At 42.4% G+C, this 71,441-nt stretch overlaps 2 protein-coding genes and 1 long non-coding RNA gene across 16 annotated transcripts; 2 read left to right on the top strand and 1 right to left on the bottom strand.

Annotated features, from left to right (window-relative positions):
• Positions 1-22,436: 22,436 nt before the first annotated feature.
• Positions 22,437-31,116, top strand: FRG1 (FSHD region gene 1). 2 transcript variants are annotated; one of them, XM_083630800.1, is made up of 9 exons: positions 22,438-22,571; positions 23,524-23,591; positions 25,218-25,340; positions 25,953-26,007; positions 27,074-27,188; positions 27,669-27,773; positions 28,494-28,585; positions 29,716-29,826; positions 30,974-31,116. In XM_083630800.1, the coding sequence occupies exons 1-9, from the start codon at positions 22,510-22,512 to the stop codon at positions 31,008-31,010; spliced, it is 768 nt and encodes a 255-aa protein (XP_083486926.1). In that variant the 5' UTR covers positions 22,438-22,509; the 3' UTR covers positions 31,011-31,116. The 2 variants fall into 2 exon arrangements, with proteins under 2 accessions (XP_083486925.1, XP_083486926.1); XM_083630799.1 differs by lacking the exon at positions 30,974-31,116 and having other exon boundaries at positions 22,437-22,571; positions 29,716-29,899.
• LOC310770360 lies at positions 30,628-35,614 on the bottom strand. Its single transcript, XR_014552109.1, has 2 exons — positions 35,461-35,614; positions 30,628-30,836 (listed from the first exon to the last, which is right to left on the bottom strand). It is a non-coding gene; the product is annotated as an uncharacterized lncRNA (long non-coding RNA).
• On the top strand, positions 34,492-60,268 carry SPATA18 (spermatogenesis associated 18). Of its 13 annotated transcripts, XM_083630562.1 has the most exons (14): positions 34,492-34,610; positions 35,158-35,250; positions 37,905-38,010; positions 38,148-38,248; positions 39,417-39,535; positions 41,718-41,813; positions 44,310-44,444; positions 45,277-45,514; positions 46,802-46,960; positions 47,917-48,092; positions 49,877-50,000; positions 52,082-52,180; positions 55,151-55,196; positions 56,140-60,268. In XM_083630562.1, the coding sequence occupies exons 2-14, from the start codon at positions 35,164-35,166 to the stop codon at positions 56,145-56,147; spliced, it is 1,494 nt and encodes a 497-aa protein (XP_083486688.1). In that variant the 5' UTR covers positions 34,492-34,610; positions 35,158-35,163; the 3' UTR covers positions 56,148-60,268. The 13 variants fall into 13 exon arrangements, 8 of the variants coding, with proteins under 8 accessions (XP_083486688.1, XP_083486691.1, XP_083486693.1 ...); XM_083630565.1 differs by lacking the exon at positions 41,718-41,813; XM_083630567.1 differs by lacking the exon at positions 52,082-52,180.
• Positions 60,269-71,441: the final 11,173 nt, after the last annotated feature.

Raw genomic sequence — 71,441 nt, 5'->3', positions numbered from 1 at the left:
ACATGAGGAGAGGGGGTGCTTGAGGTATTATACAACTAATATCACACTTGCTTAGTATAAACAAAGTTTACAGTGGTACCTCGGGTTACAGACACTTCAGGTTACAGACGCTTCAGGTTACAGACTCCACTAACCCAGAAATAGTACCTCGGGTTAAGAACTTTGCTTCAGGATGAGAACAGAAATCATGCAGCGGCAGCGGGAGGCCCCATTAGCTAAAGTGGTTAAGAACAGTTTCAGGTTAAGAACGGACCTCCAGAACAAATTAAGTTCTTAACCCAAGGTACCACTGTATCTCATATAAAAGACTACCTTCTTAAAAGTTGGCCCCCTCAGTCAAAACAATTGACCTTCCATCTCAGAGACCTGAATATAATGGTCAAGGTAAATGTTAAGTCAAGGAGAGTTAAGTCAAGTCAAAGGCGACTATGGGGTTGTGGCACTCATCCCACTTTCAGGCCGAGGGAACCTGTGTTTATCCACTGACAGCTTTCATGGTCATGTGGCCAGCATGACTAAACAGCTAATGGTGAACAGAGGACCGTGACGAGTGTCAGAGCGCACAGAAACGTTGTTTACCTTCCCGCCGCAGCGGTACCTATTCATCTACTTGCACTGGTATGCTTTCGAACTGCTAGGTTGTCAGGAGCTGGGACAGAGCAACGGGAGCTCACTCCGTCGCGGGGATTCTAACCACCGACTTTCCAATCAGCAAGCCCAAGAGGCTCAGTGGTTTAGACCACAACGCCACCTGCGTCCCATACGCTGTGATGAAAAAACAGTCTAAGGAAATCTGCAGCTGACAGCTGGCATATATCTAGTCAGATCATTGGTCTATCATGCCCAGACTTGTGGAACCTGTAGCATGAAACTGCAGGAAGGCCCCACCCTAATTTCATGTAGGTAGCAATGACATAACCTCCAACATTTCTCCAATGAAAGTAGGGACGTCCTATTCCATAATGATAATTTTACTATTTATACCCCACACATCTTACTGGGTTGCCCCAGCCACTCTGGGCAACTTCCAACATATATGAAAACATAACAAAACATTCAACATTTAAAAAAACAAAACAAAACAAAACCTTACCTATTGCCTTCAGATGGCTCGGGGATCGGATAACTCCTTACCCTCCAACATTTCTCCAGTGAAAATAGGGGCATCCTAAGGAAATGTGAGACATTCTGGGATCAAATCAGAAACCAGGACAGCTTCTGTAAAAAATAGGGACACTTGGAGGGTCTGAAATGAGCAGGTGAAAAGGGAGAGAGGGTAGGGAGTGGCAGAAAGGGGAAGGGAGGTGTATGAAAAGAGTGGGAAGCAGGGAGTCCAGTCTACTCTGGCCCCTTCTACCTTTGAACCACTGAAATGGTAGCCCCTTTCCTAAGAGCACTCTGTTCATGCTCAAAGGCTCTCCAGCAGTGAAACACACATCCACGTGTCATTTGTTACTCAGGGCAAGCAAATACCTATTGAGTGTGTGGTAATAATAATAATAAATTTTATTTATACCCCGCCTTCCCCAGCCAAGACCAGGCTCAGGGCAGCTAACATCAGATATAAAACAATTGATTGAAATACAACTTAAAAAGCAAGATTAAAAGACAACATTAAAATGCAGCATTAAAATGGTAGGCTTGTACAGACCACATTTGCTTAAGCAAATGTCCAGAAGCTCTCATAGTCTATCTTCATCCACAAGCAAGCATCACACATTTTATTTGATGGGCTCACTTGTAGAAAAAGGAAAGGATTGCAAGAGAGTTTTTATAGCCTTATCCTTTTCTGCAGAGTCAGGCTCACCAGAACCTTTTGAAACCAATGGGCTTAGGCATGCCTAACTCTGTAGTAAAGTAAAGGTAAAGGGATCCCATACCATTAGGTCCAGTCATGGCCGACTCTGGGGTTGCGGCGCTCATCTCGCTTTATTGGCCGAGGGAGCCGGCATACAGCTTCCGGGTCATGTGGCCAGCATGACTAAGCTACATCTGGGAAACCAGAGCAGCACACGGAAACGCCGTTTACCTTCCCGCCGGAGCGGTACCTATTTATCTACTTGCACTTTGACATGCTTTCAAACTGCTAGGTTGGCAGGAGCAGGGACTGAGCAACGGGAGCTCACCCCGTCACGGGGATTCGAACCGCGACCTTCTGATCGGCAAGCCCTAGGCTCTGTGGTTTAACCCACAGCACCACCCTTGTCCCTAACTCTGTAGTACATAGAGCTATTAGACATGTCCTATTCAAGGAACACACCTATACAGTGCCTACAGCAACTTATGGTACAACATAATATTTATGCGTGTTCAGTTTATGGTACAAGAAAACATGATGGAAAGTGTCCCATGGGATCACAGTTGCCTCCAGTAATGTTTCCTCCTTACTTCCCTGAACTCTTATCTACAGGCAAGCACAGCCTCAGATCACCGGTGCGGCCTCAAAATTCGTGATTTCATTACTGCATGGGCCCTAGCATATCCTATCTGCATTTCGCTGTGATCTGCAGACCATAGAATTAAGTTGAAATTTGTTTAAGTGCAGCAAATCTGTTAGACCTGGTTTCTTCTGCTTTCCAGTAACTGAAAACAAGGCTCAGAATTAATGAAGAAAGAAAAAGGAATAAATTAGACTACATTAATTTGGTTGAGTACTTTTGCTCTTCTTCATAGGTCTATTATTCCTCCCTGGTTAACTGCTCTGGGCAAGTTACCAGTGTAGAATGTAATATCATGAGCCTATTGATACAGCCCAAGATTTCTCTGTGAGGAGTTTATACAATGAATACACTGAAAAATGTGGCACAGAACCAGAGCTCCCTCTGAAATGGTGGTTGTAGAAGAAATGAAATCCATAGCTTCATAGCTTCCTCATAAGGAGCAATGTGTAGAACAAGCCTTCAAATTTCCTAATAACATAAAGGGATATATAAAACTATATACAAACCATGTGTCCCAACACAACATAATGCACACTTAACATTGAAATCAATGAGTTTACATATTTAATCTTGCCTTGGGTTGTTGTGACCAAGAACTGAAAGGCAAAAAAATGTGTCTCTTTTAAAAGTTATACATTTTTAGCCTTGTATGTGTTAGAAATATTTTTTATTATTATTATTATTTTCGAGGGGGAAGCACTCTGTTGCAGATGAAGACATCTGGCCGACTGGCAGAGAGCCAGTGTGGAGTAGTGGTTAGAACAGAGCTTTCCAAACTTTTCATGTGTGTGACACACTTTTAGGCATGCATCATTTTGCGACACAGTAGTACAGTTTTCCTAGCAAACTGGACTAACCCCTTATAAGAGACACAACTTTTAAAAGACATCTGAAGGCAGCCCTGTATCAGGAGGGTTTTAATGTTTAATGTTTTATTATGTTTTTTATATGTGTTGGAAGCCGCCCAGAGTGGCTAGGGAAACCCAGCCAGATGGGTGGGGTATAAATAATAAAATTATCATCATCATCATCATCATTATTATTTGTTGTTGTTGTTGTTGTAACCAGCTTACACAAAGCACAACACATGTGTAGCACTTACTCTGAATGATAACTCTGATCTAAAGCCCCAAAACAGTGTATTTCTTGTCTGCACCGTACTGTATGTATCAGACTGGGTGCCTGTCTGTTTCATGAGGAGTCATGTATGATTTGACCTACCTGGGGCTTAGCCTGTGTCACAAATCTGCTTGGTTACTCCCTGTGTTTTGAGCTGTAGTCAAGACTGCATTAGACAGAGCATTTGCAATGTAGTCTGCTACCCACTAGGCTCAAACCCCAGGTGGCTGGTATAACACAATATTGCCCAGGCTTCTGCAGATCAGCCTATCTGCAAGGTGGGCTTAGGGGCAGATCCGTAACACAGGGTTTCTTCTGCTCATTCGTTTTAGCTCTAAGTTCTTCTCAATGTTTTCAGAATCAGGATAAGGTTAGTGCAGAAAATGCACTTGGGAGTCCCAGTAAGAAGTCTTCATGGATAAGAGCTCAGCCATCATTAATATCACTATCACTTTTCCAGGTAAGCAACAGATAAGTTTTATCTCAGCAGATAATGAGCATTTTATCCTGTCTGAGTTCTCTTATTCATGTGTGTGCTGCTGCTTTCTGCAGATGAGTGCTCTATAAATCAATAGAACAACAAAATCTGAACTGTGCCTAGATAACTAAAATTGAGGCAAACAACAGCATTATAACAATAAAATACATTTGCTTATGATTTCACACAACACCTTTGGAAATGGCTTAACGAAAACACGAATCTAGGATAAGAAAACTACGATAAGTATAGTCAATGTGTACAAATAACATTTCTACATCAGGATTGTGTTTACGGTAGCTTTCATGATGCCTTACCATTTTAATTATGGCATTGCACACAATAGCAAGGCAGGGCTTTATATCCCATGAATATGTATGGCCACCAAACAAGGGAGAACTCTAGAATCAGATGTACACTTTGGCTTTTTGACAGTCTCAGCATGGATTCATGCCAAGCCATTTCCCCCACAATGGGATGTTCTTTCAAAACCATCATGTGCTGGAAAACAATGAGAAATTGGGCTGTAGGAAGGGTCCAATACATACTGGAATCATTTCCCAGTCTTGCCTCTTGCACGGTAAGGCAACAAGGGTGGTCTCAAATTGGGGCCTCCTGCATCTTAATGCACCATGAGTGCTCTGGACCATTTAACTGCCCGTCAGACCAGGCTCCATAGGACAAGGATGTCCCCTGATCTGCAGTTCTGATTTGAATGCTGATAGCTGACCCTACAGCCTCCCAAAGGCCAGTTGACCTCCCAAGCCAACAGAGAGGCACGAGGTCTTCCTTCTAGGCTGGTCTGGTGGTCTTGAGTAACTTGTCTCATCAAGTAACAATGTAGATATTCACCCGCAGTCTCCTCATAGCTGCCCTGCCCTTCCTGTACTGTTCGTGACCTTGACCCTGGCCCTCTGCTTTTGAGTGTCTAAGCTGGTTATTTCTAACCATTTATGACTAAGCCTCCAACCTCTGGCCCATATGGCCACAGTCTTACTTGTGTCAGATTAAGACTCCATGGAAATGACTCAACAAGCTACACCCAGGCTTGACAACAGCCCAGCTCCACTTTGTGATTAAAAAAAAAGTCTCTGTTGTTGTGAGGGGGAATGGGCATGTGTATTAACCACTAGGGTTTTTTAAAGTATGTTTCTAAAATTCACATTTGCAAAGAAAGACATGTTGACAACTAGGCAAGGTTGGAACATCCTTTGGTGGTAGGGAGAAAAAGAAGAAGAGAGAAACTGTTCAGCTTCCTTCATCATTCCCAAGATAGCACAGTAAGCAGCCATGACCAAATCCATACGCGATGAATGTTTTCCAGCCTAGGGTTCCTATTATCTGCTGCTAGAGCTGGAATGGGCATTTAAAACTGCAGCTGTATGTGCAGCTGAGACCATAGTCTGTTGACCTAACGCAGTCAAGTTTTTTTGATACAACAAATCCTGCCAATATAACTTTCACAGAGGTGGACATTTTGTCTATATATGCTTAGGCTGTAGCTTTAAATACACACACAGAGAGAGAGAGAGAGAGAGAGAGAGAGAGAGAGAGAGAGAGAGAGAAAGATGGTCAGGAAATAGATATATTTTTAGCCAGGCAAGAATACTGTCGAATGAATGTGGCAAAGAGTTTTTAAACAAATGTGCTAGCATCTTGTATGAAGCAATATGGAGTTCACTACACAATAATGTCAAATCTGGCGATGCAGAATAGTTGCACAGATCTTTAAAATGATGAACATGGAGGCATTTTTCACTGTAAAATTTATGGCTAAGAGTTCCATATGTACTGCTATGGTGCCACAGCTAATAAAAAATAAGTTATAATAGCAGCTTTCATAGAAGTACAGGGGGCCAAGTCTATGGGTGTCAATCATTCCAATATTATAGCTGTTTAGAAAGCAGTTTCTTTTTCTATTAAGCCTTTCACTGCTTTTTTTACAAGCAAAATAAGCAGGAATGATATTCATTCCATTACAGCCCCTCTCTTAAATAACCTTGCCCATTCCCAGCAAATATAAAATCCATTTACGGTATCTATATGTGCAGTATTATTCATGCTCATGCCTTGATCACAACCCGATTAGATATGGGAACATGCTCTGTGTGTGGCTGCCTTTGAAAAGTACCCAGAAACTTCAACTGGCACAAGCTGAAACTGCCAGAATATTGCCTTACATACTATTCACATTCTGGAGCATATTACTTGGGTGTTGTTCAGTCTTGCATTGGCTGCCAGTTCATTTCTGAGCCCAAGAATTGCATACAACTAAAGAGAAGAAGGTCTACAGGACTGACAAAAGTTCTACTTACAAAACGTTGGGATAGGAGAAAATACCTCCCAATGAAAATCCCTGGGGTGACATAATAAACTCAACAGCTGTGTATTTGCTTCTGATTTGTGCGAACCAGCATTGCATCATAGAAACATAGAGTTGGAAGGGACCCAAGAATCATCTAGTCCAATCACCTGCAATACAGGAATCTCAGGTAAAGTATCCATGACATCCATGATCAACATATGTGCTTGTTGGTGGGATTCTTGCAAAGAAAAAAAAATGATGGACTGGGCAGACACTGATCGGACCCAGGACGGTGCTTTATATGTTCTTAAACAAGTGGTCTAAACCACTGAGCCTCTTGGGCTTGTGGATCAGAAGGTTGGTGGTTCAAATCCCCATGAAGGGGTGAACCTAGCAGTTTGAAAGCATGCCAGTGCAAGTAGATAAATAGGTGCTGCTGTGGCAGGAAGGTAAACAGCATTTCCGTGTGATCTAGTTTCCATTATGGTGTCCCATTGCGCCGGAAACAGTTTAGTCATGCTGGCCACATGACCCGGAAAGCTGTCTGCATACAAACTCTGGCTCCCTTGGCCTGAAAGCGAGATGAGCACCACAACCCCATAGTCACCTTTGACTGGACTTAACTGTCCAGGAGTCCTTTACATACTCAGGATCATTTAATACAGATTACTTGTTCCTTAGCTGCTATAAGAGCTTGCTTTGGATGTACTCTTGATGTGAAAAGGGAAAACATGTTGATGGAGCATGAAGATTCTAGCAAAAGAAGCAAATCAACAAAAAGACTAAATTCACCCTCACTTTACACCATTTCCCTGGATGTGGCAATTGAGTTTCCTTAGCATGAAATCTGATCGGTGGGGATGCAAGAGAATCCACAGAGCTCTGCATATTATAATGATAGTAAATTATTGGTCTAATGGAAGCAGGATTTTTTTACTAGTGAGATCTTCCAGGTTAACCAAACTGTTAGGTAAATGTTCATCTTTTAGCAATATTAGCCCAGGAATGATAGACTAAAATAAAGTCAAGTCCCTTTACCATCCTTTGGAGCCACCTGAGCAAGGGAGTCATTTTGTATTTGTAAGCATTAGGAACAAATTGGGTCACCATCACTGCAGGGGCATTCAGTCTTCTATAGTGAAGTACATAATGGACCTAGTGACCTGTTGAGGAGTCTCAAAACCCTTTAAATCTTGTCTCACCTTCCTGAGCATGTGGGTGGCCTCTGAGCCTCTGGAGATAAGAGGAAGCTGAAGCAGTCATTTATGATTTTTAAGACCTGCCAGAAGAAAAAGACTGAAGTATAACACTAGGAGCATGAACTCTTTGCTATCAGAACCTGATTATCTGTAGCTATCCTCAGATTACACTGCAGGGTAGAGGAGAATGTCTTAGCAACTCATATATTTTAAAAATATATCCTAACTGGCAATGTAACATGGCATCAAAGCATGATTTGAACCTGAGCGCTGGCTATATGTTTTGGATGCTTAATGAACTCCTAAATGATTTTATTTATAAAGAGCTGCCTTAAACCAGGTCCACTTCCACACCCTACATTTAAAGCCCCTCAACAGTCATAGTTTCCCTCAAAGAATCTTGGGAGCAGTAATTTATAAGGGTGCTGATAGTTGTTAGGGGACTCCTGTTCCCCTCACAGATCTACATTTCCAGAGTGATGTAACAAGTAACAATTAACAATTGATCCTTCTTCCCAGGAAACTCTGAGAACTGTAGGTCTGTGAGGGGAAGGAAGTCCCTGCCATTTAAAAATGAATTTCAAGACTAGCGCACCGGGGCTGCCAAACTGATGCCCATAGGCACCAGTGAAGGCCTTCACAGGTACAATAGCACCCATGTGGCCATGGTTGGCAATTCCTGACTCAGAACATCTACATCACACTTTTCTTCCATTGCAGAACTCACAATAACGCACAAGGGGTTTCCCAGCTGATCTCCCATCCAGACATTGACCAAAGCCAGACCAGCTTAGCTTCAGCAAGACAGTTTCATTGTGTCCCCTCATACCATACCCATTGAAGAAAGGTGCCACCGAGCCTCTAGACCAGTGATTCCCAAACCTTTTCCTCCTGCAGAGCACTTGAGAATTTATGAGGGCCTTGGAGGACAACTTAGCAAATTTCTTCCTGCACGTTGTAGCAATTGGAATGTGCTGTGCTAGATACTGCATCATTTTTAATGGTGTTTTTATTGCTTCCTTTATTGCTTCTATCTTGCACTCAATTGTATCACAATTTGAATTCCATAGAATTCAAACTGTAATACAATAAAATATTAGAAAGGTGAATGTGATGGATGTGTCACTTCCTGTCTTCAACCGCAAATCCTCAGACATGCTACAGACTACCTGCGTGAAGCTCACAGACCACTTGCAAAGCTCTGTGGGTTACAGTTTGGCAACCTCAGATCTAGGCACTTTGACACCAGCAGCTATGATTCTTTTGCCCCAAACTGCTTTAATAACCCAGAAGCAGCCTTTGCTTCCAGGAGGAGCTCTGGGAAAACTATCAAAGCCATCTCAGCTCCTGAACATTAATAAGCCACCTCCCTATCTATAATTTTTGAAAATCAATACCTTCTCAAACTGTTCTGCCACAACCATTCACACCTGAATCATTCAGCTCAAGATGCTCAAGACAATATCAAGATGTACCTGTAACAAAGGGCTCATCTACACTTTTGCTTGACCCATATTTTGATTGTATTGTGTACCAATTAATTCCCCCAGGTCCGAGAGCTTTTCCTGTTCTTCCATGGCTGGCTGTGCCTTGTGAAAATCCTATCTTACCTGCTAGATTGAAGCTTGTTTAAGCAAAACCCTCTTTTCAAATTTTCTGTGCATCTGATGAGATCTGATTCAGCAGGTAACATTGGATTTCTACAAGGCATGGTCACAAAAGGGTGGCATCTGGCAATATAAAGCTGTGCTAACTCAGACCTAGCACTTTGGCCTGAACAATGCATCTCTCTTGCAGAAATTGTGTTTTCAGAGTACAGATTGCCAATGGCAACTAATCTTCTAACTGAAGATGCCTGGAATTGATCTGGGGATTTTGTGCATGCAAAACATGTGCTCTTATCATTTATGCCTCCTTCCGATGGTAACATCATCATAGTAAGTGCTTCTCACACTATCCTCTACATTATAACTGGAGGTTTACACAGTATGTCCTCTCCCTCTTCAGAAGATATTGGATTCAGAGGAAATAAGAGAGGAGTGCAAAACCAAATTGCACCTTACAGGTTTAGCAGAGAGCTAAGGGATGGTGAGAAAGGGCTGCTGCCATCACCAAGGAACAGCCAAGAATTATGTTCCATGTCCAACCTGCTTTAGATAAACAGGCTTCATTTTGATTGTTTTCTTGGGTGAGATAAGGCTCTTCAATCAATCGTAGGTGGTTCCTGATGCCAGAAAGACCAATTGACATTTACAGAAAGAACGAAATGTCTTTTGCTATAACAATGCTTTCCATTTGTATCCATAGTTAAATTCATAGTTTTATCTCCACTGTTGGAGGCAATCTGCCTCAGAATGCCAATTGTTGAGAATCACAAGTAGATAGAACAAGTGTTTTTTTTTTCCAGAAAAAGAGGTGCCAGAACTCACCATGAAATCACCATAAACTCTTAGAATGGCAGTGGTGCCCACCTGAGAGCACCGGTGAGTTCCGGCTTAAAAAAGCCCTGGGTAGAACATTGTTGCCCTTATGTCCTGCTTTTGGGCTTCCCATAGGTCATTTGCCTGATGCAGCTGCCCCTTCTTATGTTCTTATTAACCATGCTTACAACAGTCCTGTAAACCTGTATATCCATGATAAGCAAAATAATTATTTACTCGGCAGGAGGAGAATTTGAACAACGAACTTCACATTTCATATTTTCACCCACTAGGCTAAATCGCTTCTTCGCACAGTGGTTTTCCACAACCAATTAAAATCCATGTGACCAACATGAGGCCATGCTCCCAGTCTTAAGCTCAGAGTTAGAAGAGGAAGAACAGCCGTAATGCAGGGTTGTGACACAACCACCTGGGGATTAGTCCAGGCTCCTGTTGATGCTTCACAGATCAATTAACCTACAGGTGGTGGTATGGAAGCTGCAGGGCCTGAGCTGTGATTCTCATGGATGCCCTTCTCCAAGCCTGAGTCACCAGAGAAGGAAAGTGCTGCCTGCACCTCCACACCTGCTGAATGATGTAGAGAATGTGCCAGGTACGAGATCACAAAAATGCAAAGAAGTACTTGCCTTCAGGACAAGGGGTTGGCCCTTGAAGAAGCCCAGTCTCCTTCATGTCAATGAGATGGAGACTGGGAAAGGTGGACAGGAGGAAGAGAAACATAAGGCTACCACCAGCTTTTTTCGAAGCAAGTTGCTCGCTCAGAGCTATCCATGGTGCTGCAACTACCCACCTGCCTTGATCCAATGGGTACCTGACACGGATGGGTCAGAGCACACCATTTTTTCGCTCCTGGGCATTAAATGAAATTGGCCGTCTCAAAACAAAATAACCAGAACAGCCAGAAATGCCAAGAGGCTGTCACAAAAGTAGTCCTCTTCTTTTCTTCCAAACGCTGGAGAGCACAAAGTCCCAGAGGAACCTATCACTCAAAAACCCCAGCCTACACAAAGAGAAATTGTGAGAGAACAGGTGCTTTCACACCACGCTGTACTCTTTTTGTCGATATGAAAATGCATTATTTAAGTTTGAATAGATGCCCACAAAAAGCTGGAAGAGAACCTTCAGGGTTGTTTTTTTTTAAAAAAAATGCAAACAACTGAACTGAAACTGTTCCTTCTCCAGAATGCATATGATGTTAACTTAAATCAGTGAAGAGCAAATTCTAATCTATGGGGCATATGATTATGGAAAGGCACACTTGTTTACTCTTGAAGTTATGTTGGTGCTTCACTATAACAGAGAATTCCAGCTCCTATCCATTACCTTTTCCCAGCAAAGTATGTACAGGCAGGAGCAACATGCACCAATATGGTCCTAACTAATCCCCTTTCATGGGCAAATTTTACCTATGACTTTTAAGCAAATAACAAGTATGCGAGTACAGAATCTCAAATGACTTTGACTGTACCACAATGGATGCTGCATATGGACTAAATCAGCTTGTCCTCTTTCACTCTGTACCTCTTCCCCATTAATTGTCCACGAAGCAAGGGATGCTGCATTTACTTACGAAAGAGTGTGTTTGTGAAATTCTGAGTGGTGAGCATTTAATTTTAACTGCAAATTTGATTCTGAAAAATTACTCTTTTCAACATTCAGCATTCCCTCTGACATTTAGGATTGCCAAGCCAGAAACCAAACAGTTCCTGACTCTTTAACAAAGCAAAGCTACAGGGAACCAGGCAGAGGGCCTTCTCGGTAGTGGCGCCCGCCCTGTGGAACGCCCTTCCAGCAGATGTCAAAGCGATAAACAACTACCTGACATTCAGAAGACATCTTAAGGCAGCCCTGTTCAGGGAAGTTTTTAACGTGTGATATTTTACTGTATTTTTGGTTTCTATGGAAGCCGCCCAGAGTGGCTGGGGAGGCCCAGACAGATGGGCGGGGTATAAATAATAAATTATTATTATTATTATTATTTAACAACCTTACAGCTGCAAATGAGGATGCATCAAAGATTTCTCTCCTCCACATCCATCACCCATCCATCTTCTATAGTGAACAAGAAGCAGCAGAAGGGAAAGGAACCAGCACCATGCCCACCTGGAAACCACTCCCATGCCTTTCAATCCCCTGGCGCAATCCCCAAGAAACCCTTAGTTTTCCTTACCCACTCCCCTTATTTTCTGTGCCCTTCCTCTCTCTGCTGTGGCAAGCAGGCCATAAAACAGACTCTTGGGAGAGAGCCACTGGAGAAACTGAAACTGCCTTGTTTCCAGCAGTACTGGGGGGGTTAAAGGAAAGCAAAAGGGGTCCAAGTGGCAAGACAGCAACACTACAAGGGGAGGAGATGAGTTGGATAATCTGTACCAGCATGTCTTTTCTAAAAAGATAAAGGTAAAGGACCCCTGAACAGTTAAGTCCAGTCAAAGGCGACAATGGAGTTGCAGCGCTCATCCCGCTTCCAGGCCAAGGGAACCCGAGTTTGTCTGCAGACGGCTTTCTGGATCATGCGGCCAGCATGACTAAACCGCTTCTGGCACAACGGGACACCATGATGGAAACCAGAGTGCATGGAAATGCCATTTACTTTCCCGTTGCAGTGGTGCCTATTTATCTACTTGCACTGGTGTGCTTTTGAACTGCTAGGTTGGCAGGAGCTGGGACAGAGCAACAGGAAGCTCACCCCATCACGCGGATTTGAACCGGCGACCTTCTGATCGGCAAACCCAAGAGGCTCAGCGGTTTAGACCACAATGCCAACTGCGTCCCTCATGTTCCTTTAGCCGTTGCTGGGTGGTTAAACAGGCAGCCTGGCAATCCAGGCATTCACATGAGCACCAGACAGAGTCCAAGAGGGCACCTGCACCTTTAATAGTCATGTAGAAGAGGGGCTTTTAGTAGGCGTACATATCATGTAAGCTACACCTGTTGAACTCCCCTCATCTACACAACTCTAAAAAGCTGCAGGAGCCCTGCTCCCTTTTTCACCTGGCCACCGGAGGGGGGGCGTCTTGCTTTTATTGTAGAAATCCTGAATAAAGGAAAGAATAAGTCCAATTCCTGTACATGTTGACAATAGAAAATCCTTTCCATTAATGCAGCGAAGCTTAGAATAATCTGACAATCCGGAAGAACTCTACACCTGTGCCTTGGCTTTCTTTTTAAATTAGCTCCTCATCAACTCTTATTACTAAACAAGCAAAAAGCAGCTGTAGCTCTCCAGCTGTGATTAGCATTAAACCCTTCAAAATCCAGCCTAGCTCAGACAGCATCTCTCCCGTTGTACTCAATTGATTAACTCCTACTGGTTTGCAACTAAAACTAATCTATTAATTTAACAACCCTGGAAAAGCTTCAAATGGAGCGTGATTCACGTCAGAGGAATCCAAATAAATCAAGCAACACATAGATCAAAAGGATGGCACTTTGGAGGTGTTTTAAGAGGGATAAATAACTTAAAAGATTTAAATCACGGCGTTTTCGTGTGCCTTTGGCTCTAAAACAGGGGATTGCTTTATTGATTCAACACACATTCCTCTCCTTTGCAAAATGCTAGCAGACTGGAATAATGTTATTAGTCTTCTGAGAGAGATAAAGCTAGATGGGTGGGGGGAGCCACAAACCAATCAGCCTCCCATATCATCCGTCTATAGGATCTGAGGGGAATTGCTGGGCTATTGACAAATGGCAAAGCTGGATTCCACCAGGCTTCAGAAGAGGCTTTCAAACTACGGTTTCCACAACACAACCCATCACTTTGCAATCGATGGAGGAAACGGTGACAAAAGACAGCTGGCTGTGGTCCTCAGATACGTATCACCTTGTTAAGTCATTGATGGGGAAACATAAAATGCTACCAAATATATATAGAGAGAGAGCGAGAGAGAGAGAGAGCTGATGTTCAACATGCTTGAAGTGCAAGTTTTCAATTTAGATAACAGCTCTGCACTTGTAGGCATAGGCCCACAAGACCAAATTACACATTGCATGGGAGATCTGCAAAGGGTCTGAAAACAGCAGCCGTGGTTGAGGAAGGTGTACTTAACCCTCTCCCCACAGGTCTCTTTTTTGCAAGCACAATCCTCCACCCAACTGCCAGCCCATGGGGTGGGAACACAACTGTATTTCCCTGTCAATAGAAAAGTAGCTTTGGCAGGGAATGTTTGTTTTCTTAATCAAATTTTTTATTAAGTTTTCCAAAAATTTAACACATACATTTCAGCACATCATAAAACATTTTTTCTTTTTCTTTTTGTCAGCTTCCTACCACCTTTTCCATGGTATTTTTCTTTCTCTCCCTCTGCTGCATCCTAGCTTATATCTTAACAACACTACTGTAATCTTTAAGTTTTTCTGTTGCTCATACTTCAAATCCTGCTCACATATTCATCATATAACAATATTTCTTTAAATAGTCCGAAAAAGGCTTTCGTTATTCCACAAAACCTTCATCATTAGGTTCTCTTATTTTAGTTGTTAAGTTTGCCAGTTCTGCATACTCCATCACCTTATTTATCCATTCTTCTATGGGGGGAACTTCTTGTTCCTTCCATTTTTGTGCATAAAGAATCCTAGCTGCAATTGCTTGGGCAGGGAATCTTGATCACAAAATAGCCTGCAAAAGACTTAAGAACCCCTTCCTCCAGCACCAGGCTGTTTTCAAATTCACACATGTGTTGTGTTGAGAGAACAAATATATTCCACATCCACACCATTTATTTATAGCACATAGCTTCCCCTCAAAAATCCTGGGAACCGTAGTTCACTCCTCAGAGCTACAATTACCAGCACCATGAAGAAACTACAGTTTCCAGGACTCTATTGGGGGAATCCTAGTGCTTGAAATAGATGGTGTAGCTGTGACCATCTTCCATGTAGTCAGGCATTAAGGTCCATTTGGGAGACCAACTCGTGTTTGGTTTTTAAAATCAGCAGCTATGATTCACTGACCCACTTGGAAGCTATTAAACCTTTGTTCTGAGTGTGGCCTGTCCTGAGAGGAAACTATTAAAGCCCTTTCAAGTCTAAAGCCAAATTTGGCACCTCCATTTCTGTCACTCTGAAATTCAAGACCTTCCCAAACTGCTCTATAATACCCAGACCCACCTGAATCAATCCACACATGACGATCATGGCCAGATCAACCTGTAACTGTAATGAGGCTTTGATCTTTGTCTGCAATTGAAAATGTGTATATCAAAGCTCTGTTGTTGTATCACAAGGACTGAGTGCTCTAACCAGGAGGATACCCTGTTTTGCCTTATGCACAGAAAAGAAAGAAGCAAAAGTTACAGAAAATATATTATGAAGAGTCCAGGTATCAACAGCTAAATGCTGAATGCTTTTTCTGTCAAAATTTTAAAACAGTTGATTGACCAAGTGGTCTTAGATTGGTAAACCGCAGCAGCTAGGGGCTAGGGTCTGAGCTAATCACTGAAGTTAAACAGATTTGGCTGGCTAGATAATTGAGGACTCTTTATATTTAGTGGATTGTGGTGCTGTGGTCTAAACCACAGAGCCTAGGGCTTGCCAATCAGAAGGTCGACAGTTCGAATCCCCATGACGGGGTGAGCTCCTGTTGCTCGGTTCCTGCTCCTACCAACCTAGCAATTCGAAAGCACGCCAGTGCAAGTAGATAAATAGGTACCACTCCGGCGGGAAGGTAAACGACGTTTCCGTGCACTGCTCTGGTTCACCAGAAGCAGCTTAGTCATGCTGGCCACATGACCCAGAAGCTGTACAGCGGCTCCCTCGGCCAGTAAAGCAAGATGAGCATTGCAACCCCAGAGTCATCCGCGACTGGACCTAATGGTCAGGGGTCCCTTTACCTGTACCTTTATGCAACATAAGGCATCAGCAGAATAGGGAAGGAAACAATCTCCAGTGACTCCCCCTGTAGTCTATCCAGGTTCCCCTTAAATCTGCTCTGGGAGGTCCCCCAACCTTCTAGAGAAGATCTAGGGAACAACTCATAAAATGTATTGATTAACAACAGAATACAGTGACCTGAATGGGAACAAACAGTTCTGCAGAAGCACTGTGCCTGAAAAAATCAGATACAAAGGTAGTATACTGTTACAAAAGCCCGGTGCCTGCCCTTCTCTCTGCCAAGCAGTGGCAAGAGCGCAAGGGGTTAAAGGCACATACACAGGGTCTGTGTCCCTTTGGAGAATAAAAGACACAGTGGAGACTGTCATGCTTTAAGAAATAGGGTTTATTCGCCTATTTACACCTTCAGTCTGCTTGGAGGGAGTCCAGACCTTACAGCAGTGCAGAAAACCCTTTTGTCTCCCTCTCCAAGATGGTTCTCAGCCCTGCTTCCTCCTTCTTCTTCCCAGAAGCACCTTGTTCTCCCCACAGAGCAGTTATCCTGGCAGCCTTCCAAATCTCCAGTCTCTGGGCACACCTGGGGCAAGAAGTTCCCTTACCTTGTTGACGACCCTCCATGGCTCTCTATTGTAATCTAACAGGTCTGCTCTTCCAAGAGCCAGCCAGGCTGGTTTGCGTAAGGCAGCCCAGGAATTCCTTGTCTGGCACAGCTCTGCAGCTAGGGTTTTTTTAACCCGTATCCCAGTGAAAATCCTAGTATTCCTAGTGTTTAGGGGGACCTCCCCACAACTCTATAACAATACTATAGTACCAAAGCTCAGAGGGTGATCCTGAAGCAGAGGAAAAGTAGAGGCAGCCAAAAGAAGATGTAATGATGGGGGACTTCTAGTACCCTTCACAGTAACTGGGTACAATGTCCATTCAGTCACAAAGAGACAGAATTTCTATAATCTGTAAATGAAACAACAATGCCTTGGAACAGTAGTGAAGGTGACTATGGAATACAACCTGAGAGGTCCCCAAATGATTACAAGAGCTGCCATTAAACCACTTGAAAACTGTCACCACAATCAAAGTCAACATATATGAACCTAGAACCAAGAGATAGCATTTCGCTACAGAAAAGGAAATCTCTCAAAACTGAGGGGATTTGTAAAGAAAGGGAAGAGTCAAGAGGGTCTAATCTTTTCAAGATGCTTGGAAGCTAGTAACAGAAGAAGCTGGCACACTGAGTCAGAAATATTTTTAGAGCATTGACTGTGGATATTAAGTGATCTTGAGTATACTGCTGCAGAGACCCAGAACCATTAACTGGATAAGACGGCATACTTTGATTTAAACCAGTTTAGATCCAAAGAGTGTTATTTCTTCTTTTTAGAGGCAGAAGTAAGATCCACGGCGAGGCTGAAATGCTTGGTTTATGATACAGCCATGGATAAAATGGAACAACAAAGTAGCATAATGCAAGAGGATTTGTCGTGGCTACTTCATAAATTTCAGTAATACAGCTAAAAATCTGTATCGGGTAGATGCAGGAAATCCAGAGGCAGAACATTCCTGTTTAGACAAGCCTACCCAGATGCCTAGAAAGCTAAGGTCGTCTTAATTTGTTTTAGTATTTTAACTTTTGTATATTTTAAAGTAAGGTTGCAAATTTGTTTTCTTAATTTTACTGCTTTATCTTTTGTAAACTGCTTTGAGGTTTGTTTGTTTTTTTGTTTACAATTGAGTACTGTATAAACTTTATTAAATAAACAAATATTCAGCAGGCGGCTGTCTGGCCTACCCTGAAGACCTGCAGTGAGGGAGGGCTCACCACCATCGCTCTAGGTAACTGGTTCCATTTGCAAATTGCCCTTATAGAATAATTGCATGTGGTCTGAAACACAGGGATGAGACTGAGCCTTTTAAAAAAAAACAAAAAGAGAGCCCTGCTGGATCTGACCAAAGATCCATCTCTATTATTATTATTATTATTATTATTATTATTATTATTATTATTATTATATACCGCCATATACCCCCAGGTCTCAGGATAGTTACAACATAAAATCACAATATAAAAACACAAAATACATAATAAAAACAAAAACAACTCAATGAACTCCACCCCAACACATTTTAAAAGGGCATTGGGTGTCAATCAGCCAAAGGCCTGGTTAAAGAGCAACGTCTTTGCCTGGTGCCTAAAGGTGTATATAAAAAAGTCAAAGTAAAGGACCCCTGGACGGTTAAGTCCAGTCAAAGGTGACTATGGGGTTGCGGCGCTCATCTCGCTTCAAGCCGAGGGAGCCGGCTTTTGTCCACAGACAGCTTTCCAGGTCATGTGGCCAGCATGACTAAACCACTACTGGCACAACAGGACACTGTGACGGAAGCCAGAGTGCACAGAAACGCCATTTACCTTCCCACCGAAGCGGTACCTATTTATCTACTTGCACTGACATGCTTTCGAACTGCTAGGTTGGCAGCGGCTGGGACAGAGCAATGGGAGCTCACCCCGTCCTGGTGATTCGAACCACGACCTTCCGATCAGCAAGCCCAAGAGGCTCAGTGGTTTAGACCACAGTGCCACAGGTGCCAGCCGAATTTCCCTGGGGAGAGCATTTCACAAGCAGGGAGCCACTACAGAAAAGGCCTGTTCACATATTGCCATGTTCCAGACCTCTTGTGGAGGACATAGCCTCCAACATTTCTCCAATGAAAATAGGGACATCCTATTCGATAATGATTATTTTACTATTTATATCCCACACATCCTATTGGGTTGCCCCAGCACTCTGGACAGCTTCCAACATATATAAAAACATAATAGAACATGTTTAATGCTTTAATTAAAAAACTTCAGTCTCTTGTGAAAATAATGCCTGGATTCAGGACACGTGACCCAGTATAATCCAGCGCTACAAGAGAGAAAACACAGCAAAGTCACTTAGGCCCAAATCCATGTGGGCAAAGCAAAGATGGAGACCAACCACCTCAAGCCAGTTAAAGAAGCATTTGTATAACCAAATGATACAGTGCTCCTCTGGGGCAGTAAATACAATTTTCAAAGGAAAAAAGCTTACAGTTTTATCACCAAGAAGTGCAGCAGCAGTGCACACGGACATGCTGCCAAGGATTCATTTTCTTTTAAGCTCTGCCAGGGCAGGCACCAAGGGAGACTATAAAGGACATCAGGCATTGTCTCCTAAGATTTGAGGCTGGGGAATAAATTACAGAGAATCAACAGTCCAGTGCCAACGAGGCAAAAGGGGGAGGACATGATTTGTCGTCCTTCAATAGTAATATATAGACTACCAAATTTCGAAACATAATTCTACATGGACAATGAGAGAATGGAACACTTTAAAAGCCAAGGAGGAAAAACTCCTAGTGTTACAGAGCTTTGCTCAAGTATCCTTTCACCCCTATCTCCTCCTTCCATTCAAGGTCTAGATCGGGAAGAAAAAAGTTTGAGGAGAGAAGTTCTAAGAAAGGCATCTGTAATGTGAGGAAATGCAGATCCACCCACCTAAAAGAAATCACATATACCAGCATTGAAACCTGCAGGAAAACTCAACTACAGTTTTGTTGTTGTTAAAAAGGTTTTCTCAGTTTCTACATCTACAAACATGAAGCTCCATTTCTTTCCTTCACCACCAGGAAACTGAATCATTTTCATTGTTTAAATAATCATAACTAGTACATTGGATACAATGTTTTTATTTTTCTTTAAAATGCTAGCTGGCAAATTGCACCTAAATGGCTGTCTTTAAAAAGGCCCATTTTAGTCACTGCTTGCTAGCTGATAAGAAAACATTACTGAGACCAATCTTGCTAACACAGGTTGATACTATAATGATGGATTTTGCCATAAGTATATCACTAAAAAGAGGGGGAAATAATGTTGAAATAAGTACTGATTTAAACATTAGAAATAATAAATAGAATATTGACACCCAGACCGTATAAGGGTTCCATTTTATTTCTCTGCTTTTCACAATCATGCTTTTTGCTGAGTTCTCGAATGTCATGGAAAGAATTAAAGTCCCAATCTAGCTCTAATTATATGCACCTCAAAACACATCCAGCCAGTTCAACAAGGAGCTGGTGGGCATTGCTATGCATATGTTCATCCAAATGTAAATTAATATGGGCTGCACTTGTGGAAGCCTGTTTTCAAGTGCAGATCTCACTTGCTAAATTGGATATAAGACTGTAACAAATGACACTATTAAAATCATTGCATGGTTGGCTTTCAACAGGCACGCTTACTTTTTAAAAAATGGAACTTGAGTGTTAAGATTGTTAATTGGCTGTTCCTAGTATTTTCCTTTTATCTTACCTTCATTTAGCCAAACAGCCATCAGAATTTTGCATAAATGCAAATAAGCTTATATATAGAAGCCTTTTCAGAATAATTTGGTTACGCACAAGCTAACACAGAGTGTATATTTTCAGAAAGATATAGGGATTACTCATAATACAGCATATCCACAGGGTTTAGTTCAAAGAAAATTCGGAAAGGATTCTTGGGCTTGAAAGAGAATATATCTCCTGGCTCTCAAAGAGAGGCGTATAAACACTACAATCTGTTTTTCATTCTTGTGAGATTTGTCAGAATAGCCATCGTATACCGAGTGACTTTCAACAGTTATGCCTAAGGGAACACTTTTCATGATGTGTCTCAGGAGGAGCTCCTATGGGCTGCAAAATACTTCTGACATCAGTTCTAGGGTGCAAGTCGGTTCACACTGAATGCTGGTCCAGTCTCTAGGGCACAACCATTATGCAGTGAGGTGTAAGACTGTACCCATGCCGAACACCCATGCAATGGTGGGCAAACTCTCTTTCAGGAGTGATTATCCACCATTACAGATCAGGCAACCTTAACTAATTTCCCAAGAAACCTCAGAGGGCCATGAAACACAGTTTGAAGACCACTGCACTAAATTATAGAATTTGTTATACGGCAAAGCTCTCTGAAAAGCTTTGTGATTTCGGGTTGATCATACTGAGTATAATAGTGAAGTGTTAACCATGACTTGGAGGGCCAGCATATAACCCCCACTTTCTTCCTTTCAACGGCGGAATGCCAGCAGAGTCCACTGTAGTGTACTGTGAATTTCTGACAAGACTTGTTCCTTTTCTGGATCTAGAGTTATTTTTGTAGTGCCAGCAACACCTGGTGGAAATAGTGAGAAATATCCAAAGTAGATTTCTTCCAGTGTGTAGAAAGGAGATTGCTAATAACCAGCTTTTATTGACTTTTATGCTCAACGCCTTGCAGGACATCTTATGGAGAAGAAAAGGCTAAGGAGTAAATCTTACCCAAATCCAGAGCGGAATCCCTAAGACAGTTGGATGGCAGCTTGTATGCCTCCTCCCAGCAACTCCTGCAGCCATTGTTAGTGCCAAACATCTTGCTCTGCTTTCCTTTGCACCACATCCTCTAGGCTGAGAGGGGGGTCTTGTTGTCTGGGGAGCCCAATACCTCCATACATACACACCACCCAGGCTTGGGCCCAGAGAGGTCACTTCAGTGCTGCTAACTCGGCAAAGTTGGAGGCAGCAGTGATGAGTTACCAGTCATTGCAGCCACAGCAGCCCCTGTGATTCTCCAGCACTTTGACTTCAGCCCCAGAAGCATACTCCGTTGCCTCTCAAGAAAGAGAGAAAGAAACGGAAAAATGTTGGAGGGTATGGAGTTACCCAACCCCCAAGCCATCTGACTGAAGGCAGCCCTGTATAGGGAAGCGTTTAAATGTTTACTGTCTGATTATGTTTTTATATATGTTGAAAACCGCCCAGAGTGTCTGGGGCAACCCAATCTTATGGGCGGGGTATAAATAATACTGTTGTTCTTGTTGTTGAATAGGACGTCCCTATTTTCACTGGAGAAATGTTGAGGGGTATGTTTTTGTGAGTTTCCGTTATGTTTCATTATCTTACTGTTACTCATTTCAGACCCTCCAAGTGTCCCTATTTTCCAGGTACGTCCCTGAATTAGAGAAGCCATCCTGATTTCTGATTTGATCCCAGAATGTCCTGCTTTTCCTTAGGACGTCCCTAATTTCACTGGAGAAATATTGGAGAGTATGGTAGGATGTCTCTATTTTCATTGGAGAAATGTTGGAGGGTATGAAATTATCCGACCCCCTAGCTGAATCCTGTATAGGAAAGGGTTTTTTTAATGTTTAATGTTTTATTATTATTTTTAATATACGTTGGAAGCTGCCCAGAGTGGCTGGGACAACCTAGTAAGATGTGTGGGATATAAATAGTAAAATAATCATTATGGAATGGGACGTCCCTATTTTCATCGGAGAGATGTTGGCGGGTATGTCGTTTGTAAGCCGCTTTGTGGTTCCTAAGAAATACATGATCAAAACCCCAAGAGCCCCACCGCGCCCCACTGTGGCTTTGACTCAACGCCGGCTCTTGCCGGCCCCTCTCCCTCTGGCCCAGGAGGGAGAGCGAGGCGGCGGCAGGAAGAGAAGCCCGAGCCCGGGGTTGCCCTCTCGCCCTCCGCCTGCTTCCCTCGCTGCCTTGCTGGCAAACGAGCCAGCAGCTCTCAAAAGCGTCGCGTCCCAAGTGCCTCCGGAGGAGAAAAGCGCGACGTGTCCCTCAAGGGCCGCCGTACGGCAGTGGGAAGGAAGACCGAGAAGGGGCGGAGCTTGTCCCTCGGCGGCTTCCGTAGAAGCGGCTAAACATGGCGGAGTATTCTTCTGTCAGAAGAACCAAGCTGGTTCTGAAGGGGACGAAATCGAAAAGGTGAGGCTCTTCCTCCGGGTCGGGTTTCCCAGGTGCTGGGAAGAGGAGGTGGGATCCTGCCTTCTTCCTTCGAGTCCGGGCCTCGGTTGCCGGGTCCGAAAATCATCACCGTCGTGGTGAAATGCCTCTGAGCGTGTGCAGAGCGCCTTCTCCCTCTCCGCTGCGCGTAGTGGAGAGGGGAAGGCGCTCTGCACACGCTCAGAGGCATTTCACCACGACGGTGGTGATTTCGGGCGGGCGCAGTTTCGGCGTCAGGAAATAACGATTTCCCCGGGGGAGCTTTGCACCCCGGCGTCTCTTCCTCGCGGAAAAACCATGTCGTGCTTTTTAAGGCGAAAGAGGAGCCCTGCTGGAAGCGCCCGGTCGAGGCTAAGGGGGATTGTGCGCTTCCTCCCTTCTGTGCTGCCTCTCTCTATCTGCAGAAATTCCGCTTCGCGATTCAGGAGTTCGGGGTTTTATGTACGGTAAGTAGCCTGTCTCCTGATTAAGGCGAAGGATCGCGGTTGCACATTATTATTACTGATTTTTATTTATTTATTTATTTATTTTATTTTATTTTATTGAATTTATATACCACCCCTATACCTGAGGGTCTCAGGGCAGTTCACAGAATAAAATCAAGATATAAAACCACAAAATATATAATAAAAATAAAAACAGCAACCCAGTATTTCCCCCCACCACACTTCTCCCAGATTCTTTTCTCTGTTGGGCTGAGGAGGTCCTAGCACTGATTCCATCTGCAGCCCTGGAGTAAAACTTGTGCCTTGTCTGAATCAAAATAGTGGTTCACGTTCACTTGCAGCCTTTGTGATAAATGGGGCTTCTCTGGTATGCACATCTTTCCCTAAACGACAAATGTTTGTTTCTCTTGGTAGTACCTGTTTGGGGATTGCGTATCATACACAAAGCATGCAACTGATTTTTTTCCCCCTTCTGTGTCCTTTTGCAGTAAGAAGAAAAACAAAGATAAAAAACGGAAAAGAGATGAAGATGCTGAGGATAAACTTGATATTGTTGGTAAGCTCATTTTTCCACAAAGGGGCATGAAGGAGAACACTGATAGTCCTTTGCTTCTCCCTAGTTGTTTTCCTGCTGCCCTGCCCTGAGCTGAGCCATGGCTCAGCTTAGTGGAGTAGTTTTCAACCAGTGTGCTGTGGCACCCTGGGGTGCCTTAAATGGTCAGGGATGCCGCGGGCAACACTGGTCTCTGTCCCTCTTTCCTTCCCTCCCTCCTCTGATGCCCTCATATGCCACTGCCTCCCAATGGCTTGCACAGCTGTTTGTTGCAGCAGCCCTGGCTACAAGCTCCCCAGACAAATGGTGCCTCTGGGGCTGGCCAGGGGGTGCTGGTTGCCAGGAGCTGAGGCAGCTCAGAGACCAGGTATGGCTGTGGCAGCTGCCCAGAAGACTCACAAGGGAGTGGAGAGGAGAGGAGGCTGAGGGAACATTCCACAAGCGAGGGTGTTTGAAAAAGAGTGAGAGGCTGCCAGCTCTGCAGGCAAGGGGTGACGTAACTGAGTCCCACTGAGTCTCACAGGGGTGCCGCAGAAATAATGTCAAGGGAGCTGTCTACTCAAAATGGTTGAAAACCTCTGGTTTAGTGTGTTGTGTGAACCCAGTCTTGTGGCTTAACCCTTCCAAACAACCTGTGAGCTGTAAAGGATGAGACAAACCTTTGCTACAGCTTGTGGCTTGCTTGGAAAGAAGTAAACCACAAACCTTAGTTCAGATGACAGACTAAGCCAAACACAGTTTAGCTCAGCATAGCAGTAAAATGACTGGAGGAGGAGCAAAGCAGCTGTGACCTCCTCTCCGGGAGCCCAAACATTTGCACTAAGCTTAGCTTTACATGTATGCTGAGCCTTAGTTGGCTATCACTGAGAATTTTGCTTTTAAAAAGCAGCATACAGGTAATTATTGTGTATTAATTGCTTTTGTATGCCCCCCTTTCACCAATAGGTCCATAGTGTCATACATAGTTCTTTTATCCTCACAGCAACATTGTAAGGAAGGTTGGCTGAGAGATAGTGACTGGCCCAAAATTCATGGCTGAGTGGGGATTTGAACCTGGGTCTCTCCAATCCTGGTCAAAGTCTCTAGCCACTGCATCATGCTTTCATGCTGACTCTCAGTTGTTCCCTTATAAAAATCGAAAGACATGGACTATTCATTACAAGATATGCTCTAAGCAGCCTCTGATCTTCAGAGGAGCATGAAGGAAGTAGATGGAAGCATCCAGAATGTCATATTTGTACTTATTTGAATTGCCATATCTGTATTGTAGTCAACATTCCTGGTGTGATTTTGGTGTCCAAACCATGAGTGCTTGCATTATGATCAAATAAGCAGTCCTGTAGCTTTCTTGTATGCCTGGCCAGAAGCATTTGTTCTTAGTAGCTTTCAACACTGCAGAATTTGTTTCTTTCCAAACCAAAGATTATAAAAAAGATCTTTTCAGCTCTTTAATTGTTTCTTGTCACTAACAGTTTTTAAGTTTATTAAGTAAACTATCATTGTGCATTATGCTTGGTTAAGATGGAAAAGTTGCTTTGTTGCTTGGTCTCTTCAAAACATTCCCAGCAAGCAATTGTGAAGAAAACAACAAATGTGTTTTTGTTTCTTTTTTGTTTCCTCTCTTATTAGAAGGGTGGTGGACTGTATCAAATTTTGGTGAAATCACAGGAACCGTAGCGATAGAGATGGGTCTTGGAACCTATATCAGTGCTCTTGACAATGGCCTTTTTACCCTTGGAGCACCACATAAAGGTTGGTATGGGCAAAAGTGGAGGGAAATTTTCTCCTTCCCTATCTCATTTTTGGCATGGGTAAGTAAGGCTCACTTATTTTGATGATTCTGTATTGCCCTGTGGCACCAACTGTACTATGACCCAGCTTTCCAAATAAGTCCAAAAGAGTTTCCAGACTGTGCACATATTTAACCTTCCCACACATATCTAAGTTAGTTATTTGTAGTAATGAATTTCTGGTAAATTATGCTGACCACATTATTTAGCTGTCAGTTTTTGAAAATGGACCAGTGTAGCCTCTATCCTGTACAAATTTGCATCTTGTGCTCTAGTAGCTGAGTGCAAAATGTTTATCAGAAAACCAACCTACTGCTATACAAGTGGATTGTTATTTATTTCAGTATGGAAAACAGAGAAGTGTGTGCATTGAGAATGGGAAAACAAAACAACTTGCAGAAGAACCATTAATATGTTTGCCCTTAAATTAGTCACATGCATTCATTTAAATGGGTCTGTTCTGCGTATGGCTAAAATTGGATACAACTCAACGTCCCCAGCGCCTTTGGTATCTTCTCTTGCATCAGCAGTTCATAACAGGATTCTCTGTCTAATTTCTTTTTAATACTTCCAGATGAAGGGCCATACCCTCCTGAACAATTTACTGCTGTCAAGCTTTCAGATTCAAGGTAGTTACTCCCCTTGGCTTTATATTAACCATTAAGTTAACCAGGCTTTCTTAGGTTACTGGACACAAGAGTGTTTGAAACTGCCTTTCCTTAGATTTACTTTCTAATCCTAGCTTAGAAACAGTGTTTTGCCCCTTTGATAAACTAGATGTGAGACCTAAATAAAGGAATGTGGTAGAGTACATCTTGTGCATGTCCATGGACACATGGATTAAAAATTTCTGACTCAGAGTTGGGTCGTGACACCCCTGCAGTTGCTAAAGCATGCATTTATGATCTATAGATTATTAGGCAGAATTGTTCTCTACAGAGGAAAATAAAGTTGTTCCAAGGTTACTCTAATTCTCTAACTTTCCTAAAGTAAGCTTATTTGCATTATTTGTTCTTATTGTATAATGAGTTATACATTTGATGTTAGCCGCTCTGAGCCCGGCTTCGGCTGGGGAGGGCGGGATATAAATAAAATTTATTATTATTATGGGTAATTTGTTCTGTTTCTGGTAGAGTTGAGGGTGGGGACAATAGACCTATGCGGCTACCTGAAATCTTATTCAATACTCCTGGCTTCTGAGATTTCAGTAAGCGCTGCTCTTATGATTACGAGCTTTCACCATCCAAGGAGGAGTGTCAAACAAAATTAATGGACTATGCTGAAATGGCAAAACTTAATGGAAGAATAAGAAACCACGAAGAAGAAACTTTTAATAAAGAATGGGCAAAATACGTGGACTTTCTGAAAAACTATTGTAAACAATTGAATTCATTAGCAGGATTAACTCAACAAGCAGTTTGTCAAAGAAATATTAGGGATTAAATAATCATTGGACTTAATTCGAAGATGCTGCAAGCAAACTATAACATAAGAAACCACAGAAGGGAGAGAGTCAAATGGTGTATTTTATTGGAAAGTTTGTGTAATTTGCATGATTGTTATAAAACTGAAATTTGGAAAATGAAAGTTATTAAAACAAACAAACTTTCAAAAGATCCTGGAACATAATAGCCCTTGATAATGAACTAATCAATTCCCAATGTCATAACCTGCTTATTTGTTTCTTTTTCTAAGAATTGCATTGAAATCTGGCTATGGTAAATACCTTGGCATTAACTCAGATGGGCTGGTTATTGGACGTTCTGATGCAATAGGTTCGAGGGAGCAGTGGGAGCCAGTGTTTCAAGAGGCAAGTGTCAGCAGTCATTCTTAATACATAATGTCTTAATACATAATTCAGTGGTTTTAAATTATAGCTGCTTTTATTGATATCAGATGGCAGTGATGCAACATTAACTAAGAGGCCATATCAAAATTTCAGAATTGGCTGTATCATTCTATCATACTGAAATAGTTTTATAGCCTTGAAAATAATGTTTAGCTTGGGAAATGCAGCATTGAAACTGATCCACAAATACCAAGTTTGAATTCTGAATTGCATTCTCAAATGCCAATGTTATAATCGTCATAAAATGACAAGAGGGCTAATTATGAGTTTTAAAATCAACATGCAGAATGAGTTTAAGTTTTAAATTGAAATGAACAGGTTTTGAATGAAGTGGATTGTTTCAGCGCTATTGAAGTAATATTGAATATAATTGTGAGATGTTCTTGTAGGAACATAATAATAGTCTTCCTAATTTGTCTTGATTTTATTTTTTCCCTTCAGGGGAAAATGGCGCTGTTAGCAGCAAACAGCTGCTTTATCAGCTGTAATGAAGAAGGCGATATTGTAGCCAAAAGTAAAACTGCAGATAACGAGGAAATGATTAAGGTAATTCAAATGGCCTGTATGTGCAGTTCTTATATTTGTCTGTGTGACTGTTTAAAGGAAAAATGCAGAAACGGGCGGAACATTTCATTGTGGAACTTCTTCAGTGGCTGTCACAGGCAAAATAATTGTTTAACCCAAGCGTATGTTGCCTGTTCAGATGACTTAGAGCATCCATTTTAACTGGAATTCATCTCTGTTCTGAACTTTCTCTTTTTTTACTGGAAGGGAGGAGTCTCACTGATTTTAGCTGAAAGAGCTGGTGGGGAGTCAAACTGGGTTTTAGACTGCTTTGCTTCAGAAGGTAGATAGGGCTTCAATTTGCATAGCAGAGTGCTCTACCCTGCCCAGGAGAAACTAGACGTGTGCTCTAACCCAGCTGCTTTCTTACACAGTATACTCCATTTCTTCCTGCTCCCCCAGTAGTCCTTGCAGTATGCATGCCCTGTCTCCCCATATTGACCACTGTTGCTAATGTGATATATCAATATGATATTTCTTCAGTTTGTATATATGTGTAAATGCATTTGCAGAGGCATTACAAGAAGATTTTGTCAGAGCAGCTCCTTTGCATCCTGGTGTGTGACTGTTTCATTCAGTGTCCAGTGAAACTGAAAAGCAAATCAGGGGAGAATAACATCAAGAGAGAGGATAGGATATTTTGGCCTAAACCAGTTAAACCAACTGTAAAACAGCACTGTCTTTCCCCATGCTTCTTTTTAGATCAGGACGTGTGCTGAAAGGGAAGCCAAGCAAAAAGATGACATTCCGGAAGAAGACCAAGGAAATGTTAAGCAATGTGAAATCAATTACGTGTACGTAACAAGGGTTTCTTGGCTAAAAATAAAACAAAAGCAAGTTGTATTGGAGTGCAAATAACCCCTCGTTTCCTTGATTGAAAACCTTCAGGTTCCGATCCTTGTGTAAACATGTTAAAAGCTGAAGTTTATCATCATGAGGATCTGGTGGGTTTTGTTCAAAGGACTAACTTTATTTCACAGGACAAGGAGATGTGCTTTTGTTTTCAGATGCAAGCCTGATACATTGCACCACTTGTCTTTCTGTTTATCCCTAGTATAATCCATAAATGGAACTTTATTACTTTTATGAATTTTTTGGATATTTGTTTTATAACAAATGCAACACCCTTTCTTCCCCCACCCACAATACCACTTTAATTGCTTAGTGGGGCTTTTAAATGCATGGTATAGGCTTATTGGGACACGGGTGGCACTGTGGGTTAAACCACAGAGCCTAGCACTTGCCGATCAGATCGGCAGTTCGAATCCCCACGACAGAGTGAGCTCCCGTTGCTCGGTCCCAGCTCCTGCCAACCTAGCAGTTTGAAAGCACGTCAAAGTGCAAGTAGATAAATGGGTACCACTCCGGCGGGAAGGTAAACGGCATTTCCATGTGCTGCTCTGGTTCGACAGAAGTGGCTTAGTCATGCTGGCCACATAACCCGGAAGCTGTACGCCGGCTCCCTCGGCCAATAAAGCAAGATGAGCACTGCAACCCCAGAGTCTGCCACGACTGGACCTAATGGTCAGGTGTCCCTTTACCTTACTATAGGCTTATTAATGTTTGCAAGTGTGATTTGCAACAGCTTGCTGAAGGTTATCCTCACCCCTGACAGGAATGTGTCCTCCAAGATAGCACAAACTGGAAGGAACTCAAAGTAGACCAGTTCATTGCCCTACCCCACCACACCCAACAGTTTTCCCAGCTGGCATTCCACATTATATGGTTCTTGGAGGCAACTGGGCATGCTCAGTCCCCAAGGCTCTCTCCTTTACTTTGTATACCTCTTAGATCCCTTGGAGTTCACTGACACCCTAAATTTTTTATTTCTCAGTGGGCTTGTTTTGGCTGCAGTCCTATCGACACTTGGCCACTGTATTTCATACAGGCTGAAGATATTTACCTTCTGCATTTTTCTTTCCAGGAAGAAGTTTCAGAGTTTTCAAGACCGTAAACTAAAAGTAAGCCAAGAAGACAGTAAAGCTCTGAAAAAAGCTAGAAAAGAAGGCACCTTTCACGAGGCACTGTTGGACAGGTACTCTTTCTGTTGCAATGGGATGGCAGTTGTCAGACGTGCTGAGCAGCTGTGCTAGCAAACACAACAAACATGCAAACACAGTATTATAAGAGATGTTTTACAAAAATGCCCTGTACGCCAAAAATGAGCTTATCAGGAAGTATGGCTTGCTCTCTCTGTGCCGTGCTACTTTTCTGCATGAGTTGTTCCTAATTTCCTATAGGGGAGTGTTCATGTGTGCAGCTGCTGCTACTTCCACTGTGAAGCAATGCAACAGTTCAACCATTTAACTGGATGCTTGTGTAGACAAGGGCTCAGCTGAATGTAAAGCGTTGATATTGGATGGTGGCCTCCAGTGATGGTAAAGCTCTGGATTGTTTTGAGCTCTGGCTGCTTCACATGTTCACATCCATCCCTTGATGTTGCAGTTGTCAGATGGTGGGCGTGTGGATATGAACTTGTCCTTAGTCTGCCGTATTCTACAAAATGTAATAATGTATACTGGCAGATTTCATGCAGCTATACTTATGTGCAGCTGCTTCCGCAATTGTCACTTATTCAATGCTCTTCCAAGAGGGATTTTTAAAAACATTTTGTTGAGTGCCATTGAGCATTACAACCCACGGCTGATTGCCTTCTTAAAAGTAAACTCTTATCATGAGTGGTGCCTGTGTATGATGAACTTCAATACTGAAATGTACATACTTATCACTGTTTTTATTCTTTGTCCATATCTGGTGCAATCTCGATAATGGCGTTATCGGACTTAAGGTGACTGTTAACAGTGCTATTTAGCACTGTAGAAAGAATGTGCTTCAGTCTTTGATTAACTTTGATCATGCTTTCCATCAGTTTACATGGCAAAGAGATGGTAAGCTAACTGGACTGTAGCTTTGTATAAGTTCTTTGCGAAGGTGTGAGTTGGCCACATCCACTTTTGGTATCACGTACCAATGGCATGCAGCCCCTGGAGAATTGGCCAAGAGGGAATATGGCTCTTGAGCCAAAATAAATTTGCCACTCCTGCCCTAAATAGAAATTAATAATGAACCACCTCTGGCTTTTAAAAGTGTGCCAGTACTAATTCTACTTTATTGATAGTTGTATTACTTAGATGTACCAATCATTTTACCTTGCCTTTCTCCTACCCCACTTTGTCTTGCAGGAGATCAAAATTGAAAGCTGACAGATACTGCAAATAGTCAGAACAGAAGCTGGTCTTCCGTATATTTTCACTTCCTTTATTCAGTGTGTTAATTCTTTTCTTTTTAATAAAACTTTTGCTGTTGTTGTTAAAGTAGATTTTAATTACACTGACTTTGTCTCTTCTTTTGGAAGTAAAGTGTTCATGTTAAAATGGAGAATAGATCATGCTTTTATATGGTGCCATATTGTCAGCGGGCTAGGGACAAAGGTGAGAGCTGTTTCCTAGTTCTGCTGGATCTCTCAGCGGCCTTTGACATCATCAACCATAACATCCTTCTGGACTGTCTAGAGGGACTGGGAGCTGGGGGCACTGTCATGCAGTGGTTCCTCTCCTTCCTCCTGGGCCGTGTCCAGAAAGTGGTGTTGGGGGATGAGTGTTCAGACCCCTGGGCCCTCACTTGTGGGGTGCCTCAGGGTTCTGTCCTCTCCCCCATGTTTTTTAATATCTATATGAAGTCGCTGGGAGAGATCATCAGGGGGTTTGGGCTGGGTGTTCAGCAGTATGCAGATGACACCCAGCTCTACCTCTGTTTTAAAGCAGAACCAGTGAAGGCGGTGAAGGTCCTGTGTGAGTGCCTGGAGGCAGTTGGAGGAAGGATGGCGGCTAACAGATTGAGGGTGAATCCTGACAAGACAGAAGTACTGTTTTGGGGGGATGGGGCAGGCGGGTGTGGGGGACTCCCTGGTCCTGAATGGGGTAACTGCCTCTGAAGGACTAGGTGCGCAGCCTGGGAGTCATTTTGGACTCACAGCTGTCCATGGAGGCGCAGGTTAATTCTGTGTCCAGGGCAGCTGTCTACCAGCTCTATCTGGTACGCAGGCTGAGACCCTACCTGCCCACGGACTGTCTCGCCAGAGTGGTGCATGCTCTAGTTATCTCCCGCTCGGACTACTGCAATGCACTCTACATGGGGCTACCTTTGAAGGTGACCCGGAAACTGCAATTAATCCAGAATGTGGCAGCTAGGCTGGTGACTGGGAGTGGCTGCCGGGACCACATAACACCGGTCCTGAGAGATCTGCATTGGCTCCCAGTACATTTCCGAGCACAGTTCAAAGTGTTGGTGCTGACCTTTAAAGCCCTAAACGGCCTCAGTCCTGCATACCTGAAGGAGCATCTCCACCCCATCGTTCAGCGCTGAGGGCCTTCTGGCAGTTCCCTCATTGCGAGAAGTGAGGTTACAGGGAACCAGACAGAGGGCTTTCTCGGTAGTGGCGCCCGCCCTGTGGAACGCCCTCCCATCAGATGTGAAGGAAATGAACAGAACAACTATCCTATTTTTAAAAGACATATGAAGGCAGCCCTGTTTAGGGAAGTTTTTAATATTTAATGCTATATTGTTTTTAACACTCGATTGCCCAGAGTGGCTGGGGAAACTCAGCCAGATGGGTGGGATATAAATAAATTATTATTATTATTATTATTATTATTATTATTATTACATGCAAATCTTTACTCAGAAGTTGGGAGTAACGTCACACATTTTGGACCCGTACAAGTAACCTACAATCAACAAAAAATTACATTGGGTGGACCATGTGAAATAAACAAGTAAAAGACATATTTTCCCCTCAATATGAAATTCTTTCTTACAAATTGTAGTGGCCAAAGGTGAGAGTGGGAGCCTGGCATTCAAACTTCCCCCCCAAAATACGCTCTAAAACCCTTTAAGGAAATATCGGGGAGGGGTGTTTTCACAAAAGACATTTGTCATGCGCGTGAAGGGAAATTTATGGCAGCGTGGGGGAATGTATGAATACTTGTCTATAACAGGTTTTACTCGGAAATCAATATATCTCGTATTGCCTTGTGCCTAATGCATCTGTTGGCTCAATACTGTATATTTAAAATAAATACAGTATTTATCTGAAGATCAAGTGGGCACATACTGCATTGTGCCACCAGAGGGCCCCATTCTCTTTAGACTGAGTCAGTCAACATAGGGGGAAAGGTGGGAAAAGCTGGTATATAATACACTGCTGAAACTGGCTGCTGGAAGTTGCATCATTTTTTTAAAAAACTCCATGTCTTTGAAACTCCCTGAAAATGGAAAACCAGCATAGCAGAGCTAAGAAACTTCTGCCTGTTGGTGGAAGCTTTCTGTTTGTGGAGAGGGTTTTAAAATCAGCATTCAAAAGAGGTTACACACATAACACAAGCACAAAATCTAAAGTGGGGCAGTCCTCCCTGCCACTTAAAAGTTCTCTCTTTAGATAGAAGTCCCCTTCGAGACTGAAACTTAGCAGTGTCGTGTAACTGGCAACACAAACACAAAGCTCCACCACCCCTCCACAAGTTGTGCAAAAGTCTCTTTATTCTTCCAAACCAGTTTCAAATGAACATTTAAAACCAAGATGTGTTTCTTGAACAGTAGCGCATTGTGGCACATGGCAAAGTATTTGTGGCGTCAAGGAAATCCAATCTTCCAAGTCAGCCACATGGAAAGCCTTATTACAGTGGTGCCTCGCAAGACGAAATTAATTCATTCCGCGAGTCTTTTCGTCTTGCGATGTTTTTCGTCTTGCGAAGCACGGTCGGTCGCAACTGCGCCTCTTCAAGCGGCTTTAGGAAAAAAGCGAACAAACTCGCAAGACGTTTTCGTCTTGCGAAGCAAGCCCATAGGGAAAATCGTCTTGCGAAGCGACGCAAAAACCGAAAAACCCTTTCGTCTTGCGCGTTTTTCGTCTTGCGAGGCATTCGTCTTGCAAGGCACCACTGTATTCCATTTCACGGGGAGCAAGGGGGTAAGGATTTGGATTGGGGAAAGGCTTAAACCCACCCCACCCCAAAATTGGGGCGTGAGCGTAGACCTACCCAGAGTTGCATTTTGCTAGTGAAGTGACTGGCTTTTGTTTTTAAAAGTTAGCATATTGATATGGTTGACACTGGATTTCATGAGAATACGACGCGAACTACCACTGTACTCTACTTTCCCGTCTCAGTTGAGGTTCAGCAGCAAAACCATGCTTTGCCTCATCTGAACGTAACCGCAAGCTATATTTTGCTGCTAAATCTGATGTGGGAGGTGAAAACGAGAGCGCAGAAGATGAATGAGCGCATGAGCAACTGGGTTTGGTTCATTTAGTGCCTAAATGTGATCTAGCATTATTTTTGAACTACTCCATGTGCGACCCATCGCGGGAGGGAGGGCAAATCGGCTACCAGCTCTGCACTGACGACCTGCTTCCTTGCATGCATGGAGATTTCCAAGAGAGGGGACAGTCCCTGGAGGGGAGGGGTCGTGGGCGTGGTCTCTTTCCCAGGGGCGGAGTTATATTGGTCTTTTAAATGCCCATTACGCAAAGCCATAGCTGTCAACGTTTCCCTTTTTTAAGGGAAATTCCCTTATTCCGAATAGGATTCCTCGCAAGAAAAGGGAAAAGTTGACAGCTATGCGCAAAGCCCTCGTGGGATTGATTTCTTCCCCCATTATTATTTTTTAAAAAATTGCATCTCCGGTGAGCGTAATAAAGGCCGTTTTGTGGCCTCGCTGTGCCTCACACGCGAGTTGCACGCTTGGCGAGAGGTGGCCGGCAAGCTAGGGAGAGAAGAGGCGGCCGCAGAGACGAAGACCATGTGGGGCATCTCCTGATGCGTAAGGGAACCCCCCCCCCCTCGAACTTGGGCCATTTGATTTAGCGGAGGGAGACACGCACAAACACGCGCGCTCCTTCTGCTAGGATTTCCCCCCTTGGCTTCCAGCAGAGACCCAGCGGGATCGTTTCCTTCGGCTCCTCGAGTTCAGACCCGGAGGACCGGGAGGGCAGGGCCGAGGAGGGAGGTGGGGTTCTCGGCGTTGCTACAACCAAAAGGCTCCCTTCGCGCAGCCGCCGCGTCCCTGGCACCCGAGCAAAGCAAACGTCAGTTTGTTTAACAATCGCCGAGTATAAAATGCTCCAATCATAGAGGAGACTCGCGGAGGGGGGAAATAAGGCTGAGGTCAGCACAAAGCCACCAAGCAGCAGCGGATCTCCCTTCGCCGATCTTCCCACCTTTGATACTCTAGGGCAGCTAAAAAGAAAAGTAAAATACCCGGGAAGCAGGCACATCGATGCTAGCTGTTTTGTAGGAAGGGAAGCCTCTTTCCCCAAAGCTTTTAGATCCATCCTCCATTCACCCCTGATCTCTCTCACCTTTGAAAGGGAGCCATGGCTGATAGCCTGAGAAGACTCATCAACAACGAGACCTGCAGGATTTTACAGGAGAAGCTGGAGAACTGGTATAAAGATTATCACGTGAGTGTGCGCGAACGCGTGTTTTGGAAATCGGCGCTCTGACTAATAACGATGGGGAGGCAGCTAGATGCATTTGCGATGTTGTCCCCTTTGAATCTGTACCAGGCAAAATATTAACTCATCTTCCCACCCACCCACCCGACCCTTGCTAAAACCGGAGCTGGCGAGGTGGAAACTGCAGGAAACGGCGAGATCGTTTCAGAAACTAACCTTCACTACAATGATATGAACATCTTTAGGGAAGATGGAGACGCTTAGCATTGCAACCAAGCGCAGCTTTGTGAGTTTGAGCTTGTTGCGCGGAGAGGTCGCTTTATGGCGGGAGATTAGGGCTGAGCTGGCGGTGTGTTGGAAACCTCCAGCCATTTCCCGGGAAAGTAGTAACTAAGGACGCCGGTTTTCAGCGCCCAGCAGACACTGTTGTGGTTGCCATGGTTATAGAACGCCACGATACTCTGCCCGGGAAACGTAGTAAGAACAGCAATGATTTGCAGCGAGGGATTGCTCAAGTCTCTTTCCCTCCTCCTCTACTGAGCTGTGATTGAGTCTTTTGATTCGGTTACAGCTAACCACAGCTCCCCCTCACCCGAACATGTTATTTTCCCTTTATACATTTAACACCCTTAACTGTTTGTTTTAAGATTGGAACTACGGTACTTCTCTACATTTAATTTTTAATCCTTCTATTACCTCCAAGCAGCTCAGGCCAGCGTAAATGGCGATTTCCATTTTATCCTGACAACAACCCTGTGAGATAGGTCAAACTGAGGAACAGCAACTTCCCATGGTCACCCAGTGGATTTAATAGCTGAGATTTGAACCCTGATCTTCCCAGGAGAAGACTGGAACTAAATGATAATGGTACACATGCAGCTGTTGCCAAAAACAGCAGCCCAGTGCTGGTTCTCCCTGTAACTTCAACTTAACCTGACATCACCATGGTGCATTTCCGTGCTTTCTCACCAGTAGAAACCAATTAATCGCACCTTCCAGCCTACATTCCTCTACTGGCTCTCTCTCCTCCAACTTCTGTGTCCACATTTTGTGTTCCAGAGTAGTGGCTTTTGGACGCATGATGTGTCCAGCACAGTGTTTGACTTTATATGAGTTGGATCTTACAGGAGTTTCGGGGATGGTTTGCCTATGCATGTATGCCACCTGATTACCATGGCTGGCAGACAGCAGAATGTGTGAACTGGTTCAAGTGAAAAAGCATTGTGCTATATGATATATTTCAATTCTGTTTCTGGTGATGTACCCATGGCAGTCTGTTTACACATGCAAATTATCACCTGATGCTGTAAGTCATGAAGGAACTAGCATGTGTGTTCGAATAATGCCTGGCATAAGATCGTATGCTTTCCAAAAGCTATCTATAAATGCAAAATGTGGCACCTGGTAAGATCTTCAACCAAAACACAAACATGCCTGGCAGTAGGACTTTTTATATTGTACTGCACAGTAGTTAGAAAAATTAAATGTAAGCATATAATAACTGAAAAATAAAATTTGAACTATGAACAGCTTCCTCTGCTAAGGATCTGTGTGGCATATTAAATAAGTGTACATTCAGACCAGTTTTTTCCCCTTCCACTGTGGTCACTTCAAACCGTAACCCCTGAGCTGTGGTGGCTAATGCTATTATTCCTTGAGTTCTCATGCAAGATGTGGTAGTTCAGTAAAGGAGTCAAAAACCATCCCATGATTTGTCTGGACAGAAGTGCGTTTAGATTTTCTTTCCCCCAAAAAAATTATTGGCTGCAACAGACAGCTCTGAGCTTGATTTTTATTCTTGAGAGAAGTCACACTGGAAGTAAAGTGAGCATGAATGTCCACATGTTAGGCATGGACATTTGCAGGGGTAAAGCACGTTGGTATAGATCTGTAGGCACATAGCGAAGGTGCTAAGAATTCTCTGTTACAGAAAAAGGTTTCTGTGCTGTCCTGAGTGCCACATCCAGATCTAAACCAATGTGATCTTCACTGTGATTGAGAATCAAACGGGAACAGTACGTAGAAATACTGGGGGTGTGGTGGGGAGCATAGCTGTCAACTTTTCCCTTTCTTAAGGGAAATTCCCTTATTCCAAATAGGATTCCTTACAAGAAAATGAGAAAGTTGACAGCTATGGTGGGGAGTGACAACCCATCTGTGTGCAGAGTCAAAGATGACTTTGAATTCCATTTTAGAAGTACAAGCCATGGGTCACTAGTTTCTTTCTTGATTCTGTGGTTGGAGATCTCTAGATCATGGAATTACAGTTCCCAGGGTAATACTGTTGAGCTGGTATTGTAGATATGCCCCATATCATTTCCTTAGTAAAGCAATGGCCTAAAGAATATTGCAGCTTGCTGGGAATTACTCTTAGGATTCCAGTGATAGACTGTGGCCACAGATATGATACATTCTGGAGGTAACTTCTTTGTTCTAATTGATATGCCTACCTAAGCTCTTTACTTTCTGCTGTGGGATTTAATATTCCATGACATTTTGGCCTCTGATCCATTGGTTAGTATGCAATATTATTATCTTGTTGGTTATAGGGAATGCGATGCATTATGGCTTTTATTGAACTTAGTTCCGTTGGTAGAAGGAATAATGAAGGTGCAATATATTGGCAGAATTGGAGTAACCAAAGTAATTCTAATTTTCAGATTAACTCATGTGATCAGAATCTGACCCGATGCTGTGAAATCATGGAACTGAACTCCATGATTCAGGGGCAACTCTTCACAATTCTGAATAAAACGAGCCAAGAAGGTGAGGTTGTTCCAAGCTCTGCATGTATGGTTTATGTGCATATATTTATTACAGGTGATGGTTAGCTTGTGCCCAGATATTTAAAATATTTTATCAATATTTATTGCCCTTCCTTTCTCTTTCGCTCATTGACCCAGGTGGACATTATGCTGGTGTGGATACAATAAAGTCTCGTTTGTTGCCATGGCTGGGCACTTGTTTTTCTAGCCACACTTGCGGAAGCTCTTCTCACTTGCAGGTACAATAAATTTGTAATTTCCCCCCTTTTTTTCTAGAATGGGTAAACCATAAGATAGAAAGGCTTTGATTCCAGTCTTGAACTTATCTCTTTCTTTCCCTTGAGAAGAGATGCAGACAGGGGCTGAATTGATGTTCATGCTTCAATGGAGGATTGTGTTTTAGAGATATACTGTATATCCAAATTTAGTGTGATAAATGCCACATTCAAGGCAGATATGACGTTGTGTTACAATAGGTTGGATGCAGAGATGCACCCATAGGAAGGTGGAAGGTGACTTTCCTGTAATATCTTATTGTTACATTTCTAATCTATAGCTGCTTTGTAGAAGTCTTCCATAGTTGAGAACAGTGGCTGTTTTATATTTTTGTATAATTGAAATATTAGCCTAATAATAATAATATTTATATCCCACTCCTCTGGCTGGGTTTCCCCAGCCACTCTGGGCGGCTCCCAAAAGAATAAAAAAGTGATAAAATATCAAACATTAAAAACTTCCCTAAACAGGGCTGCCTTCAGATGTCTTCTAAAAGTCAGATAGTTGCTGATTTCCTTGACATTTGATGGGAGGCGTTCCACAGGCGGGTGCCACTACCGAGAAGGCCCTCTGCCTGGTTCCCTGCAACCTCACTTCTTGCAGTGAGGGAACCGCCAGAAGGCCCTCGGAGCTGGACCCAGTGGCGTAGCGTGGGTTGTCAGCACCCGGGGCAAGGCAAGTAATTTGCGCCCCCTAACCCGTGGATTTGCGCCCCCTAACCCATGGATTTGCCCTAACCCCAGATGTTGCGCCCGGTGCGGCCCGCCCCCCCTGCACCCCCCACGCTACGCCACTGGCTGGACCTCAGTGTACGGGCTGAATGATGGGGGTGGAGATCAGGCATGCTTCGGAGGTGAAATTTCTTATTGGTGAGGGGCTTGTCTCCACATTCAAGTAGACTTTGCTGTGTAACAAACATTGTTGATAGAAGCTAATTTCTCCCGAGGCTTGTGTTTCCTTTTACTGAATAAAATGCAAGCATTTTATTTAAAATCAGTTTAAGATATATGGATATCACAATATTTCTCAAACATTATCAGAACTCCCTGCCCGCCCGCCCCACCCCCCACCCCCGGACATACCGTACATTCATTTCTAGCTTTTACACACTGTATTTCTACTTCACTGTAGGAATCACGTGAAAAAGACAGATGGATGAAGGAATTGGCCTGCACCCGGGACCAAGAAATACATCAGCTGGAGAAAGAGCTGAACAGCACTCGTTTACAGCTCAGTTTTGTACAACAAGAGTAGGACAATTAACTATTTTCATACATTTTTCGTGCACTAAGGTGTCGAACTATAAGGATAAGTAGAATTGCAGTTTTGTGGCTGTAGTGAAAGCCTTTTAAGCCACCACATGGTGGTGAAAAGCTGCTAATAATAATAATAATTAATAATTAATAAATCCACAATGACATTTCCAACCCACCTTTTCCTAACTGGACTTTGTTAATTGCATCTTTATCTAAGTACAGTAGTACCTTGGTTCACGAACGCCTTGCGACTTGAACGTTTTGGCTCCCAAACGCCGCAAACCCGGACGTGAGCATTCCAGTTTGCGGACATTCTTTGAAACCCGAATATCCGACAGGGGTTCCGCGGCTTCCAATTGGCTGCAGGAGCTTTCTGCAGCCAATCAGAAGCCACACCTTGGTTTCTGAACATTTTGGAAGTTGAACGGACTTCCAGAACGGATTCCGTTCGACTTCCGAGGTACTACTGTAATAGCTGTGATGATCCCACAGATGTAGAATAGAAGCATGCCTGTAAACTGCTTATGTAGGTGGACCACATGAACTTATAAAGCATACTGGACCCCCCAACAGTTCACATTTATAGGATAATTCAACCGGTCCAGTCCCCTTCTGTCAATGCAGCTCAGAAGGTTGCTTCTGGGTCCAGGATACAGGCTGGTGCTACGTGGACAAGTTCCTGTTTTTGGTGCAGAAGTTTCCCAGATGAAAGGGTACTTCTTTATTTAATGTACTTCCGGTTACAAGCTACAATGTTGACTCAAGAGCTTGAATAGTATTGTGTGAGCATGCCCTAGATCAAAAGACATACGACCAAGTCTTTTATTTCATAATATACCAGTAATGTGCTCTTTGGTGACATTTTAGCTAATCTCAGGTGAATAAAGCAATATATCTGTTAAACGTTATCTATAGCATTCTTTTTTAAAAGCTGAATGGAATTCGCTTCTTTCACAATGCTGGAAATGAGTCCCCTAAAGCTTATTTTCACTGTTGCAGCCAGTCAGTTGCTGAAAGTTCATCTATATAGACAGCTTTTCAGTTTAATCTATTGACACATGTTCAGAATGAACTTCAATGTAGGGAGTGAAATTGCAGTTGCTTTTAGATGTGTATTCTGTTTCTTGATAGTGTGACGTGTTCAGATCAATTACTTCAACAACCTTTGTTGTATCTCTGTCCTTTCACCTTTGTTCTAATAATCATGCACGGTGTGTTTTTTTCTAAAAAAAATGTTTAGGGGTACTCTTGTTTTCCTACTCATATTGAAATGCTACCCCTCCATGAGGTCAAACTTAGATTCACAAAATGTTTAGGGGTATGCGCCCCTCTGCGTCCCCCTTGCGGGGGGGGGGAAACACTGATCACACACAAAACAACAACAATGGTTTATCATGGCTGTGTGAAAGAATTGGTTCCTTTTCTCTGTACAGCCTGTGCATGAAAGAAGACATGAGGAATTGATACAGAGTTAATCAATTGAATTGGGATTTGAGGAGGGAGTGTGTATGATTGTTTGTGTGTGTGTGTGTGTGTGTGCGGGCAGCGGAATGAATAAGCAGTGTTGGTCGATGGTGTTTGCCAATCTGTGAGAAGAATGGGCACAGATTTAAGGATCAGTTCATATGCTAGTGTGGATCCAGAGCCTATGCTTTGTATAGATGGTCAAATGTTCACTTTCCAGCCATCTCCAGTTATAGGATCTCGGGGATCAAACCTGGAAGAGATCACTCCTGGAGTCAATGGGCCAATGGTTTAAGACAGGTTCAAATGCTGGTTTTTGAGAGAAGTGACCTGAAATACATGCTTGCAACTGGTGTACAAATACTGGCCTATAAAGTAGGCCTATAAAGGATTTGGCTTTCGCAGTTTATGTTTGGCTGTCCCCATCTGTCTATGCCATTCATAAATGCTTGCATATATTTAGAACTTTGAAATAATAGAGTACTAGGCATAAAAAATTGCCCTGAGTTTGGAACTGGTGTTTGTTGATGTTTACTGCTGCAGTTGTTATAGCTGATGTGCTTATGTGTTGACGGACTGGCTCTGCAGTGTACTTGTTTTTCCAAATGCAAATACCCTTCTAAGATTTTATTTCCTGTTTTGTTGAATGCGTTAGCAGAATTTGTGCCATTTGTATTAAAGGCGTATCTCTGGGTGTTGATTTCTCTTGCAGTTTAGCAGAAGCCCAGGTGGCTCTTGAAGACACAAAGGCCAAATCCGCCACCACTCTTTTGGCAGCAGAGGATGAAATTGTTCAGCTAAAAGCAGAGTAAGGAAAACACGGTGGCTGGCAAAGTTGGTTTTGGATTATCTTTGTGTGGTTGGTCATATTGGTTACATTTGTAACCTCACAGTGCTGTGAAATGAACGTGGCTTGTTGTTGCATCTGAACAAGGAATAAGCCACAGTTTATTTAAACAAGCCGGCTTTGTAACCCAAGATTTGAAGCTGGCTTGTTTTGAAACTTACTGTAGTTAGCAATAAACAGCAACCCTGTGTTTGGATGAAGCAATAAGCCAAATTCAATGGAAATTGGAGAGGGGGGGAAGGCTTCCAAATTCTTCCTCCTGGCTGTGCAGGAGAGAGACCATCTGAACCCAGGACTCGCTCAGGCTTGTTGCGACTTGTGCATGTTGTGCTAAATCATGGTTTAGTGGGATGTACAAACACAGCCATTGTGTAATGTTGATTCCCTCTGCCCCATTTTCTGTTGCTCTAGGCCAGGGTTTCCCAAACTAGGGTCTCCATCTGCTTTTGGACTACAACACCCATCATCCCTAGCTAGCAGGACCAGTGGTAAGGGGTAGTGGGAACGGTAGTCCAAAAACAACAGAAGACCCAAGTTTGGGAAACCCTGCTCTAGGCAAAATGCTGATGAATCTTCCTCCCAGTACCAATCTCTGAAAAGAAGAGCTTTGGTTATAATGTTGGTCTTGAACAAAATATAATAATGTGTGGCTGGCTATTTTTAGTTGGTTTGCAGTAAGGGGGCTTACTTGTTGCGCTCTGGAAATCATTGAACCCCAACTTCTATCAGACCTGGCCTGCTTGGCCAGTTGTCAGGGATTATGGGACATATAGTACAACAACATTTGGAGGGCCACAAGTTAGCCACGTGTGGTTTACAATATATGTTGACACTGCAACTTGCAATTTGTTGAACTGCCATAGTTTTTCCCATTGAATATCTCTCAGTGCAAATCTGCATTTCTCTGAATTCTTCTTAAACTATTTCATGGGTGGTGTAGATGTGCCCCCAGGATCTTTAAGCACATCAAGCATTTATACATAGTTTCCTCTGGTTTTCACCGTATCTTTGCCTGGCAAATTGCAGCTTAGGCACATTTTTTATATTTGCAGTAATCTGTGTAGAGAAAACTCAAGTCTATGATGCATTTTGTTTCTGTTCTTCTTGAAGCATGAGTGTGCCCATCTAAGAAATCTGAGGCAGTTTGAGGTCAGATGCATGACTCTTTGGTTGTGGTGCCAATGTGCGTAGAAAATCAGTTAGCCATGCCTTGTGTACTGAATGGTTTGGGTCTTGTTACTCCTCAAATCCAAATGAAAGCCTGTTCAAGTTACTTTCATTGATGATCTTAAATTAGCTTATCTAAGCTATGTCACTAGATTCTTCCTGACAAACACACGACACTGTTCTTGTGATGTAGGTGAGCCTGTTTTTCTATAATTATAACTTGTTGAAAATGCTGCCTGCGCTTGGGTCTTCAGAATTGGTTTCCCCCTTTACAAGGGAGACATCAAGTGTAGAATAATTGAATGATGATAGATCATGTGATATAAATGTATTACATTTGTACATATGCAGCACATGTTTTTGCCATACACTGACTACACAAAATGTATAACTTTGTGTTTTTATATTTGTGTGTGTGTGTGTGTGTGTGTGTGTGTGTTTGAAAGCTGTCTCTTGCTAAAGAATTATTTATTTACTTAATTTTTTTTTAAGCCTGCCCTTCATAAATATATTGCCATAACAAGTTAAAAATACAATATCATAAAATAAGATCGCACAAGCTCAGATTATTGGTGATCACCCAGTCCCCCCGCTGCACCCAGACAACAGTCCCGCTTGTGTACAGCCTCCCCTGACTCAGATGTTATGGAGAAGTAGAGCTGTGTGTCATCGGCATGTTGACGACACTTTGTCTTAGAATTAGTGCACACAGTGGCTTCACATAGGTGTTAAACAGCATTGGGGGCAAGGTTGTTCCTTGTGAGACACCACAGCACAAAGATCATGGAGCTGAAACACAGTCTTCCAGTGCTACTGTCTGAGTATGACCTTCTAGGTAGGAATGGAACTGTTCTATAACAGTGCCCTAAATACTCATCACCCAGAGCTGGTCCAGAAGGATGCCATGGTCTCTGGTATCAAACCCCAAAGAGAGATTGAGAAGCAGAAGGAGGCAGGATGAGGAGGTTCTTGGCTTGTAACATAGATACACTAAGCAACTATACTGCATAATTACATACCTAAATCTATTTTTGTGGCATTATAACTTGAAAAGAGATTTGAGAAATTTCGCATTGCTTTTGGTGGGCAAAAATGGTTGGTTTATATCTGAAATGTACATACGACGAACGTCATTTTGCATTCCCCTTGCTGCATAGTGATCACTCTGAAATTCTTCCTGGTTTTATAAGCTCTTTCAAATAGATTACTTAGGATAGTTTAAAAGCCGGATATTGATTGCTGTAGAAACACCTCTTTTGATCCGAATTATTTTTTGTGTGTGTGCTAAAGGCTAAAGGCTTCTCGGGTAAAAGAAGAGTGTGCTTTGAAAAATCTGGACCGGATGAGTGATTATGAGCAGCAGCTTCAAACACTGAAGGATGAGATTGCCATCCTTGGTGCTCAAAAATCTCTTCTCCAAAACAGGTAAGGGTTTTCATCTGATTTAAGTAGCCACTAAAACCAACAAATTAGTAACATTTGCACAAGGAGATGAACTTCCCTCCCTCTCCTCATGCACCTTCTGTGCGCCTTCTAAATCTGTTTTTGGGGTTTTCCCCAGCCCTCCAGAGCAGATTTGGGGAGGGCATGGGCCCCTTGGGAAGAGAAGGAAGAAGGCAAGTTCCATTGTGTGAAAAGAACTGCTTTGTCGTCTATCGACCTATTATGGCTTGGCTCCAGAGATGCTATGCTTCAAGTTATCTAAGGGGGACTTTAGATATCTATTGATGAAACTGAAAAAAATTGTAGCTCAGAGCAATGGATTATTTCATGATGATGGCATCAGTTTACACAATGCTTTGTAGAGTAATGTAAGCAAAGAAAAATACAGGTCTCTCTCCAGGCATAACAACAATCATCTTTAATGAATAAACTGGTTTTGAAAGTTCTCTTTCTCTAAAATCTGCTTCTTGAGATAATAGGCTAAGCCAGAGATGGAGAACCTATGGCCCTCTAGTTATTGCTGGGCTACAACTTCCATTATCCCTGACCATAGGCCATTGTTTCTGGGGCTGATGGAAGAGGCCCACAGGTTCCTTACCCTTGGTCTAGAACAGCCTTTCTCAACCTGTGGGTCCCCAGATGTTGTTGAACTACAACTCCCATCACCCCTAGCTAGCAAGGCCAGAGCTCAGGGATGATGGGAGTTGTAGTCCAACAACATCTGGGGACCCACAGGTTGAAAACCGCTGGTCTAGAACATACATTTGTAAGGATAAAGATCTTCCATTAATGCGATTTTTAAATTTTGTTACAGACTTGCACTAAGCCGATCTCCTTCCCCGAGATCTATCCGAAGCAGATCACCTAGTCCGCTTCCCAAGAGAAGTTCCTCACCCGGACGAGCGAGACTTACAAACGCCTCCCGACATGCTCGCCTTGTGGAACGCTTCAGTGATATTTATGCTCAGGAACGCTTGGATGCTCAAAGCCTCCTGAGAAGTTATGTCGACGATCTGGAGATGGTTCAGAGAATAATCTATACTGCAGTTGTGGTAGGAAGTGTAACACTTTCAGAATCACTCACATAACCTAGCAGTAGACAAACCTTATTCTTACATCAGCTGGAGTCAACAACAATCAGTTGGCAATCCTAAACACGCTTACCTGGGAGTGAGCTCTGTTTAACTTGCTGCGGTCTAAGCAGACATATACAGGGTTGCACTGTCAGTTCATTAGCTTCTTTCCATTGCTGGAGTTTCTGGCGCCTGGTCTCACTGCTGAAATGGAAAGTTAGTTTAAACCTCTAATATGGCAAGCAGTCTCATTTTAAAAACTTGTACTGGTATAGAGGAGCTTAGGACTGAATGGGATCACATTTGAAGATAAAACAGAGTGGAATTGTGGCTCAAGGCTAGTAGAATGCTTCCACATATACTCTTACAAACTGGTTTTAAAAAGCTTTCTTTATAGCCATATCAGAGAGATTGATCAACCAACTCTGGGTTCTCAGAGGGGAAGCAGACCCAACTCACTTTGTGACTGTCTGGTTTTTTTTGTTGTTGTTATTTATTTAAGAACCCAACAGTCACATGGATGGCAAATTCTATCCAAATATGATTCTGTCTGGTGCTGGTTTTGATTATAGGTGTTTTTGATCTGCTGTTTATGCCTTGTCTTGGAATATTGCTGAATTGCCTCTTTTGTACAAGTTTCTTTCATCTTTTTTATATATTTCATCTCCTTACCTGACCATGTTCAGTCTTTCTTTCTTTCTTTCTTTCTTTCTTTCTTTCTTTCTTTCTTTCTTCTTTGAAGTGGTAGAATACTTTCTTAGTTTTGCTATAGATTTAATTTTTTTTAAGACCCCTGGAGCAGAAGTGATGAAAAGTTGCCATCACAGAAAGATATGGTGGCATAACTTTTTGTGCTGCTAGGACTCAAAGGCTATTATTGGATGTCCAGATTCAAGCTGGAGCTGGAGCTGGAGCAGGGTTACTACATAAGACAAATTATCGCATTGAGGAGCACGTACTCTACCTGTGAAGTTAGGATTCAGAAAACTTACCGTATTAGCCCGAATATAAACCTCACCTTTTTTTCCAAATTCCAACTGTGAAAAGTTAAAATGTGGCTTATATTTGCAACCTTACACCACCAGCAAGCAGCGCAGCTCCCCCTGCCCCCGGGAAGCAGCCCAGGTTTTGTCTTTTTTCCCCTTTTGAACCCCCTTCAATTTTAAAGGTGCGGCTTATTTGCGGGTGCATCTTATATTCGGGCTAACACGGCAAATGGCCTCTGTTTTCTTGGGCTTTTTGATGTAACTATTTTATCATTTGCAGGAGTCTTTCCGTGCCGCAAAGATGGCCTTCAGACAGTTCAAAATGCGTGTTCGAAAAACCCTGTCCCTAAGTTACTCAGGGCCTGAATCACTTGAAGACATGGTCATGGACTACATTGTTCGCCAGGAGGATCTGTATGATGTTCAAGCCAGTGTCTGCGTAAGTCTGTGAGAACATTCCATCCCTTTGCCCATGATATGACTATTTTCCACCTTCCCATTTCGACTCTCTAGCACCCTATCTGCAATTCTAGCAATTCTAAAATATAGATGCGCTTTTACTCTCTCAAGATTGAATGTATTGCCCTCGGCTGTACTTGAGGGACTATTCCAACAGATTCCACATGAAAAATGCTTATGTCCCTGTGGAGATGGCAGTACCAAATCGGTGGCGCATGTCCTTCTGGCTTGCACTCTTTATAAAGACTTCAGGAATGAGGTTATCACCTCTTTTATTGTCCATTCTGGGTTGCCCAGCCACTGCCACAGTGTCCTTTCTCTTGGCAGATCAAGGTGAGCAGATGACAGCAAAGGTTGCAAGGTTTTTAGCTGGAGCAATCAGTATAAGATCCACTATTTGACTATTGATTCAAAACCCTAAAATGTATCTTAGATAATTGACTTTTTATTTCTATTCTTTGTATATCGTATTGTTGTTTTATTGCTATGGCCACAATGGCTGATGGAAATAAAGATTCATTCATTCATTCATTCAAAACCTTGTATCCTACCAATGCTCTGCTTAGGTTAATGAAACTTGAGAAATGTGTAGATGATACCTTCCTGCCACCCTGCTCCCAAGAAACCACCAGTGAACACCATGTACATATGACAACTTGCATGAGTAGGGCAATTGACACTTTGGATACATTAAATGTATTCTCTCTCACTTACAAAAAATTCTGTCAGTTCAGTTTTGTGTATTTTCTAGTAGTAGTAATAATAATAATAATAACAACAATAATAATAATAATTTATTTATACCCTGCCCATCTGGCTGAGTTTCCCCAGCCACTCTGGGCGGCTTCCAACAGAATATTAAAATACAATAGTCGGTTAAACATTAAAAGCCTCCCTAAATGAAGAAAATGAACTGTTCTGTTCCTTTCCTTTCAGGAGGTCATTCGTGCAATGAATATCAACCCTAAGATTTCCTTCCCACCGGAAACCGATTTTATCATGATCAGCGGCTTAATACGCGAGTTGTGTCGCGTCGCCTTTTCGATGCAGACTTTGGATCCTCCACTTGACATTTCTTTTGGTACGGATGGAGAACTTTTCAGCGAGTACAAGTGAGTGGAATGAAAGTATGCGGTCTTGTATTTCCAGTGGGAAAAATAAAGTGGGCCAAAGTCATGGCAGTGCATAAGGATAGAAGAAGAGCCTGCTGGATCAGCCCATCGACTTGCGTATCCTGTTCTCACAGTGGCCAGCCACAATGCCTATGGGAAACCCCCAAACATTTTGAAAAGTAATTGTGATGATCAGATTAGATTTGTAGGTTTGCAGGAAGTTTTGTAAGAGGAATAATTTGAATTATTGCACTATTGGATGAAAAGGAAGATGTTAGTTAAGATAATTAAAGGCAATATGAATGTAAGAAATGCAGAAGAAATCATAAAAATGGGAGATCATCAGAGGTGCTGATGGAAGTCCAAAAGATTGTATAAGATGTGAAATTTTGTGGAATGTAGGGCAATTAATATGTTTTTAAATGATATATATATATATATATATATATATATATATGAAAAGCTCTTACGAAACAAACAAACAAACAAAGGAAACCCCCAAACAGGATTTGAGCACAGGAATAACCTCTCCCCTCTTGTGGTTTCCAAAAGCATATTCAAAGCTTACTGCCTCCAATCATATGTCAATTCTGTTTGCACATGCTGAATTAGAGCTAATTTCAATAATAATAATAATAATAATAATAATAATAATAATAATAATAACTTTATTATTTACATCCCACCCAAATGGTTGGGTTTCCCTAGCCACTTTGGGCGGCTTACAGCATATATAAAAACAGAGTAAAACATCAGACATTAAAAACTTCCCGCATCAGGGCTGCATTCAGGGGTCTTCTAAAATTTGTGCAGCTCTTTATCTCCTTGACATCTGAAGGGAAGGCGATCGACAGGGAGGGCACCACTACCGAGAAGGCCATTTGCCTGGTTATTGTGGATGTTATTTAATACAGTCATACCTTGGAAGTCAAACAGCTTAGTTCCTGAACATTTTGGCTCCTGAACGTTGCAAACCTGGAAGTGAGTGTTTCAGTTTTCGAATTATTTTTGGAAGTCGAATGTCCAGCAGGGCTTCCGATTGGCTGCAGGAGTTTCCTGCAGCCAATCAGAAGCCGTGCTTTGGTTTACGAACATTTTGGAAGTTGAACGGACTTCAGGAATGGATTCTGTTTGACTTCCAAGGTACGACTGTAGTTATAATAAGTAATTAGAAATTTGGCAAGGTGCATTCTATTGTTAGCCACTTTGTACGCATATGATCAGAGGTGGCCTGAGCCACATTGTGTACGTACATTGCCGCTCAGGACCACAGTGCCCCAAGAACCGCCTCTCTCCATACAAACTGACCCAGACCCTGAGATCATCACCTGAGGCCCTTCTTCATGGTTATCCTCTGCAAGAGGTCTGGAGGGTGGCAACATGAGAATGGGACAGGCGTTTTCTGCAATGGCTCTCTGTTTGTGGAATGTCAGCTCTTTTCTGTGAACCTCTCTGAGACCTCCAGGTATAGGGTGGTATATAAATTCAATAAATAGTAATAATAATAAAATTACATATCCTTAGGTACCAGGCAAAAAAAGGTTTCTTTATAACCAGGCCTTTGGCTGATTCAACATTCAATGGCCTTTTAAATGTGTTTGTAGGAAGGGGTGTTATTGTTATTGTTTTATTATGTATTCACCTGATTTTTTAAAATGATAATTGGGATAGCTCCATGTGCCCTTGTTCTGAATTACCGGAAAGAAGATGGAATAAAGTAACTGCAAGAGGAGCATGTGGACTGCTAACTCTGTTGTAAGCTAAACCTCTTTGCACCTCACCAGATACCGTCGCAGCTACGACTCTGAATTTACAGCTCCCTTGGTGGCCTATCATGTATGGCCTGCTCTTATGGAAGAAGATACTGTCCTGGTGAAAGGAGAGGCAGTCACAAGAAGAGGCGCTGTGGTAAGTATTCTTCATTACTCTGGTTAAGATTTAAACTCATAGACTTGGATCCTAAGTTGCTTCCCAGTATCGAGGCGTGATTACTGCCAACTCCTCTTCCCTCTGCAGGCCCCTGCAACATATCCCAAGCCATTCCCAAAGGCCCCTGACCTCCAGGAGTAGATTTGGGGCAGGGCACAGGGCTCTGCAGAGGGGAGAAGGAGGCTGAAAAAGCCCTGCTCTGTGAACATGAGCTTTGCTTTATTTACAGAAGCAAAGTTTGGGTCCAGGTCATAGATTCCATCCCAGAAATGCCTGAATGAAGCAATTCACAAACTGGCTGGTATTCTGGAGCACCAGCTCCTTCCCATGAGTAATATTCTTGCCCCTATGCGACACCCTTCTGTGTGGTGGACAGAAGGGCAAATCCATGAGCAGAGATCTGCTTCCGTTTGCTAATCTGTCCCACCGATTGGCTGATTTATGTTGGAGATGTCTTTATTTATTTAAGGCATTTGAGGCATTTATATACCACCTAGTTACAGTCGTACCTTGGAAGTCGAACAGAATCCGTTCCAGAAGTCCATTTGACTTTCAAAGCATTCGGAAACCAAAGCGCGGCTTCTGATTGGCTGCAGGAAGCTCCTTCAGCCTATCGGAAGCTCCGTTGGACATTCGGGTTCCAAAGAATGTTCGCAAACTGGAACACTCACTTCCGGGTTTGCGGTATTCGGGAGCCAAAATGTCCGAGTACCAAGGCGTTCGGGATCCAAGGTATGATTATATTTGCATTTCTAAAAGGTAAGGGTAAAGGGACCCCTGACCATTAGGTCCAGTCATGACCGACTCTGGGGTTGCAGCGCTCATCTCGTTTTATTGGCCAAGGGAGCCGCCGTACAGCTTCCGGGTCATGTGGCCAGCATGACTAAGCCACTTCTGGCGAACCAGAGCAGCGCACAGAAACGCCAATTACCTTCCCGCCGGAGCAGTACCTATTTATCTACTTGCACTTTGACATGCTTTCGAACTGCTAGGTTGCCAGGAGCAGGGACTGAGCAATGGGAGCTCACCCCATCGCAGGGATTTGAACTGCCGACCTTCTGATCAGCAAGTCCTAGGCTCTGTGGTTTAACCCACCACGCCACCCGCGGCCCTTCATTTGCATTTCTAGTTGTGTACATAAAAAACATCCACAGTAAGCAAGGAGGGGGCCTGATTAATGTCACTTGGGACAGAGTTCCACAGGCTTGGAGCCTCTACACCAAACACATTGTTTCTAGTAGTTACAAGCCATGCATCTAAGCTGTGGGGGACCATCAGCAGAGCTTCCCTCGAAGATCTGAGTGATTGGGCTGGGATATAAGGTAGTCTCTAAGATATCCTGCAACTTGTAAGTTAATACAAGAACCGTGAACCTTACCCAGTAACATATGGGCAACCTATCGCCCTCCAGCTGTTAATTGAACTCCCAGCTCCCATCAACCCAGCATGTTGTGGATTACACCAACAGTGCTTTAGATTATGACACTGACATTGATATGTTTCTTATTAGTCAGTCCCTTTCATGACTGAGCTGAGAATATGCTCAGAGCAGTTATCAAGAAGTTGTCCCTTCCACCAATGTAGGCTGTTATACTGCTTTGCACAACCTGTAGTTCCAGTGGCGTTTCCAGAAGGAGCTGAGATTTCAAAGGGGCTTGTGTATGGGACAACTCCCAAGAATATAATAATAATAATTTATTTATACCACACCCATCTGGCTGGGTTTCCCCAGCCTCTCTGGGCAGCTCCCAACAAAATATTAAAAATACAATAAAGCATCAAACATTAAAAACTTCCCTAAACAGGGCTGCCTTCAGATGTCTTCTAAAAGTCAGATAGTTGTTTATTTCCTTGACATCTGATGGGAGGACATTCCACAGGGCGGGTGCCACTACCGAGAAGGCCCTCTGCCCGTACATGAGGCCTTAACTGGGAAGCACGTTAGAGTCATGCGAATCCAGCCTTTTCTTTCGGAGAGCAGCCTTCCTCTCACATAATGTAACCACAGTGACTGCTGCTTGCTTAATATACCTTTTCTCATATTCTATATTTTGTTTCAGTGGTCTCAAAGGGGTAGAAGCAGAAGCCGCAGCCGAAGCCGCAGCCGCAGCTGTAGCTTGAGGCCCCTCTCTCCTAGTGCAGGCCACTCCCGACATTTGGTAAAGTAGAATAGCCTGATCAACGTAATAAGATAAAAACAAAGCCAGTGGTAAATGAGAGGTATTGCAAAAAGGGAAGGGGGCTGAGGGGGGCTCTTATGCCCCTTTGTGATTTGAGCGTTGAATGATGAGGGCAGGCTCAGCATGGTTAAAGATTGGGGATTTACTTGTGAAGGAGGGAAGTATAGACAGATGTGTTTACCAATCTATACAGGATGGGCACAAGCCTATCCCTCATCATCTGTCTGTGAATGCATGAGAATATCTTTTTGGACTCAGTGGTGACTCAGTTTCGGATATATTTGGAGGAAAATAGACCAATTTCAATCCAATTTCAGGCATGGTCATAGTACCAAATCTGCCTTATTTATTCTGGCTGATGACATGTGTCTGGAAAGAGAGAGGGGAGTACAGCCCTTTATGTTCTGCTTTATCTTTCTGTGGCTTTTAATATCCTTGGCCCAGTATCCTTCTGCAGCACCTCTGGGAGGTGTGGTTTGTGGGAGGTACTGTATTACAGTGGTCCCACTCCTTCTTTTTGGGGCTGTTTCCATAAATTAATTATGGGGGCCCCATTTTTTGCCATGGGAGTAGTCCTGTGGAGTTCCATCTTGATCCCCACATCATTTAACATCTGTTTGAAACAGATGGGGGTTGTCATCATGAGTGAGGTTTCCTCAATATGTGAGTGATGCCCAGCTCTATCTCTCCATTCCATATGAAATCAGGAAATGTGGTTCAATTGCTAGACTGGTCCTGGGAGGCTTGCATGGGCTGGATGTGGGCCAATGAAATGAAACTGAATCCTGATAAGAAAGTTCTGAGTTCTTAGGTCCAAGGGATGGGGAGATTTCTTGTTCCAGGCAGGGTTTCACTCTTCTGGAGGAAGCAGATAACATACCTTGGGATTCCTACTGGATTCAACATTGCACATGTGTCCTCAGTGGTTAGGAGTGTTTGTTTCCAGGTTCAATTCAAGCTGCTCTCATTAGTGACTTAAGACTAAAATATCTGAAAGGCCTCCCCCTTTCCTACATATCCTCTCAGGTGTTAGTTTGGAAGAGGGGTCCTTTTGGTAGTTCAGCCCTCAAAGATTCAGGTGGTGGTGGCCTGGGTGAGGGCATTCTCTGTGGCAGCCCCTATGCTATGGAATTCTCTCCCCACAGAAGGGCATCTGAAACCATCATTGTATAGCTTTTGTCATATGCTGAAGATGCTGCGGTTTTTAGCCCGTGAGATATTTTTAGGACCCACCCTATTCTTCTAGTTGCAAATTGTTTTAACTGATTTTAATATTGTAATAGTGTTGTAACTTGTTCTGGGACCATACGGTCAAGGGCGGGTAAGAAAAGTAAGAAGATAAATAAGTAAAAGATCAGCATTCGTGAATTAATCCATGAATAAAAACACTGGGTGTGTTCACAGCGTGTGTTTCGACCACATGGCTGTTTAGGCTAATGGATTTGCCATTCTGTAATTTACCATTGATGTTGTGCATACTATATGCACATATGAAATAGGGAGCCCTCTATTCCTTCAAAAGCTTCTCAGCACTCTCTGAATTTAATTTTAACAGTATATGTATAAATAGCGCACTGCTAAATCCTTGTGACTCAATCACCACTGTTAACAGGCTGAGTGTTCTTGTCTGTGGCAATGAAGGCACAATTTGAAGGAATAAAAAATGGATACTCTTCAGCAACGTTAATCTATGGTCTGGTTTAACCAGTCATATCCTGGTTTAATAAACCAGAATATGTGCAATCTCTGTGCACCTGCCCACAACCTCTTTACCTCTCTGTTCCCACAAGTGGGGGAATTAACTCGGAAGCTGCAATTAGCCCTCATTTTTTCTTATGTGTGAACTGGGATCTATGGTTATTGACTTCCAAACAATCCAGGATTCACATGCCATTTTCTTTAAATCATGACTTCATATCCTGGTTTGTTTGGAAGCCATTATCCATAGTTCCTAATCTATACATAACAGGAAGTTATGTTTACCTTCCTGGGTTGTTTTCCTGCTTCAGTAAAGGGAGGAGCAAATGAGTTATATACAGGTGCATGGAGCTTGTAGATATTCCATCTTCTTAAGTAATAAAGCCACATTAGCACGGAACCCAAAAGCAAACCAGTTAAGCAGGATTCAAGCTGATTTATTGTTCCCCTTAATTTGTAAATTGGATTACCTCTCATTTTAAATAATGTTAACCTGGTCCATTTCTCGCACATATATAGGAGTTGTTATTTATTTAATCTGTGTTCCTCCCTCCGCTTTTTCCATGGCAGGCTTGGCAGGAAAGTGAGCACAGCTAAGCCTCTCTTCCCCACCCCTTTTGTCTCCTTTTGTGGGAAGGCAACGAAAGCAGGAAAAACTAGCATGTTTACTTACTGTTCAGGCTTCCCCCATGAGACCCATGCCTGAAGGCTGCTTCATGTACAGGAGCACCATTCTGGTTTTGGCCTGCAAGCTTGTACCATATAAGGGGAATATTGGTTGTTACACATATCATAAAGTGAAGGAGAATTGCACAAGATTTTCAGTAAGTGGATGCCATTTTTGAGTCTTGCCCAATTCAAAAATGGCCTCCATGGAACGCTGGCCATGTGGCAGTCAGGACAGCTCCTTTTCCAGTGGCACTAGGGTAGAGAGAGAGATCCTAGGTTGTTTGGGAAGATCATATGCTGTTCCTCCTTCCCATGTCGACATCGCTCCTCCTGCGAACTGGAGTAATGTTGATCTGGGAAAGAACTGCAGGATGTATAGAGATTTTCTCCTCTTTCAGTGTGACCAAGCAGGTCCCAGATTATCCTTCAAAACGTGGGAAGGTGTCACACTGCAGTATAAGAAAAGAGTCTAAGTTCCCCAGTGGTATTAGCTGTATTTAGCTTCTACAACATAATGCCTTTTTAGAATGAGTTGGGAGGAATAAGACTATGTTAATTTTTCCTGTTTTGTGTGTCTTTTAGCGATCCCGAAGCCGCAGCTCTTCCCCGTTTAGGAGCGGGAGCCCAAGTAAGTGGGCCTGTGCAGAACTTAGACGATCATGGCTTTGAAATGCTTGAGCAATCAAGTAAAGAGATAATGTAACAATCTGCAGGGTGTTCTTTTACATATATACATATATAAAAAAAACAGAACACATTGGTCTTCATTTATGGGATTTTCATTTTTTTTTAATGTTGTAGACAGACTTCTGGTCTTTGCTTATAGAATTATTTCATCCAAATTGTCCCAAACCATGACGCCTTCTTCATATTTGTTGTAATTATACAAAATCTCTGGTGGTATCTTTTAGAGCTGCCTTTCTGGAGACTAATGATCTCTCAAAGCCGCAATCCAGCATAGATCTAAACAACACTTAATATAATACTTACGGTAATATAATTGGCTCAACCTCTAAGATAAAAGCCAGTTCCATTGCCATTGCTACTGCTGCTAGCCCTTTGACTGACCGCAGATTAACCCAAAGTGCTTGTGTTCATGCACACACATGTGTACATAGATGTAGAGCCAACTACACATTCATAGGCCTGCTAGGGTTGGGTAACTTTCTCCACCCCGAAACAGTTTTTCTTTACTGTTTTCTGCCAGATTGACACCAATGGGGTGGAGGGAGAGGGAAATATGTGTGCTTGGGGTCCAATCACACTCCATAGATGTGTTGGGGAAGCAAGGGAGCTTTTAATCCAGCAGATACAAGGCTCTCCCAACACAATCTGTTTGCTGCTAATCGCTCTATGCCTGCAGGGCTTTTTGTGTGTGCATCAGGATTTCTGGGGTGGACATGCTTGCCCTGTTGGCCAAGCTGCCACCCTCAAAGAGAGAGCATTATTGGATCAACTTACACAAAGAATGTCTGGATTGCCGATACAGTCCTATCTTGAAGTCCTTCAATTGCAGAAGTTTACCCCCCCCAAAAAAGTTACATACTGAAATATGTATTTTTCTCCAATAGGAATTTAGGTTAACTGGATATGCTTTTTTGATTCTGTACATCTGGATCAATCTGCTTCTGTGGTGCCGCTTCCAGTTCCAAGAGTACCTCAAACCTCACTTAAAATAATGTGAACAGCAGCTTTGAATCACTCCAAAGGGGGAGTGAATGGGGGATTGGTGATTATTAGTATGGGTGGTTTTGTTTTTTGGGGTTTTGGGGCGTTGTTTTTTTTAAGGGAATAAATGCAACAAATCTGATTAAAACTTGCATAGGCATTTTAAAAAATTTGTTTGATTTTTAAAACTTGTTTACACCACTCTTCTAGCAACGCTTTCAGGAAAATAGTTACTGTCACAAGGAGTGCAGTGCCAAGATCATCTTTATCTCACAATGATACACTTAACAAGACTGTTAAGTATTCAGCACTATGATACATTGAGGCTACCACTTGAGATACAGTACTTGGTGCTTATTTAGGGCTCAGCTGATGTGAAGTTAAGGTCATTAAAGTCCCAGAAAAATCAATGGGATGTAGACATGCTGGGTCATGCCAATAAAAGCTGTTGGGACAAAACACAGTCATAAAAGCATAAAATGTGGTTAAAGTGTTTGATTTTGAAATTACAGAAAAATAACATTTGTATTTTGAAGATTATATTCCAGCTGGTCTGTTGTCCAGTTGTAACATTTGGTGCTGATAACAGTGTTTTTCTTCCAAGAGATTGGGTGTTTCTCTTCTGTACCCCAAGTGGAACACAATTACTGTTTGAGTCCTTGTCCTTTTACATATAGCTAAGGTCCACATGGGTCAGAACATTATTCTAATGAGACCAGTCTCTTATTTCTGATTCCGGACATGGTGCTTGAGCAAATTGTGGAATTTCCTTTTGTTACTACAAAACAGAATGAGTTTTGCATGGTTTTCTTCACTGAAATTATTTTGCCCTCTGGAAGAGAAATCTAGTCGCATTAATTAGTCCTCTGGTTTCCATAGGGAGTGTAGTCAACTTTACCTTCTTCCCAATTTAATGTACTTTGTAATTTTGCTGAATACTGCGAAGTTTACATCAATGTTGCAAATTCCCAATTGCCTGCTTCAAATAAGTGATAGTCATGTAGACCAACTGAAATTGCTGTTCCACCACTGGTTTACATGATCTGGGCAGACCTTTGAAGGTCTCCATCCAATAAAGCTCATTGAAGAAATGAACTGGCAACCAGTTTAAGCATAAGAAACACTCGCCCTTGATTATGGCAATGTAAACATTGAAATTTTACACCAAGATAATTTTAATAGAGAGTTGCAATCATGTTGTATGATATATGTCAGGCATAGGCAAACTCACACCTCCAGATGTTTTGAGACTACAATTCCCATCATCCCTGGCCACTGGTTCTGTTAGCTAGGGATGATGGGAGTTGTAGTCCCAAAACATCTGGAGGGCTGAGTTTGCCTATGCCTGAGATGTGTTTCAAAGCACTTGTTTGCTTATTCACATATTTTTGACACTTAAATTAGAAAAGCTGGGGGGCTAACCCCCCCAAAAAAACCCCACTTTAAAAATGATACTGGATTGGTTCAGACCTCTTTCATTACCATAAGGAGGCAATCAAAATCTCCCACTCCTAGCTGTAAGCTCACCATTGTTCTACACCTGAATGTGGAAAACCATGGTTTAGTTTAAGCAGGCATCCCCAAACTCGGCCCTCCAGCTGTTTTGACTACAACTCCCATCATCCCTAGCTAACAGGACCAGTGGTCAGGGATGATGGGAAGTGTATGGTGTAAGAACAAGCCAGGATCTCAAATGGTGATTTCATAGTGTCCTGTTCTCACTAATCATGGCTAAGCAAGCCACAGTTTCCGAATTCGAATGTGTCAGGGAACTGTGGTTTGTTTAACACTTGAAGTGAAAACTTCCTGCCTTCTCCTGTAGCATATAAAAGGGGGAGCAGGGGGGAAGCATGCAGACCCAAGATTTGTCAGTTTTTTCATGTAGCAAAAAAAAAAAAAAATTGTTTCCCATTCTACCTGAACTTGACCCTGGTATGAAGTGAAGCTTATCTACATACCAAGGCCAATGCATAGCAGTGTGAATTTTTATTATGTTTATATCTGAGCTCTGTAAAGAGAATATACTATCTTTCATCACGTATCCAGGTGATTAGATTAAAGGAAATCTAACAAACATTTCAATAGCATATGCATGAAGGATGGTATTCCAAACATTATACTGAGACATCCAATCAAAATTCTGTTCCAGGTGTTAGTAAGGCATTGCACGTGACACAGGTTCAAAATGTTTACTAAAATAATCATTAGGCAGTGGAAATGAATATGATAAGCATTGCTAATGCTATGTGATTTTCCAATACAGTGCTATTTGTGATCGGTGATAATGCTGTTACATTGAGCTACACTCATAGCAGATTTATGCTCTGCGCAAGCTTATGGAGAATGCAAGTGACGTAAATTTGCTCCTCATGCATACCAATGATTTTGTGTGTGATATGTCGTGGAAAGGTATATAAAAAATGAAAGATTAAATAGATGCAGTACATTAGAGCTTTCAAAACTGGTGTGGGTGTGGGTGTGTATCTGAAGCAACTTTTCACCTCTCCTGGATTAAATGAGGACCCATTCAGATTTTGCATTCCTGGTACCTTCCAGGTGGCCGTTACCCCCCCCCCCCCCAATTATGTAGAGATTCTCCATACCAATGCATAAAATGAATGTTCAGTGCTGATCTGAATATGCTCTGTTTTGTGACCATTCCCACAACAGGGAGTATGACGTTAAGTCCCCTTATTCACTCCATTGTGCTTTTTGGTAGGCAACCTGTGGTGAATGTGCTTCCTTCCCATGCAAACTTCACCAGCCGTTTGGAACAGGCAACAATTGCACGTGAATATTGCTCTCCCTGAGCACAGCTCCTTATTAGGATGTTACCAAAGAAGCATGGAAAGAAGCCATAGGAAAGTGGCTCCCAGATCTCTGTGGTACTAATGTATGGAGCGGCCTTGTCAGAGATCTAGGTTTGAAATGAATGATGGGGTCATGTATAACCATGTACAGTGGTACCTTGGTTCTCAAACTTAATCCTTCTGGAAGTGCGTTCCAAAACCAAAGTGTTCCAAAACCAAGGCGCACTTTCCCATAGAAAGTAATGCAAAACGAATTAATCTGTTCCAGACTTTTAAAAGCAACCCCGAAAACAGCAATTTAACATGAATTTTACTATCTAATGAGACCATTGATCCAGAAAATGAAAGCAATAATCAATGTACTGTACTATAAAATAAATAAGACAGTATTCTAGCTGAACTGGGTTCCACACAGTAACAAACACAAATTAATCGAAAAAGCCTCAAAAACACAAAATAAATAGCAAAAACAAAAGTGCCAAACTTAATCAGTTCCGGAAGTCCATTTGACTTCTGAAATATTGAAAAACCAAGGAACAGCTTTTGATTGGTGCAGGTGCCCTGGAAACAATAGCCGACAGCTGCATCAGATGTTCAGCTTCCGAAAAACGTTCAAAAACCGGAACACTTTTCGGAGTTTGAGAACCAAAGCATTTGAGAACCAAGGTACCACTGTAGTAAAATGGCTAAGTGTCAACCCAGAGATCATCCTGTATTTTTAAAAACCTGGAACAGCCATGAAGATCTTTGGGTGACCATGGGCAAGTCATCAAGTCTCAGTCTGGCAGTATAGTTTCCCAGCTGTTAGGATAATTATACATACACTTAATAATAGACATCCATTATTTTGGACCTACTGATCTGAAGATGCCATCACATCACTTGTATTTTAGAAGACTTTTAAATATCTTTTAGAACCACATTGCTGTAAAGTCAGAAATAATCTTGTTTGTCTATTTGCATTTTTTTTGTGATCTTTTTATATGTCATATATTTTGAATTGCTGTTTAACTGCAGAATTTTTTTCTTAATTTGTGTTCATATATGAAGTCCACTGGAAAACCAATATTTTGTAGCAAATATCTTACCATACATCATTTGAATACAGTGCTGATGCTGTATGTTTACATTGTACCATGTTTCATGAACTATCTTGTGGATAAGGTGCCTGTACAATGTTTTATAATCAAACGATACTACAATAAAAGTTTTCAAATATGTAGTGGGGCAATATTGAAATAAATTATGAACAGTTAGGGATGAATGGACATGTACTTGACTTTTCAGAATGCGTCATTTTTTGAAGGTTAAGTTGTATTGGAGGAAATATGATTTAAAATTGTGAGTTATACAGATTGATAAAGGAAAATTAATTCTGTTTGATTAATTAGGTAATTAATAGTCAAGTGGATGTCTAAACAGGAACTAAACATGCACAGCTGATGGAAATAGGAATTGATGGGAAAGTATTAGAAATTAAGAAAAGGTATTTTACTGTAAGCAGTGAAGGAGGGAAGGAATAGAAGCATTTGAAGAGGGGTGGAAAGTCCATTTTTAAATTTGTGTTACATCTGTATTAATTTGTTGTTAATTTGTTTAAAATTAGGAAAGCTAATAAAAATTAATTGGGGGGAAAGGGGTGGGGAGAAATAACATTTCCCACTAGATGGCACTCTTGTTCAACACATCAATAAAATGAACTTTCCAACCAATATATATCCATGTTCAGCTCCCAAAATGTCAGAGGCTAGTAAAACGTTTTTAGATAAAAGTCATAAATGTCAGAGGTTTAAGTGGCTGCAGTCCCATGCCACACACAGATACTGTTCTAACCTCAGTGAAATAAAGGAAAATTAGCTCAGGATTTGCTACTAATGGGTAAGGCTTTGCAGTGTTTTCAAATGGAAGTAGTGTTGGTGGTAAGGAAAAATAGGTATAAAGGGAGTATTCCTGGATGCCAAGGTCCAGGTTTGGGACAAGTGCTCTTTGGTGAGAATCCCAGCACAGATTTAAAAATATGACCTTGTGAGTTCCAAAACTCCCCTCTTCTCCCAGCGTAGGAAAAGACCACGTTTGGTAAGTTAAAAATGGATTTACAAACTCTCCAAATCTCAGATCTATGTGCTTTTCCATACATCAGTCAGAAAACACAACAGTAAAACTTGGCTTTGTTACAGTGGTGGAAGTTTGGGGATTATTGGTTCAGGAGTATAAGAAAGGCTTGTTAGAGCCATGGGGTCTGAGCTTTGAGCAACCAGCTCAGACCTCTTTATATGCTGAGCTTCTCAGATACACTGAAGGGGAACAATAGGCTTCATTACCTTTCTCCCAAGGTGAGCAGGAGTGACCTAACTAAGGCTGGCAGGACTGCTTACTCTATGGTTTTAACCCCTTCATGTGTTAATTAAACTTAAGCATATTGGTTACATGAGGCTGGTTATCCCACAAGTGGAACATTTGAAAAAGTGGCACAGCTTTGGAACCGTCATGTTGAATGCTCTCTCTGCCCTTTAAAAGGCAGATCATTTCATAAATTGCGAAAAATGCAAAGTTATGGGAAACATTGCTGTTTTTCATTGTTAAGGAGCGTCACAATTACAGATAAGTCGCAATCAAGTGTCCCATTAATTTTCGTGCCAGGGTGCCAAATCTATTATCTTCAGATCTGCTTTGAGTCATATTATCTACGGTGAGCAGGTATGCTGTAAGATTCAGTAGAAATTCTTATTTTTGCCTGGAAGCAGCCTTGAGTTCTGTCAGGAGAAAAGGTAGGGAATAAGAAGAATAATACTTTCCCCTCATTCCTGCATGAGAAGAAGCACCTTCTGCTTATTCGGCAGGATCCAACTGCTTGTATCTCCTGTTCAAATATGTATTCTTAGAGGTAAGCCCCCTGCCCCACCCCACTCTTCTGGAAATATGCACTATGGCCAGATGGTGCCCATCAAGGGATGGTTCAGTCGGTAGAGCATAGAGTTGGAAGGGACCCTGAGGATCATCCAGTCCAACCCCCTGCAATGCAGCAGGAATGCAGCTGTCCTATATGGGGATAGAACTTGTGACCTTGTTGTTAATATCAGGGTCATGGGTTCAAGCCCCGCATTGGGCAAGAGATTCCTGCATTGCAGAGGGTTGGACTAGATGACCCTTCCAATCATGGTCCCTTCCAATTCTATAATCCTATGGTAGAAGTAATGGGGACAGGGAATGGGGCACAGATGCATCCCTGTTAATGACATACAGAGCAGAAGGGATAGAGGATATAATAGTCTTCAGCTATGAAGCATCCTCAAAATATTTGCAATGTGTCAATTACTAGTCTGTTAATAGTCCTTGCATATAATCAAACAGTGGCTAGCATCAGCCTTTATTCTTAATTCTTAGCCTGCCCTCTTGGCACAACTAGAACACACAGTGCATTTAAACCCGTTGGGGACATAGGAATGAACTGAGGACAGGACGTTTTCACAGGCAAGCTTCCTCCCTCAGCTGCTGCCAAATAGGCTTTTCAGAACCAGAATGAATATGTCATTCTCACCCTCTTCTTTAAAGACAACAGCAACCCATGCCCTGCAATTTGATCAAATAAATGAAGAGTTCAGTGAATGGCAAAAGTTGCCTTAGAGAAACAGCCGCTGGCATCTGTCCCCTCTAATTAAAATGCACACTGAAAACTCTTCAGCCTGTGAGAATAATTAATAAAATGCCAGCCATAGATAAGCAACAGCTAATTCTTTGTGCTCATTGATTTTGTTCTACAATTAAGAAATGCGAGATCAGCCAAGCTGATTTTGATTTGTGTGTGTGTGTGTGTGTGTGTGTGTGTGTCTCTGTGTGTGTATTAACGTCATTTATTGCTTTTCCACTGCATTTGCTGAATTGGAAGATGACCATGAAAACAACTGCAATTATTATTATTTATTTCAATTTTTTAAATCAAAGATTCGACAAATGGAGGAGTACGTTTCTACAAATGTAAGTGTTCTCTTTTTTTTATAATAAATTTTTATTGGTTTTACAACATATATTAACAGACAAAAACTAACAATTCACAACATAACACATTAACAAACAAACATATAAACACGTATAATTTCGTAGCCTTTTTTTCTTAAACCTTGTTTCAACGACTTCCCCATACCTCCCTTTTCTGCATCCCTGTTTTAAACTTTTTCAGCAACCCCTAATTTCAATTACTTATGATTCAATTTCTTTAATCCTTTTTCTCTTACCCAATCATTTATCGTTGCAATTCTGTTTTACATTACCCATGACATTTTAGCACTCATTAATTTTACAACAGTTCTTAAGGTAAACTTTAAATTTCTTCCAATCTTCTTCCACCATCTCTTTCCCTTGGTCACGGATTCTGCCAGTCATCTCGGCCAGTCCCATATAGTCAATCACCTTCGTCTGCCACTCATCCTGCGTGGGTAGTTCTTGTGTCTTCCAATACTTTGCTAAAAGGACTCTTGCTGCTGTTGTAGCATACATAAAAAACGTCCTATCTTTCCTTGACACCAATTGGCCTACCATGCCCAGGAGGAAGGCCTCTGGTTTCTTGTGAAAAGTACACTTAAGTACCTTCTTAATTTCATTATAGATCATTTCCCAGAAGGCCTTGATCTTTGGGCACGTCCACCAAAGGTGGTAGAAAGTACCTTCAGTTTCCTTACATTTCCAGCATTTGTTATTGGGCGTATGATAGATTTTTGCAAGCTTGACTGGGGTCATGTACCACCTGTAAATCATTTTCATAATGTTCTCTCTTAAGGCATTGCATGCCGTAAACTTTATACCGGTAGTCCATAACTGTTCCCAGTCAGCAAACATAATGTCATGACCAATGTCTTGTGCCCATTTAATCATAGCTGATTTAACCGTCTCGTCCTGTGTATTCCATTTCAACAGCAAGTTATACATTCTTGACAAATTTTTAGTATTGGGTTCCAAGAGTTCTGTTTCTAATTTTGACCTCTCCACCTGGAAGCCAATTTTCCTGTCCTGTTTAAAAACTTCATTTATCTGGTAATAATGAAGCCAGTCTCTTACTTTAGACTTCATTTTCTCATAACTCTGCAATTTCACTTTTCCCTCCTCATGTTCTATAATTTCCCAATATTTTGGCCATTTGGATTCCATATTAAGTTTTTTCACTTCCTTAGCTTCCATTGGTGACAACCACCTAGGGGTTTTGTTTTCCAACAAATCTTTATACCTAATCCAAACATTATATAATGCTTTCCTGACAATATGGTTTTTGAAACCTTGATGGATTTTAACCTTGTCATACCATATATATGCATGCCAGCCAAATCTGTTATTGAACCCTTCCAAATCCAAAATGTCTGTGTTTTCAAGAAGCAGCCAGTTTTTCAGCCAGCAAAAAGCCGCTGATTCATAATACAATTTTAAGTCCGGCAGGGCAAACCCCCCTCTTTCTTTTGCATCAGTTAATATCTTAAATTTTATTCTGGGCTTTTTGGCCTGCCAGACAAATCTAGATATGTCTTTTTGCCACCTCTTGAAGCAATCCATTTTATCCACAATCTGCAATGTTTGAAACAAAAACAACATTCTCGGCAAAACATTCATCTTAATAACAGCAATTCGGCCTAACAAGGAAAGTCTCAAATTTGACCATATTTCTAAATCTTTCTTAACTTCTGTCCAACATTTCTCATAATTATCTTTAAATAAGTTCACATTCTTAGATGTCAAATTAATCCCCAGGTATTTCACCTTCTTTACTACCATTAAACCAGTTTCACTCTGGAACTTCTCTCTTTCAGCAACTGTTAGGTTTTTATCCAGTACTTTCGTTTTCTGTTTGTTCAACTTAAAACCTGCTACTTGACCAAATACTTGTATTAGCTCTAAAACTCTTCTCGTACTAGTGTCTGGCTCTTGTAAAGTTAATACTAAATCATCTGCAAACGCTCTCAATTTGTATTGTTTAGCTCCGACCTGAATCCCTTTAACCAGCTGGTCCCCTCTGATCATGTTTAATAAAACCTCCAGGACAGATATAAAAAGTAATGGGGATATTGGGCACCAAATGTAAGTGTTCTCATTCCATTTACTTGCTTTGGGCGAGCTTGAAGGTATCTCAGTAGCTTCCAGTCATCGTTAATCTGGAGGTGCAATAGAGATGGTCATGTTTGTGTAGTACCCTTGCATCTTAGTCCTTAGTTGGGACTATGATTGTGCACAGATTTCATTGGACACCCACATCCATGTTGCACAAGTCTTGTGCAAAGAAAAAAGAATGTGACCCCAAACCTCTCCCTCCCCACTCCTTCGGTATGATTGATTGGTCTCAAACATATCAAGTATATAAACATTGGCAGCTCTGAGAGTCATGTTTCCTTCTGATCTTAATTGAAGCAAGCAGCAGACAGTTTATAGGCTCTCCCAAGTTAACCCACAAGAGCTCATTTGGCATAGTCTGCATTTCTGACAGCTCACTGCAAGCCTAATCAAAACCAGACTTGTTCCAATGTGGAGCAGACTAATGAGCATTTATTAGGCTGCAAAATGACCAGGCTAAACAATGAGCCACTAGCATGGAAACACCACTCATCAGGCCTCTTTACGGTCGTAATTGCACATTGACGTTGCAACAACAAACTCAAGTTTGTTTTGCCTCTGCTGTTCCCTCTTGCTGGAAAAAAAAATGTTTAAATGTTTGGGAGCCAAGCCAGTGTGCTAGTACTGGACTCTCTGACCTTGCTTGGACTTTAGCCAGGAGCCTAGATTCTACAATCTAGTGCTGTGTCTGAGAAAGCATTGCCTTAGAAAAAGAGCGACTATCAGATCTTTGTGCTGGGGTTAGAAATACAGTGGTACCTCAGGTTAAGAACTTAATTTGTTCCGGAGGTCCGTTTTTAACCTGAAACTATTCTTAACCTGAAGCACCACTTTAACTAATGGGGCCTCCTGCTGCTGCCGCGCTGCCGGAGCACAATTTCTGTTCTCATCCTGAAGCAAAGTTCTTAACCCGAGGTACTATTTCTGGGTTAGTGGAGTCTGTAACCTGAAGCGTATGTAACCTGAGGTTCCACTGTAATGCTGAGTGCCTTTCTAGACCTGTGTTGCTGATGTAACAGTACCTATTTGCCCCTGAGATACTTTAAAGTTCTCAGCATGTGCAAGGCGTCATAGGAAGATGTGGTTGGCAAGGCCATGTGAAGCCTTAGGCCAGATGGGAAATGTGGCTCCCATTTTGATAATCTTTACCAAAGAGTTCCCCTTTGCTTTTACCAGGGTGGCTTGGAGTAGGCCCCCCTCAAAATTGTATGCCCCATACCAACTGGCCTACCTCTCCCATCCCCCCAAGTTCTGGCCCTACCATTAGGCACACTGGGGCGATTGCTTTAGGCAGCTGATTTGGGGTGTCATGAAAGAGCAGTAAATTGCTGATTGCTTAATTTATCATCATCGCTGTTGTCTTTTCACTGCCAGAGAAGGGAAGAGACACTTGTGGGGCTTCCTGTTCTTAACTAACTGGTCTTGGGAACCATCGCCTTGATTTGGGGAGAAGGGGATGCCATTTACTGTTCTGCCTCAGGTAGCAAGATGCTTTAGGCCCGCCATCAAGTTTGTTAGATGTTTCTGCTCTCTTACCATACACGCCTTTTGTGTTCGCTCCAAGGCAGTCAGACATTTATTTTGCATTGCTATAATGTCCTCCTTCCATTTTATCCTCACAGCAGCCCCATGGGTGACTAAACTGAAAAAGAGTAACTGGCCCAGATGTTCTATGATGACAGATGCTCTGTGATGACAGAACATCTTATTGGTTTCCATGAAATATTTCCAAGTAGAGGCATTTATAATCATGCTGATTGGTGTGTGTGTGTGTGTGTGTGTGTGTGTGTGTGTGTGTGTGTGCAAGGTTGTATTTGGAGGGGGGCCATCAATGGGAATGGCATTTTGTGGAGTTACTTAAGCAAACAAGGGGATTAGACAAATTCACGGTGGATAATGCTGTCTGTGGCTACTAGCCATAAGAGAGCAATGTGTTGCTTCCAGAGTTGGAGATAGTGTGATTCTGAATACCAGTTTCTGGGTATCAAAAGTTGGAAGAGTGCTGTTGCACTCAGGTCCTGGGCTTCCCCTTGGCATCTGGTTGGCTACTGTGAGAAATGAATGTTGGACTAGGTGGACCTTTGGCCCTACAAATTGTCACAGCAGAAAGAGAGGAGGTGAGGGCATGACACAGTCATAATGTAAGCTCTTGGAAAACCTACAGGCTTCAATGGTCAAGAATGGTATACACAATTCCACCACTAAAACCTATGACTTCAAAGCAGAATTGGATAATCTGTGGCCAGATATTGATAAAGTACAATTAATAATAATAATAATAATAATAATAATAATATCTTTATTGTCATTGCCCCCTCTCAGGGACAATTCCCATAATTATCAATCATTGGCCATACTGGATGGGGCTCATGGAAGTGATAGTTCAGCCACTTCCTTGGCCATGCCTCTATGACCTATCTAGCTGCCAAGCCACCTTACCAAGTCCTAGAACCACTAGCCACCACTGGGCCTACCTCCTTGAAGAGCTGGCTATGCTGACTGAAGGACCCTTGCTTGATTCTGCAGGTTCTGACTCTTACTGTGGAAGGGATGGGGATGTCACTGACGGGGGCCTCAACCTCCAAGTCAGAGGAAGGTAGGAGAGCTATGTTCTCAGGCTGGAAGGGCTCAGAGGAAGATGCTGAGCTTCCCCAGCCACCCCCTGCACAGAAGAGCACCCTGTATTTCTTCGTCACTTGTATTTCCTCAAAGGGCTGGGTTCAGAAGTCATGACAACTTCTCTTATACACATACACCCAAGAAGGGAGAAGAAGCAATTTCTAGAGAAGTGATCAAGGTAAAACAGGCATGTCCAAAGTCTATTTCGGGGGCCTAATCCGGCCCCTGTGGCAGTTTATTTCCTGAGGTCAAATCCCAAAAAAGCACAACAGCATCAATCCTATAAAAAGGTCAACAACTTTGGTTGGCACCCCGAGGCTAAAGGTAAAGGTAAGATAAAGGACCCCTGGATGATTAAGTCCAGTCAAAGGCGACTATGGGGTTGCGGCGCTCATCTCACTTTCAGGCTGAGGGAGCCAGTGTTTGTCCACAGGCGGCTTTCTGGGTTATGTGACCAGCATGACTAAACCACTACTGGCGCACAGAGAACCATGATGAGTGCCAGAGTGCACAGAAATGCAGTTTACCTTCCCACCACAGCAGTACCTATATATCTACTTGTACTGGCATGCTTTTGAACTGCTAAGTTGGCAGGAGCTGGGACAGAGCAACGGGAGCTCACCCCGTCAGGTGGATCCGAAGTGCCGACCTTCTGATCAGCAAGTCCAAGAGGCTCAGTGGTTTAGATCTCAGAAGTGATCAAGAGTGAACCTACAACACCAGAAGGCCACACGATATTAGGCAAGGGAGCACTGGTTCCCTACCACTGGCATATGCCAAAACAGTTGTAGCCCTTACAGAAAAACTAATATATTTGCATCTTGAACTCAGTCCATTTTCACTGACATAACCGGGGATTTGAGACTATCCAGTTTCAATAACCAAGTATGAAATTAGCAAAGGACTTTTTCATCTCATATTGTGCTATTCTGGGCAAGAGTAAGAATGTATATATGTATAAATAACTGTGTTACATTCCACAGCGGACAATAAAAGTGAGAGATCACGATTGTTCTCTACTTTTCCGTTAAACCAAAAGAAAGGCTTCTTGAGCTGAGAAGTAGGTAAAGACCTTCAGGCTGACAAGAGTGGAATTAAAACTGAATCCAGTTTCCATGAATGCACATCATTAACATCTTAATGACTAGATATGCAAGTAGTCACTTTGCATCTGAATGGCTTTGTCTGATGAATCTTAATTGATCAGACAATGTTTCAGAATGCAGACTCCCTTTTGTATTTCTAGTTTCATGAATACCTGGGGGGGAATCCTTTATGCATTGTACGTTGAATGGAAAACAGTTTTCCAGCTGGACCTGAACAAACTGCATCATGCTGGCCCATTAGCGGGGGAAGGTTTGCTTTTCAGAAGTTATGTCCCAAGCACGATGGAAGAAGCATGGTACTCACTGGATTAGGCACCTGATTGTCAAAAGGCCAGGTGGTCAGAGTTATTTACAGCTGCCTGTATACATTTGTATGCAACTGCCTGGTTCTGTTTTGCTCAGGACTTCAATGAGGATGTCTTAGGCATAAATGTGAATGTTTTGCATGCAGCCACACGCAAAAATAGAGGTCGCTGCTTAGCAGAGCTTTCAGATGGCCTTACATGTATACTGCCACTGAAATTTTGGCCTAAAACAAAACAAAGTTATTAAGGGTGTTTTCTTGGGAGGAAACATCCGAACCATTTATGCTGTTAGAACATAAAAGTACTAGAAAATGTATGTTTGTAAGGGAGACGGGCAGTCGAAAACATTTTTCTGCCTGAGGCAAAATAGCAAATGCTTCCCTCCAGCAAACTCATATATAGCAGCCAAGAAAAGACAAAATATTGTGCCATTTGAAAATCTCACAAGCATAAAATTGCAATAAAAAATAAATAACATTGGCTGGCTGGCCTTTCATGTCACTCGCAACCACCTGCCTGGGGGGACCCCTTCCTCTTCCTGATGATATTGCAGGCTCTGTGTGGGTTTTACAGATCCATAGGTTGCCAGTGCATTTCACCTAAAGCAAAATTTATTGTGAATTTGGGGGGTCCTACCCTAGCAAAACGTTGGAGAGGTTTTGGGGGAAGTCAAGTGAGCTTTGATAGGCTGGGCAAAACTGAGTGGTTGTTAGCTTACACAGCATAGTCACACCAGAAGCACAACTGTAGTAAAACCAAGAAATGTTTTTGGGGGGAGAGGTTGAGGAAGTGATGATACAAATAAAATAAACTGAAATCATGCTCACACAAAGTTCAGTTTCCCCAGAATAAATGCTGAGTAGGCAACAGTTGTAAATGCATTCTGGGCAGTACAGAAGCTGCTTTTGTCCCATTCACAAGCTACACTTTCAAAATATGGTACAAAGTGTGTCTTCTCAGAAACTAAAAACAGTACTGTAGTGATTTTTAGTGCAATTTCTCTTCAGTTTCAGAGGACAAACTGCTTGGGTCCCCCATAGCAGCTCAGCAACTGTGGTAAAGTGCTGGCTTTTGCTTGAAAAAATCTCTAGACATAACCTTATTGACAATTATTTTTTTAAAAAAAACGTTGTCAGAATTTGGGAACGGGGTGTATTTAAATCTATTAGTGGTTAGGGATGAACAACAATAAAACATAGAGTCATGCCCTTTATATCTGTCTTTAAGAGAAGAAGAAAATACCTCCCTTCAATCTCTTCTTATGAAATACTGCTATATTGCAGCATAATTTGAAGAGAGTGGAAGGAATTCCTGCTGCTTGCCAGAACATAAATAATGGATTTAGGTTTCATTTATACCGTGCCTCTTGCAAAAGCCAAGTCATCTTTGCCAAAAGAATTAACGGGGAGAGGAGGGGAGGGAAACGTGAGGAAGAAAATTAAAATACTCTGTCTTTCCATTTATTTCTTGCCAAAGCTTTTCAGCTGCAAGACCCAGTAAGGGCCAAAACATTTGAAACTTATTAGAATTGTCATGGCATTCAAGGAGAGTGCATCTGAGATACAGATATGGATGAACACTGCAGCAGTCTCATGCAATGGAAGGGTTTTTCTAAAATCGCCCACCCAGTGCAGTTTTTAAAGGGTAACATCTGTCCATAATGATGGGGCGCCCCATGACTCAATATGGATTTTAAAATTTTACTGGTATTGCAGATTGACATTTTAACACCTTTTCAGCAACTCTTCCAGGGTAGAGTATTTATGCAATTTATAAATATAGTATTTTATCCACATATTGGACAGGACCAGCCAAAGTGGAACACATCCATGCATCTATTTTTTTTCTGGTATCCTGCTCTTTGTCACAAGAGAGTCCAGGGCAATATACCGTATTTTTCCATGTATAAGACCATATTTTCTCCCCTATTTTTTCAAGCTTCAAATTGAGGGTCTTATACATGGACACAAAAAAAATACGGTATTTGGTTACCTGATGGAAAGGACAAGAAGCGCCTCCCTATTCCAGGTATAGAAGCTAGTTCAACTGCAAGTGTAATCTTATTTCAACACTGGCAACAGAACACACCTCAGGGCCAGAAGTTGCAGTATTTTTCGCTCCATAAGACGCACCTAGTTTTGAGAGGAGGAAAACAAGAAAAAATATTCTGAATGAAACACTGGATGTATGATTTTTTGGGTGCAGGCTGTAGCCATGGACATGCTGTGTGATCTGATGGTGAATTTGGGGTGACCCAATGTAAAAATCCTGAGGA

Source organism: Podarcis filfolensis (assembly GCF_964270895.1).
Source record: "Podarcis filfolensis genome assembly, chromosome: 9".
Lineage (NCBI taxonomy): Eukaryota > Metazoa > Chordata > Lepidosauria > Squamata > Lacertidae > Podarcis > Podarcis filfolensis.
Note: the sequence above shows the minus strand (reverse complement) of the source record. Positions and strands in the feature narration are given on the sequence as shown.

What these genes read in the sequence shown, in the direction of transcription:
- FRG1 (XM_083630799.1), top strand. Translation starts at nt 22,510, where the DNA reads ATGGCGGAGTATTCTTCTGTCAGAAGAACCAAGCTGGTTCTGAAGGGG. An exon ending in AAGGGGACGAAATCGAAAAG is followed by an intron (nt 22,572 to 23,523) that starts GTGAGGCTCTTC and finishes GTCCTTTTGCAG; the next exon opens with TAAGAAGAAAAACAAAGATA. An exon ending in GGGAGCCAGTGTTTCAAGAG is followed by an intron (nt 27,189 to 27,668) that starts GCAAGTGTCAGC and finishes TTTTCCCTTCAG; the next exon opens with GGGAAAATGGCGCTGTTAGC.
- SPATA18 (XM_083630560.1), top strand. Translation starts at nt 35,164, where the DNA reads ATGGCTGATAGCCTGAGAAGACTCATCAACAACGAGACCTGCAGGATT. An exon ending in AAATCTCTTCTCCAAAACAG is followed by an intron (nt 44,445 to 45,276) that starts GTAAGGGTTTTC and finishes ATTTTGTTACAG; the next exon opens with ACTTGCACTAAGCCGATCTC. An exon ending in ATGTTCAAGCCAGTGTCTGC is followed by an intron (nt 46,961 to 47,916) that starts GTAAGTCTGTGA and finishes CTTTCCTTTCAG; the next exon opens with GAGGTCATTCGTGCAATGAA.